Here is a 70916-nt window from a genome sequence, read left to right on the forward strand (position 1 = left end):
GTGCCACGGACTCTGGGGCATGTCCTGGCAAAAACGGCGCATGTTCCCGTCAGCCTGTCTGCCTTTGCCTCGGTTTCCCCCGCAGGAAACAACCGCAGCCTTCATCTCAGGGGTGTTGCCTCTTGCCATGAGGGGTGTAAACAAATGCCGGCAATGTTTCCTAACCTCTCCGCATGGAAAGGAGTCCGCTTGCGAGTTTTACGCGGAGATTTTCCGGCGCCGCCGCGGCCTTCCTGCGTAACCCGCAAGCCCCCTCGCCGAAGCTGACCCAATAAAAGCGATCCGCTTACCTGTTTCAGTTTGGCAGCTGTAAAAACCAGCAGTCAATCTGGGTGCAGCTTTGACGGCTGGGCTCCTTGTAAAATATTTTCTTCCTCTTGACACCTGGGGAGTTGCCTGTGATTCCTTGGCAAACAGATGTCAAATTGTTTAAGGCGTTTTTTGTCTTTATCTCCTGTCAGGCAATTCGGCATGAAGAATATATTCTTCCCGTTTGCCACTAGGAAACGCCACCCCTTTGCCGAAAATGTGACATTTATGATAGGTAAGAATCTCACATCTCGAGTGCTTCTGTGGAGTCAGTCTGGCACTCGTTTTGATTTTTCTGTCGTCGTCCCCCCCCCCCCCCGTTTTTTTTAGACTGGTGCATCCAGGTTTTCTCCTTCCTTGCAAATGAAAAACCAGCCGATCTGAAGTCACTTGACATTGTCCCTTACGGGGGCTTCTGGCCTTGATGGTCCTTGGTCTCCGTCCCCTGCAAACCGCGTGTGGCAAACTGTAATCTGTTTCTGATTGTAGCCTTTATACTCTTTTGTCTTGCCGAGTAATCTTGTGGAGAGGATTCGGGGCGTGAGGGGTCCTGCCCTCGCATCCGCGGCAAGGTCCGGTTGGATAACCTTGATGTTTTTTTGCAGAGATGTAATTGCAGAACGCGGTACTTTTACTTCAGAAGCCTATCATTTCAGAGGAGGCATTGCTGGTGATTTCTTTTCCCTTCCTTTGGAAAAAAGAGAGACTTGTTTGTGTGTGTGTGTGTGTGTGTGTACGTACCGTACATTTAAAGCACGTCCCTCCTCCTTTGCAAAGAATCTTGGGAACTGTAGCTCTGTGAGGTGTAAACTATAGTTTCCAGGAATCCCTGGGGGAAAGACTCACTTGAATGGTATTGTGTGTGTGTGTGTGTGTGTGTGTGTGTGTGTGTCTATACAGTCATACCTCAGGATGAATACGCTTCAGCTTAAATATTTTTGGGTTGTGCTCCGCGGCGACCTGGAAGTAACAGAGCGCGTTACTTCTGGGTTTCGCCACTCGCGCAGGCGCTCAAAATGATGTCATGTGCATGCGTGAAAGCGGTGAAACACGACCCGCAGACACACAGTCGCATCTTATGTTCACTTCAGGATGCGAACGGGGCTCCAGAACGGATCCCATTCGCATCCAGAGGTACCACTGTATTCCACTTTTACTTCCAAGGAGGTCACATGGTTTTCCTCCTCTGCATTTTCTCTTCGCATCAACCCTGCAACGTAGGTCGGGCCAAGAGGCCGTGCGTGCCCCAAGGTCATCCAGTGAGTCTTATGGCTGAGCGGGGATTAAAACCTGGCTGGCAAGTCCGCTCTGCCCGGGGGTGATTTCCAGACCATGCAGATGGATGGCACAAGAGTCCCTTTGATCATGTGCAAAGTGCCTTTTCCTCGCGACCGGTTTTCACGAACGGTGTGTGATGCCACAAGGAATAATGCTGAACACTGAAGCCCAGCCTGGTTTCCTCTCTTGTCTCTCAGAAGTCTGGAATTATTCCAAACCCATTCCCGGTTTTATGCACTTCAGACCCACTGCCTCAACACCATCGCCACAGCCGCCTTCAAGTCCCTCAGGCCGTTTGGGATAAACGAGATATTTTAAAATTAAAGTGATGCCTTTTTTTCTCTCTGGAGCAGCAAACCGAACGAAACCGGGGTTTTCTGCCTCCTCGTTTTAAACAAATAAACAAATCTCCCAAATTTCGACACTGAATCTCTCAAATGCGTCTTTGGGGCGGATGCACAGATGTTTATGCGGCAAAAAAGTTGCTGTTGTTTTGCAGGCCCTCTGAGTGCCTTCCGGAAGGTTCCGTTTTGTTGTAGGCGTAAGGAAACATCTTTTACAAATTCATATTTCCACATTGCTTATTAACGGTTGCAACATTGAGGGGCAGATCCCGGTATGCATATGCATACTGTATGTGCCATTGCCAAATATTGCATTGGAACAAAGTGTTAACGATTGCGCAGCTGCCCCAGCCCAGAAAAAAATCCATCCGTCTGAAAACCCATGCGAATTTAGATGGGGGTGGTGTTGACAGCTACATCGCCTATTCTGATACCCAGATTCCCAGATATTTTTCACCAGCTCTGATCAGTGAGGCAGTATGATTAATCAGCGAATGTTTTAATCACGGGTTAAAACTTTGCTGCCGTATAGTTCTAATCAAAAGCTTGGTTGTTGTTGTTGAGTCTTGTCCGCCTCTTCGTGACCCCCTGGACCAGAGCACGCCCGGCCCTCCTGTCTTCCACTGCCTCCCGCAGTTGGTCAAACTCATGCTGGTAGTTTTGAGAACACTGTCCCACCATCTCGTCCTCTGTCCTCCCCTTCTCCTTGGGCCCTCCATCATTCCCAACATCAGGGTCTTTTCCAGGGAGTCTTCTCTTCTCATGAGGTGGCCAAAGCCTTGGAGCCTCAGCTTCAGGATCTGTCCTTCCAGTGAGCGCTCAGGGCTGATTTCCTTCAGAATGGAGAGGTTGGATCTTCTTGCAGACCATGGGACTCTCCAGAGTCTCCTCCAGCACCAGAATTCAAAAGCATTCATTCTTTGGCAATCAGCCTTCTTTATGGTCCAGCTCTCACTACTGGGAAAACCATAGCTTTAATGATAAGGACCTTTGTTGGCAAGGTGGTGTCTTAAGATGCTGTCTAGGTTTGTCATGGCTTTTCTCCCAAGAAGCAGGCGTCTTTTAATTTCGTGACTGCTGTCACCATCTGCAGTGATCATGAAGCCCAAGAAAGTAAAATCTCTCACTGCCTCCATTTCTTCCCCTTCTATTTGCCAGGAGGTGATGGGACCAGTGGCCATGGTCTTAGGTTTTTTTTCATGTTGTTGAGCTTCAGACCATATTTTGCGATCTCCTCTTTCATCCTTATTAAGAGGTTCTTTAATTCCTCCTCAAATCGAAAGCTAGATAAGCCTAAATTTACTTTTTAAACAACAACAACTGCAAAACACCTTGTTTGATCATCTTCTGTGCAGACAGGGATATGGGTTGTAAACAAAGCTCTGGAAGTGATTTATTGTACACAAGGCCTCTGGTTGTCTTTTTTGGTTCTGACTGATCATCAGGCTCACAGAAAAAAACCCCACACCCAGCTAGGAAACCCAGGAGGTGCAATTCCTCAGGATCCTGATTATATTTTGGGGTGAGGGTTCCCATGGACCGAACTTCATCCAGGTGTCTCTGTGATTGGTCTTAGGTGAGCAGGATGGGCCAGACGTGATGGAGAGGAGGCAGCGTGGTACCCAGAAGTCCAGTCTTGGTTCCCTCTTGATGCCGTACGATTTTTAATTGTATTTTCATTGCTCCTTTCTCTCCCTTCCCCTTATCCATTGCTTTTCACTGTATTGCAGCTCGAATTCCGTAGAATTGTCCTTAATGCAGTAAAATGCAACCGATAAGAAATAAAGGAAGCGATGGATGTGCAGTCGGAAACCCGGAAGCATCTGGCACAGAGGGAAAGAGGGGAGAAATCATTAAGTGGCCCGTCGAGATCCTTGGAAAATCCTGCCTCTTGTTCATCTGAAATTTGGGGGTTTCGGGGGTGAAGTGGCTGGCTGCTATTTGCCATTATCCTTCACCCAGCAGACATGGAGACCAACCGCAGCTTCCTTTAAGACGAGACCTTTCGTGTTTGCGAAGATTGCTATCGTGTTCCCTTTTGCCCTTCCCAACCCCAAACTAAACCACTCCAGCTCCTTTGAACTTTCCTAGACATTTTCTTCCCCAGGCCTCAAAAAGCATTTTGGGGCATCTAGGATCTCCCCCACTATTTTTCACAAGGGAATCGTAAGCGAGGGCCTTATCTTGGGAGAGAGGGCAGTTTGCCGGCTGGGGCAAGTCTTTTGCAGATGTTTTTCACGGCGGGGCTAGTGGCAATAAATTCTTACTTTTTTCAAGGGATAAAGCAGGTTTCTGGTTTTTGGGGTTTTTTGCAAATCGACCCGATGTATTCCAGCAGATTTTCGTAAAAAGTGTGCGTGTGGTTTTGTGGCAGCTTCCACAGGGCAATTTTGCTATAAACCTCTGAGAACATAAGAAGAGCAGGACAATGAATGGCCCATCATAGCCCAGCAACCTGTTGTGTCATAGTGGCCAACTAGGTGTCCGTGGTGGGAACCCCACAATCAGGATTTGAACGCAAGATCCCTCTCTCTTCCTGCGGTTTCCAGCAACTGCTGTTCAGAAGATTTGCTGCCTCCGTGGCTTGTAGTCTCCCATGGCCCTTTCTTCCATGAATTTGTAAAATCCTCTGTTAAAGCTAGCCAGTATGTTGCCCGCTGTAACTTCCTGTATGAGTGATTCCAATAGTTTAACACAGCTATTCCTCTGAGCAGGTTTAACATTGGATACAACCCGTGGTACTGTTGCTTCATACAAATTTACTTTTTTTATTTTTATTTTTCCAAAAAAAATTATTGGTTTTCCAAATTTATAACAAACATATCCACAAACATAAAAAGAAAACATCAAACAAACAAACAAACATACCATATAACCAGACCACAAGACGCACCTAGTTTTTGGAGGAGGAAAATAAGAAAAAAAAATATTCTGAATCTCAGAAGCCAGAACAGCAAGAGGGATCACTGCGCAGCGAAAGCATCAATCCCTCTTGCTGTTCTGGCTTCTGGGATAGCTGCGCAGCCTGCATTCGCTCCATAAGACGCACACACATTTCCCCTTACTTTTTAGGAGGGGAAAAGTGAGTCTTATAGAGCAAAAAATACAGTATATCCTGACTGTAGAAATTCCACTTTTGTTATCGTTGTTAAGTGACTTCCTCAAATCCCCCTGGCTGAGTTTCCATATAAATCATTGTAGCAGTTTTCCAAAACTGATTTCCCATAAAATTTACTTAGTCCATTAACATCTATCTTTCTTTTCATTTTAACTTTTATCCATAGTATTCTACAACATCACATATTTAAATCCTAGGCCAATCTGATACTCGCAAGTAATTCTATTTAAGTTATCTTAACATATTTAACTAAATAGTCTTTGAATTTCTTCCTTTCCTCTTGATACTCCTCCTCCTTCGGGTCGCGGACTCTTCCGGTCAGGTCGGTCCTTCATGCAAATTTAGGGCAGTATCCACATGACACAATCCTCATCTGAACGCTGAACCCGTGTCATCTTCTCATTTCTTCTTCTTTTGCGATCCCTCGTAGCCAAGTAAGATTGCCTTCCATAAACACAGTTTTAACAATGAGTCCGTAGGTGACTATGGAGGCCAATTCTGGATCCACACGTTCTTCCACAGTGGGGACATTGGTTTCCAGGCGGGAGTCCATCATGGTGTGGATTTGCCAAGCGTGCCTTCCTCTTAGCGCGTTTCTCCCTTGCGTCCTGAGTTCGAGTGTCTTCAAAGCCCACGACGCCTTTGGTAAAGGCTGTTCTCCAACTGGAGCGCTCGCAGGCCAGTGTTTCCCAATTGTCGGTGTTTGTACTACATTTTTAAAGATTTGCTTTGAGGCAGTCTTTGAACCGCTTTTGTTGACCGTTACGCTTTCCATTTCTAAGTTCAGTTCATTCTCATTTACTTACCACTTCCATGGAATATCAACAAAGGCCCTGCAGAAACCATCAGTCTGGTTTAAAGTGGGGGCAGCAGAGCAGAGAATATGGAATGGGGCCTTCGGATGAGAACAGTGTTATGCAGACATTGAGAACTACTTGCATGAATAAGCAGCACAGTCCATTACTATTATTATTATTATTATTATTATTATTATTATTATTATTATGTGGTATACCACATCCTAGGTATACCTGCCAACCTAGCAGTTCGAAAGCACGTCAAAGTGCAAGTAGATAAATAGGTACCGCTCCAAGAGGAAGGTAAACGGCGTTTCCGTGCGCTGCTGTGGTTTGCCAGAAGCGGCTTACTCTTGCTGTACGCCGGCTCCCTCGGCCAATAAAGCGAGATGAGCGCCACAGCCCCAGAGTCGGCCACGACTGGACCTAATGGTCAGGGGTCCCTTTACCTTTATAATACATATCTCAGGGTGGTTCATAATTAAAATTCCAAACGAAAACCACAAAATGCATCGTAGAAATAACAACAGCAGCAGCCACAACAAACCAATACCCCTTCCCGCAACCAGGGATAGAAATTAGCCCAGGCTCTAGGTGCGAATGGGTCCTTTTGCAACCACATGGAGATCCCTGGATACCAGGTTGGCAGCTGGGCAAAGCGAAATGTCCCTTAAGAGAAAGCTCTGAAATATTTCCCTTGGTAGTTTGAATTTGTTTTATTCTGTGTTCTTTCATTTGACGTTCCTCTTGTTGTAAACCACTTTGAGGTTTGTGTTTTTTAAAGCGGTATCGAATTGAAATGAACAGCAACAAATTTCATGGTGGGTGGGTGGGGAGAAAACGGTGCCTAGACAGCGCACTGTGGTGGCCGAAACCTAAATTTAAGGTGTCGTTCGGCAATCGGCTTATATACTTGAGATTCTGATACTGCCCGCAACACATTTATAAAAGGGCATTGGAATTTGATTGTGAGTCCGTGATAAACTTCCATGAAAGGTCTGGCAAGAACCTTCAGTGCCATAATATTGCATTAACTCTGTTCAGAAGCGCAACATTTCCTCCTGTGAAAAAGATAGTTTGCCATCTCCCCCCTCTGCGTTTTTTGTCCCCCCCCAATTTTTTTTTACTGATTTCCCAAAATTTTAAACAAACAAACATAAATCATAACTGAACTTGGTCCAGTCTTAGTAACATTGTTAAATGACTTCCTCAAATTCCCTTGACTGAATTTCATTATATATATTTTGGTTTTCAGAAATAAAGTCTCATAAAATTTACTTCTGCTTTTTTTTGGGTGTGTGTGTGTAATAATGATGATGATGATGATGATGATGATGATGATAATAATAATAATATTTTATTTATATCCCGCCCTCCCCAGCCGAAGCCGGGCTCAGGGCGGCTAACAACAATGAAATAAGACAACATTTTAAAATCATTTCATTAAAAAATTACTTCAAATCAAATTGATGGCAACCATTGGGTAGAGTTCTGTGAAGATTGCCAAAGGAGGGAGTCAGGCTTTGCCCTGGCCAAAGGCCTGGTGGAACAGCTCTGTCTTGCAGGCCCTGCGGAAAGATGTCAAGTCCTGCAGGGCCCTGGTCTCTTGACCAGGGATGTTCCCTTTGTGATGGTACATAGCACCGCATTGCACCTGATAAGCCCCAGAATCTCTCTTGCAGTACCCCTGAATTTAGGTTTCTCCCACTTTTTTCTTCTTCCCCTAAATTGAGTTTGCAACCCCCCCCCCAATCCGCACCGCTCCCCGCCGAACGAGACCTTTTAAAAGCTCGTAGCGCAATGAGCTCTGTGGTGGTTAATGATGGCTGGGGAGAGCAATAAGGCGCTTGTCAGGTGGGGCACATCTGCTTACAGGTGTTGCAGGATAGCGCATGAAGCTTCGGCATGTGACCGTAAATCCACCTTCCTGTTCGGCCCTGGACTGCTTTTAAAAACTGGTTTCCTGCCCATTTTGGAAACCGCATTACATTAATTCCTCCCCGGCCCACCCCCGTACGCACAAACGGTGAAAAAAACAGAAAAAGAAAGCAACAAGGTCCTTTTTTGTATTGCGGTTCTTTCAGGCGCCTCTTTTTTTGTTGTTCCATGGTGCAGATTTGGTTTACGGGGATAACATTTTTGGTTCTCGTCGGTGGTTTTTGGCTAGGCACCGAATGGAAACTGTGATGACTATAGGCGATCTACAAAGAGTTTTGGGTTTGGTTTTTTTAAAAGGGGGGGTCATCTTTCTCTCCTTTGTGCGAACGACTCTCATGTCCTTTCCACCGCTGTGTGCGCACTTAAATATCTGCTGATGCGGCCCAGTAAATCCCAGCTTTCTCCTTTTATTAAAATCGACAGTTCTGTGTCCCGGAGCCAGGATAGGCTCAGCTGCCTTGGCGGCGAAGTCTCCAAAGACTCCTCTGCTTACGACGTCGAAATTCCCGACAAAATTAAGGAGCAAATAATTGCACGCCCCTAATCGGACTCCGTAAGGGTGTCGCCGGTGTGACCTTCACGCCGTGCAGCGATGGCCGGACCGCCGGCGAAGAAGGAAATCTCCCTTGTACCAGGTTTCCATCACCTTCGAACCTGATCCAGTATAGCTGTTGGCCAGGCAAGATTCCAGGTGGTCTCTCCTCTCCTGATAATAAATAAAAGTCTTGACTCAGGGATCAAGATGGGCCAATCAGTCAATTTCAGTTTTTCTCAGGCTCCTAAGTTTCTGAGTATCAGATCTCCACATTTCCAAATCCGTATGCAACTTAAAAAATAAATAAATTCAACAGAGGTGTTTTAGCGCTAATTTCTTCCGATACGAGTCATTTGCCCTAATGCACCCATTTTTGCAATATGCTTTTATTGCAATATAATGTATATATATATTATTATTCTTTTTCAAATTTACACATTTATATGCACACTTTATGCTAGTGTAGCGGCTCCCAACTTTTATAGGTACATAGACCCATTTTTAACCTCAAGACATTTCACGGAAGACACCCCCAGAACCCTTGCCCTAATTGTTGTTTATTTTAGGCTCCGCTAAATAACGAAACCCAACAACGGAAAACCTCATTTGCAACTGTGTCAAAGTCAAAGAAAGCAGTAAACATTTATTTCCTCCATGCACCCGCCGACCAGCAAACCAAGCGTTTAGTTCCAAAAGGTATTAAATATGAATTTATTTATTCCTAAATATGAATTCATTCATTCATTTCATTTTCCCAGTATACTTACTGATCAAGCCCATTAGTTAATTCAGAAATGTATGAAAGATAACTTCATTTATAGCCATAAATAAATTCCTTCATCCGTTTCCCCGGGGTACCCAATGATCAGCAGCCCAACTAATCGATCAGACTGAGCTAAAATACAAATTTATTTATTTATTTCCAAGTGAACCGGATTGAAGCCATCCCCGAGAGAATTAAAATGAAAACTCTAATTGCCACTAATGTTCCATATTCCCACGCAGAGGACTGCCGGCTGTATAGTTCAATGAAATCCCCAACCCCTGTCAGTAAAGCTATTTATGTGTACAGCTAAATCGATTCTATCTTACTTATATTTATTGTCTGATTAGGATTAGGAGGGGGAAAGCCCGACAACGGCCCACAAAAATCAAAACGATAAATCTCTCTGTGTGTGGTGTAACACCGTGAAGTTGTTACAGGAAGTACCACGCTCTTTAACAAAGAGAAAAAAAGGTGTCGGTACTCTTGAATACCCCCTGGGAAAAAAAACCCTATCTGTGTATAATGCAACATAAGAAACAAAAATACAGTGGTGCCCTGCAAGACGAACGCCTCGCAAGACGGAAAACCCGCTAGACGAAAGGGTTTTCCGTTTGGGAGGCGCTTCGCAAAACGAATTTCCCTATGGGGTTGCTTCGCAAGACGAAAAAATCTTGCGAGTCCCCGCGGTTTTCCCCCGCTTCCCCCCCCTTTTCCTAAGCCGCTAAGCCGCTTAATAGCTGATCCGCTGATAAGCCGCTTAACAGCTGATCGCTAAAAGCCGATAGACTGCTGTAGCGCTAATCCGCTAAGCTGTCAATGGGCTTGCTTCGCAAGACGAAAAAACCGCTAGACGAAGAGAATCGCGGAACGGATTCTTTCCGTCTTGCGAGGCACCACTGTACACAACACACCGAGGACAAAGTTGGGAAGCCCGTGTCCCTGGAATTTGCTGCCAGTCTGTTTTGTGTATGCCTTGCGCCAAGCACCAACGAAGCAAAAAGCAGGAAGGGCGCAGGGCTTAATTCCATGGTCCATGTTCCCACGCTTTTGGGCGGCCACAAGATCCTCAGGAATATCCCAGCGTCCCTGGAGGTGGAGATGGAGGAGGAGGCAGCCACAGCAGAGGAAAGCGAGCGAGCGGAGAAATCAGTAAGGCTGGGAGGCACTTTGCCTGTATACGCCTTTCGGTACACGGCTGGAGAACAGCATTGCAAAATCCGGAGAGGTGTGGATTTCGGTGGACGGCCGTCGTTCGGTTCGCGTATTGTTTCGGAAGTGTGTGGGCTTGTCATTAAAGGAGAGCCAAATTGGGGATTTTCTCTCAGATTTTTTCCCCAATGAATCTGGGGACACTTTTCAACTTCAGTGGATTTTGTATTGGGACTCATGTGTAAATACGGGGACGTCTGGTAACCTTACTCTAGAGGTGCTGGCAAACTTAATAATGATGATGATACAAAAAAAATTCCTTCCAGTAGCACCTTAGAGACCAACTAAGTTAGTTCTTCGTATGAGCTTTCGTGTGCATGCACACTTCTTCAAATACACAGTGTATCTGAAGAAGTGTGCATGCACACGAAAGCTCATACCAAGAACTAACTTAGTTGGTCTTTAAGGTGCTACTGGAAGGAATTTTTTTTGTTTTGACTATGGCAGACCAACACGGCTACCTATCTGTAAATGATGATGATGATATATTTATACCCTGCCCATCTAGCTGGGTTTCCCCAGCCACTCTGGGCGGCTTCCAACTGAATATTAAAAACAATACAGCATCAGACATTAAAAACTTCCCTAAACAGGGCCACCTACCGTTGTCTTTTAAAAGTAAAATAGTTGTTTATTGCCTTGACATCTGCTGGGAGGGTGTTCCACAGGGTGGGTGCCACCACTGAGAAGGCCCTCTGCCTGGTTCCCTGTAACCTCACTTCTCGCAATGAGGGAACCGCCAGAAGGCCCTCGGAGCTGGACCTCAGTGACCGAAGGGGGTGGAGATGCTCCTTCAGGTATCCTGGGCCTTTGAGGCCATTTAGGGCTTTAAAGATCAGCACCAACACTTTGAATTGTGCTCGAAAACATACTGGGAGCCAATGTAGGTCTTTCAAGACAGGTGTTATGTGGTCTCAGCGGCCGCTCCCAGTTACCAGTCTAGCTGCCTCATTCTGGATTAATTGCAGTTTCCGAGTCACCTTCAAAGGTAGCCCCACTTAAGCGCAGCATAGAGGAAACAGATTGTCTCCCTCTCTCACAACGCTAGAATTTGGGGCCATAACAAAGGAGGCTGAATGTTGGAAGATTCAGGGCACATAAAAAGAAGGGCTTTTTCATGCAGCCCACATGGAACTCTGGAACTCGCTCCCAAAGGCAGAAGCAAATGGCGCCAACTTGACTTTGAAAGAGGATTCTGGGAGAAAAAGCGACCAGTGGCAACAGGCCATGATGGTTATCTGTGGTCAGAGGCAGCGATGCCTTTGGGTACCAGTTTTTGGAAGCCACTGGGAGGGAAGAGTCGATCTTGTGTTTGAATCCTGCTTGCGTGTTTCCAATGGGGGCATCTGTTTTTCCTCTGTGAGAACAGGAAGGTGGGGCGCTGGCCTGATCCAGGAACTTCTCCTAATGTTGTTATGGGTGCGAGCGAGCAAAGCCACATGCTGCGAGGGTGGGGGGTGGAAAGGAAATTCCTTCTCGGCTGCACACAATTAACTTCATAAAATTTATTGCCACGTTTGGGCGGAGGGGATCACGAGCTTTTAACAGGACGAGGCGAGCGTTCCCCAACCCGGCGCTCACCAGATGGCCTGGACTGCAGCCCCCGTCAGAAAACAGAACATCTGGAGGGGGGCACCAGGGTTGGGAAGGCCGGATTAGGCAAATGGAGGGGGAGATAGGTAATGGTGAACAGCTCCGGAACCTCTCTCTGTCCCCGGCAGCGTATCTCCCCGATCGCCAGATGTGGCGGGCAGGAGAAGGCCTAGCAGTTCCTATCATGCCTTCCCCGCTCCGGAGTTTTCCGGAGACATCTGGCCGGCCACTGTTAGCGGCCCCGGAGTGCCAGACTACATTGCTCTTCCCTCTGACCTGAGACAGTGATTCTTATCATCCTATGTTGCTGCCTAATTTGACTCAGGAAATAATTTTCCTTCCCGGAGCCCAAGTCCTGGCAGCCCTCGCCCCTGGAAGGGAGCGTCGTTTCCCCCCCTCGAGTGCTGCTTTAGTGCAAAACGTGCAACCGAAAACACACACACACCGCACGGGAGGGGAAAAATGAGGCCGTGTACATGTTGCTGTTATTTTTAAAACCAAGGCGATAACGGCGGTTATCAATCACAACCAGCTGCCGAGGGCCTTCCCTTAAAAGCTGAAAATAATATCTGAAAGCTTGTTGATGGAGGATTAAGCTGGAGTTATCCATCGGAAGGGAAACTCGGCTGGGTGAGGGCGGCTCCGTCTCGGACGCCTGGCTGCGGCCATTCTCGATACCCACCGAGGGGAGGAACGGAATCGTGTCCATTTCCAGGAACTCTGGTGGAAAGCGATGGCTCAAATTAAACCCTTCAGCGGCCCACTGCGATGGGAGGGCGATTAGCTAGCCGTAATACCAGCTCCTGCCCCTTCCACTTTCCTGGTCTTGATTCTTTGAGCAAATCATCTCGGCATTGTGTCCAATTGGTCAAATCATCATCTATTGTGAACGCAGAATGGTGGGAAAGGGGACCTTTATTTGTGGCGTAATTTTTCTCCCTCCTCCTCCTCCTCCTCCTGGCTTTTCCTTGGCTCCTGTTTTGACTTCTTGCTCTCCCCTCCTTCCAACCCTTTGTGTGATTCAAGAGCCCCTTGGAAACCAGAGCAGGGAGAACGGGGACGACGACGTTCGTTGGTGAAGTGCCATCGTGTCACCTGGGCTCCGTGCATCTAGCAAAAGAGCAGAGGCCCAGCCGCCGATCGATGTTCCTGAGGCACTTAAAAATCAGTCCCCTCTTGTTAAATCAACAGGCAACTGTTCAGGCGGCGGGTAATTTGCCGCACTAATCCATATGGGGCTGCGCGAGTGCCGGCAACAGATCTATGGGCGCCCTTGCGAAACCGTGCGCGTGGAAGGCCGCTTTTTTTGGGAGGAACAGGAAACAGTGCGATGCTTTCTACACACACACACACACAGAGGTAGCAGTGAGGTGGAAGCAATTTGCCCACAATGCATCACTTATGGGCATTGTTGACGTGGGGCAGAAAGTAGAAGGCCTCTGAAGTCTCTAGGTTGGTCTGGTGTCCCTCTCATGGGGGCAGGTGGAGGGGTCTGAATCTCCCAGCGAGCGAGAGTGCCTTTAATTATTGTTATTTTTAAATTAAGATTGTGCATGCAGCTTACAAGCTTTAGCCCGGCAGGAGCTGGCTGCAAATAATAATATAAACTTGGGAGGGTAGAGGAGGCACTCCAATTCTCCCTCCTCCCCTCTCCCAATTAACCCCCGTTTCCACGGCTCAGGCCTCGTTTTTTATTTGAATGACATGCTCTCAGCAACTGTGGCTCATGACATCGCTAGGGTCTGCCCTGTGACATCACTGGGGCCCGTCCCATGACATCACAAGCAGCTGCCTCCAGGTCTCAGGTTTGGGCCCTGAAATCTGGGGTGCCCCTGATCTGGCATTCCTTGTCCGTTTTCAGCCTTGAATGGCGAGACGGGATGAAATGCAAACAAGCTGTGACTCGCGAAACATGGCCGCAAACCATCCTGGTTTCGCTGGGGCGGCTTGGCGGAGACATAATGAATGGAGGATGGATGGCGGCTAACAGATTGAGGTTGAATCCTGACAAGACAGAAGTACTGTTTTGGGGCGCAGGAGGCTGGCAGGTGTGGTGGACTCCCTGGTCCTGAATGGGGCAACTGTGCCCCTGAAGGACCAGGTGCGCAGCCTGGGAGTCATTTTGGACTCACTGCTGTCCATGGAGGCGCAGGTCAATTCTGTGTCCAGGGCAGCTGTCTACCAGCTCCATCTGGTACGCAGGATGAGACCCTCCCTGCCCGCAGACTGTCTGGCCAGAGTGGTGCATGCTCTGGTTATCTCCCGCTTGGACTACTGCCATGCGCTCTACGTGGGGCTACCTTTGAAGGTGACCCGGAAACTACAACTAATCCAGAATGTGGCAGCTGGACTGGTGACTGGGAGCGGCCGCCGAGACCACATAACACCGGTCCTGAAGGACCTACATTGGCTCCCAGTGCGTTTCCGAGCACAATTCAAAGTGTTGGTGCTAACCTTGAAAGCCCTAAACGGCCTCAAAGGCCCAGGATACCTGAAGGAGCGTCTCCACCCCCATCGTTCAGCCCGGACACTGAGGTCCAGCACTAAGGGCCTTCTGGCGGTTCCCTCACTGCGAGAAGCTAAGTTACAGGAAACCAGTCAGAGGGCCTTCTCGGTGGTGGCGCCTGCCCTGTGGAACGCCCTCCCTTCAGATGTCAAAGAGAAGAACAACTACCAGACTTAGGTGACACCAGAAGGCAGTCCTCTTTAGGGAAGCTTTTAATGTTTAACAGCTGTATTTTAATACTCTGTTGGAAGCCACTCAGAGTGGCTGTGGAAACCCAGCCAGATGGGTGGGGTATAAATAATAAATTCTATTCTATTCTATTCTATTCTATTCTATTCTATTCTATTCTATTCTATTCTATTCTATTCTAATGCCTACATGGTCTGAATTTGACATATCAGTTTTGGTTATGCATGTTTGAATTCTGGAGTCTTTGTGTGTGTGTATGTACACAAACAATCACCTCCGGTTTTTTAGAATCGGCTCTACCATTGGGGAGAGGTGACAAGCTTAGGGAATATTGTTAAAATGGTCATTTAGCTCAGCCTTTGCCAACCCGGCGCCTTGCCGCTGCTTTGCACTACAACTCCCGTCGACGGGAGTTGTAGTTCAAAGCAGCGGCAAGGCGCCGGGTTGGCAGAGGCTGATGGATTTCACAGCCGCTGCAGCTTCATTTTTTTAAAGAGTTTGGGGCTGCTATTTGGATTTTCTCCCTAGGGCACCGAAACCCAGGGCTGTGTCGCTGGCCAGCCCTCGGGAGTTAGGCCGGAGGCTACGCAGCAAGCGTTCCTGAGGTTATTTTGCTGAGCAGCAGAGGAGGGTAGCTGGTGCTGCTCTCCTTAATTAGGTCACGAACAATTTGGAGCAGTTTGATGCTAAAATAAAAATAACGTTATGCCCCAGACTGTTTGAAAGGAGTTTTTAAACTCTTCGGCGAGGAGGGGAGCTTAGAAAATGTGAATCTCAGCAATTCTATTCTGCACCTTATACGCTGTGTTTCACTTTAGGGGAAAGATATCCCCTTTTGTATTTATTTGTTTGTGGTTTTGCATGTTATTATTTTTTCCCCTTCCAGAGTTGGAAACCTCCTGGTCCCAAGTTTATTTTTTTGGGGTGCTAACCTTTTTCTTACGGCTTCTAGGGCGCATGACACCAAAATAAAGAGCCTTGAGAGGTTTTGCTAGGTGCTGGTGCCATTATTTAAACTTAACAGTCCTTAAAAAAAAAGAAAAGCAAAAGTAGTTTAAATAGAGGAGGGTCAGCAAACTTTTTCAGCAGGGGGCTGGTCCACTGTCCCTCACACTTTGTGGGGGGGCAGACTATGTTTTTTTGGGGGGGGGGAGAGAACGAATTCCTATGCCCCACAAATAACCCAGAGATGCATTTCAAATAAAAACTCATCTAAAAACATGCTGATTCCTGGACTGTCCGCAGGCCGGATTGAGAAGGCGATTGGGCCGGATCCGGCCCCTGGGCCTTAGTTTGCCTACCCATGAAATAGACTTCTAAAATGTTACTGTATTCTGATAGGCATCATATACACACACACACAGAGACACAGCCAGCCTCAGAGGTTTTGGAGACCAGGACGTGCTTCCAAAAAATTCTTAAGTGCAGAAATAAATCCTCAAATTACTGGTTTTCCTTTTAATAAAAAATGAAATGCATCAAAGAAGTGCGTTTTCTAGGGTGCGTCTAACAAGACTCAGCCTCCTGTCATTCTTTTATTTTTAAAATGTCTCTCTCGGTGTCGTTTTTTTCTTCCAGCAGGGAACTCTTAAAGGCAAACAGCGTAGCAATAAATATCAAAATAAGGCAACAGCAATATCACCAGACAGAACAGATAGCGTTTGGCAAGGAAAACCCAGCTTATCAGCGGTTAAAAACAAACGAAAGAAATCTCCATTTAGTTCTTTAACTGGCTGAACCTTCATCTGGTCTTGGGAGGCAGAATTTTGACCTTCCCCAGATATCAGTCCCAGAAATGCAAAGCGAGGGGTCATTGAAGAGTGGGGAGCAGCCCCCCCTCAGAGGTAGACCCTTAGGTACCAAAGTCTTGATCGATTTAGGACCTTAAAAGCAGCAACCAGCATCTTGCACTGAGTACAGATCAAATAGGACCAGCGTTTCTTAGGTTTTAAATTTATCAGTTGTGTGGAAACAAGTTTCAGTGCAAATAATAATAATAATAATAATAATAATAATAATTGTACCCCACCTCATATACTAGGTTGCCCCAAATATACTGTATATGGGAACTAAAAATAAAGTCTATACAGTGGTACCTTGGGTTAAGTACTTAATTTTTTCCGGAAGTCCGTTCTTAACCTGAAACTGTTCTTAACCTGAAGCACCACTTTAGCTAATGGGGCCTCCTGCCGCGCCGCCAGAGCACGATTTCTGTTCTTATCCTGAAGCACTATTTCTGGGTTAGCAGAGTCTGTAACCTGAAGCATATGTAACCTGAAGTGTATGTAACCCGAGGTACCACTGTAAATGCTTCTTTCCGTAGGGCTGTTTTAAGTCGGATTGCTGTTTGAAACACTTTGGTTCTGGATTCTTGACGTGAGTTAGGCCTAAAGTAAAGGTAAAGGGACCCCTGACCATTAGGTCCAGTCGTGACCGACTCTGGGGTTGCGGCGCTCATCTCGCTTTACTGGCCAAGGGAGCCGGCGTACAGCTTCCAGGTCATGTGGCCAGCATGACTAAGCCACTTCTGGCAAACCAGAGCAGCGCACAGAAACGCCGTTTACCTTCCCACCAGAATGGTACCTATTTATCTACTTGCCCTTTGACGTGTTTTCAAACTGCTAGGTTGGCAGGAGCAGGGACCGAGCAACGGGATCTCACCCCGTTGCGGGGATTCGAACCGCCGACCTTCTGATTGGCAAGTCCTAGGCTCTGTGGTTCAAGTTAGTTAAAGCCTAACTCTTCCTCCTGCTCTGCTTCTTTCCCCCTCGGGAAAACTGCTCTTTGGTGCTGATTTGGAGCAAACAGCAATTTGGTTTGCCATGGTTTGCAGTTTGTTCCAATTTAAAGCTAAGTGGTGGGTTTTCCCTGGGAAAGGATTGGTGCAAGGGGGAAACCGCTTGGACCCGTGCTTCCTAGGCACTGGACAAGTGGAACCGGGGATGAGCCCATCGCTCACTACTGTAAAATTCAGAAAATTGTAGGCATTTATTCTAAGCCAAGTCATTCAGCACAGCAAAAAGCGAGTGGTCTAGGCAGCCGAGGTTTGAAAGGCAGGAGTCAACAGTTTGTACTGGGCTTGTGGCCAAAATAATAGGAATTTAGGCTAGACAGTTGACAATCGATCTGCATCATTTATGGGAAACAAGGGAATGTATTAGGGCAGGATAAATGGCTTGACCAGCCTAGCTAGCACATTTCACCTAAACGAGTAATAGCACTTGGTGCAATAATGAGGGTATAAAAGGCGAAAGAACATGGAGACGGGAGTAATTTGCATGTTTAATCTCAACAGTTCCAGGCAAACAGTCTCGTCTCTGGATGAGCCCCTAGGTCTTCCCCAAGGCATGTGCAAAGTGTTGACGTAGTCGAGCCTGGAGGCTACTAGCGCATGGACAGCCATGATTGTGTCTACCCCAAAGAATGGGCATAGCTTGTAAAATGTGGTCTTGATGATGATGATGATGATGATAATAATAATAATAATAATAATAATAATAATAATAATATTATTATTATTATTATTAATAATATTTTATTATTTGTACCCCACCCATTTGGCTGGTTTTCCCCAGCCACTCTGGGCGGCTTCCACAGAGACAAAAAAGACACTAAAATGTCACAAATTAAAAACTTCCCTGAACTTCTTGAGCCACCAGAACTGCTACCTGATGGCTTATTTCCACATACCTTTTCTCCACTGTTCCAGAAATTCTCCGTGATTCAAAGCTCCACGTCTGAGCATCCTTTTTCTTACTTTTCTCTTTTGCTCCAGAGCTTTCCCTGCGAAAATCCACTCTTTAGGGCTCAATCGGAGCAAACAGGAATCCACGGAAAATCTGAATTGATGTTTGCTCCGATTGAGCTGTTGAGAGCGGGGTTTTCTCTGGGGTGAGAAAAAAGGGTGTTAAAGCCTGAAAAACGCGAGGCAAAAGCTAAATGTGGATAAACCCATGAGTCTCTGAAAAGCCTCTACAGTGGTACCGTGGGTTAAGTACTTAATTCGTTCCAGAGGTCCGTTCTTAACCTGAAGCTGTTCTTAACCTGAAGCACCACTTTAGCTAATGGGGCCTCCTGCTGCTGCCGCGCCGGCGGAGCACGATTTCTGTTCTCATCCTGAAGCAAAGTTCTTAACCTGAAGCACTATTTCTGGGTTAGCGGAGTGTATAACCTGAAGCGTTTGTAACCTGAAGCGTACGTAACCTGAGGTACCGCTGTAGATGGGATCAAGGCAAACTTGCCTTTTAAGGAGGAATAGCAGGCCTCATCCTGCACGTGCTGTACACCCAACCCTGGACCAAGCGGACCTCCAGCCAGCAGTGATTTTTGTCTTTAATTTGAATTAAGTTTCAGATTTATTTCATTAAATCTATATACCGCTTGATCGTAAAAAAAAGCAAAGCGATTTACAAAAAAGATGAAACTATAAAATGTACAACAATAGATTAAACTGAAAGCAGAATGAGACTCAAAAGCAACTCTCTAAACTTCTGGGTAAAGGTAAAGGGACCCCTGACCATTAGGTCCAGTCGTGGCTGACTCTGGGGTTATGGCGCTCATCTCGCTTTATTGGCCGAGGGAGCCCGTGTCCAGCTTCCGGGTCCTGTGGCCAGCATGACTAAGCTGCTTCTGGCGAAATGCCGTTTACCTTCCCGCCAGAGCAGTACCTATTTATCTACTTGCACTTTGACGTGCTTTCAAACTGCTAGGTGGGCAGGAGCAGGGACTGAGCAACGGGAGCTCACCCCGTCGCGGGATTCGAACCACCGAACTTCTGATCGGCAAGCCCTAGGCTCTGTGGTTTAACCCATAGCGCCACCCGCGTCCCTTAAACATCTGTGTAGGCTTGTCTAAATAAAAATGTTTTTTAGCAGGTGCCAGACAGAGTCCAGCAAAGGCGCCTGCCTGCTATCAATGGGCAGGGAGTTCCAAAGTGTAATTTCTGCTGCTACACTAGAAGACCGAGTTCTTGTGAACACGGAAAGTGTCTTATTTGGGACCTGTAGCAGTGCCAGTTCTGCACATACAGGGCAAGACGGTCTTGTAGGTCTTACATTGCATGCAGTGAAATACTTTGGGTGGAGTTGCCCTCCTCGTAGAGTAAGGGGCCTCGGTGCCAGGTCCTGGTGGTCCTGAATGGACCAGGTGCGCAGCCTGGGAGTCATTTTGGACTCACCACTATCCATGGAGGCGCAGGTCAATTCTGTGTCCAGGGCAGCTGTCTGCCAGCTCCATCTGGTACGCAGGATGAGACCCTCCCTGCCCACAGACTGTCTCACCAGAGTGGCGCATGCTCTGGTTATCTCCCACTTGGACTACTGCAATGTGCTGTATGTGGGGCTACCTTTGAAGGTGTCCTGGAAACTGCAACTAATCCAGAATGTGGCAGCCAGCCGGGGACTGGGAGCGGCCACCGAGACCACATAACACCAGTCTTGAGAGACCTGCATTGGCTCCGAGCACAATTCAAAGTGTTGGTGCTGACCTTGAAAGCCCTAAATGGCTTCAGCCCAGTGTACTTGAAGAATCGTCTCCACCTCCATCGTTCTGCCCGGACACTGAGGTCCAGCACTGAGGGCCTTCTGGCAGTTCCCTCATTGCAAGAAGCCAGGTTACAGGGAACCAGGCAGAGGGCCTTCTCAGTGGTGCCGCCCACCCTGTGGAACGCCCTCCCACCAGATGTCAAGAAAATAAACACTTTTAGAAGACATCTGAAGGCAGCTCTGTTTAGGGAAGCTTTTAATGTTTGATGTTTTATTGTGTTGTTAATATCCTGTTGGAAGCCACCCAGAGTGGCTGGGGAGGCCCAACCAGATGGGCGGGGTTACAAGTAATAAATTATTATTACTGTTATTATTATTATTATTAGTGCTATTTTGTTTTATTCATCAAATGTGTATTCTGCCTTTTCACCAAATGGTGGTCAAGGCAGCAGACAGCAATTAAGGCGCATGCAAGGAAAGAGCAACACAATGCAAAAGGGTGTTTGTATCCAGCATTAAAGGTAAAGGTAAAGGGGCCCCTGATCGTTAGGTCCAGTCGTGGCCGACTCTGGGGTTGCGGCGCTCATCTCGCTTTACTGGCCGAGGGAGCCGACGTACAGCTTCCGGGTCATGTGGCCAGCAGGACTAAGCTGCTTCTGGCGAACCAGAGCAGCGCACGGAAACGCCATTTACCTTCCCGCCAGAGCGGTACCTTTTTATCTCCTTGTACTGGCATGCTTTCGAACTGCTAGGTTGGCAGGAGCAGGGACCGAGCAACGGGAGCTCACCCTGTCGCGGGGATTCGAACCACTGACCTTCTGATTGGCAAGTCCTAGGCTCTGTGGTTTAACCCACAGTGCCACCTGCGTCCCTTGTATCCAGCATTCGCCCTGTGCAAAACAGACCCACTGAAGTTAATAGACTGTTGCAGGCTCATTCATTTCGGTGAGCTTACTCAGAGCAGGACTTCGATGAATACAACCGAAAATGGGGGGGCAAGATTCTTCCTGATCCTCAAGGTCCTCAAGACTGCAAATCATATTAATTCTTAAGCTTCTACGATGCATTGAAAGGGAGCGGGATTTATTTATTTTGGTTTCTGTTCCAGGACCAGACAGGTGGCCTGATTCGAACCCGCTTCCCCGATGACCCATGTGGGCTGGTTTATGATGGCAAAGCGGGATTGGGGCCGGTGAGAGAGAGAGCGAGAGCTGGGACAGGACTGCACACATTGGAATTCACCAACCCGCTCTCTTAAACCGAGCTCTGAATTCGGATTACAGATTTGAAACGGTCCATTTATTTCCACTCTAAAAGGCATCTCGCTCGCTCTTCGCCACCCCCCCACAACCTATCTTAAACGGGCAGGCGGTGACCAGTAATTTTCCCGCGGAATCGATAGGGATCTGTGAGCTCGGGTACCTCCGATGGCAAGCCCATTTTAGCAAATGTGTTTGCGGAGGGGCGGGCAGTTGGCGGGTGAAGAGAAATTACCTTTTCTAGGTTACAAAAAAATAAAAATAAAGGAGGAGGGACGAGAGAAGAGTACATCTACGGTAGCCCTCGGTTTTTGTTCCAGGGCTGAACCGGCATTCCTCCACCCTGGAATTTGGCAGAGTTTGAATAGTTCAGAAGATCTCAGGAGGAAGAACGAAGGGGTTTGTGCGCAGCCGAGAGAGAGAGTCTGAGGAGGAATGGCTGCTGTATTTTGTTATATATCTAGTAAGCATCTCCCTTCCAGAGGCCCGGTGCTCCCAGCAAATTAAGACGTCAATACAGCAATAAGAGACGCCGCAGAAATCACTAAGAACACAATTTTAAAATACAAATCGGAGCAATTTCGGTTGTAAACCTAAGTAGCAGGGTAAGAGCAGGTTTAAAACTTTCCTGCCTCTTTTGTGCAATAAACACAGACTTGAAGGTGTCTGTCAAAGGCCTCTTTGGCACCATGCATTTATTTATATTTTCAAATATTTTTTTATTGTTTTCAACATGTAATTCTTTTCCCAACAATCCTTATTGTCACATTATAACCCCTTTGACTCTGCCGAGTCCTGACTTCCCTCCCTCCCGAACGCTGGTATATACATCACATATTTTTTGCGAATATTATTGTCATAACTCTACTGTTTTACATTGGAGGTGTTATTCCAGTCCTGCTAGTGTCATAATATTTTTGTTGTTCTCGTTTATATATTCAATAAATTTATTCCAATTGTTGTTGTATCTCTGGTCCTTTTGGTCCCGGATCCTTCTTGTCAATTTGGCAAGTTCTGCAAAATCTATCATCTTCGCCTGCCACTCCTGGATGGTTGGTAAATCTTGTGTTTTCCATCTTTGGGACGGTAAAGTTCTTGCGGCGGCCGTGGCATACATGAACAAGTTCTGATCTTTTATTTTAATTTCTTTTCCCACCAGACCTAGCAAAAATGCCTCTGGTCTTTTAGGAAAAGTATACTTAAATATCTTTTTAAGTTCATTATAGATTAACTCCCAGAATCTTTTTACCTTGTCTTTGGCACCGTGCATTTAAAGCACTATGAAACCACGTAAGACAGTTGCGGCAGCCCCCACCCCCCCCAAAATCTGGGTGCTGTAGTTTAGGGTGCTGAGAGTTGTTTGTTTAGGGTGCTGAGACACCCCCCTGAGCTACAGTTCCCAGAATGGTTTAACAATCCAGTCCCTCTTCACGGGGAACTCTGGGCATTGTAGTTCTGGGAGGGGAATACGGGGGTCTCCGAGCGACCCCTGGCACCCTAACAAAACTACAGCTCCCAGAATCCTTTGGGGGAAGCTCACAGGTGGGTACTGGGTTCTGCTACTTCCCATCTATGGAGACATTGAGCACGTGAGAAGAAAAAGGATTGCGAAGAACGGAAGCCACTAAGAATGGTCCTTGTGAGTCCTCATAGAACTATATTTCACCCTCAGAAATCAATAGAAGAGACATGTTTGGTCGGACGTTTATTGCACAGTGTCGCACGGGAAGATGACCTAGATGGTGTATGTGCAAAAAACAGGCGCAAATGGCGCATGCTCAGGATTCTGCAGGCGAGCATGTTCTACGACGTTGATTTCATCCGGCAATGAAATAATAATGTGTAACAATAAACGCGAGCAAGGCGCAACCTAGGACTAAGCAGAGCTTACCTTTTGTGTGCTCTGCGATACGCTCGCTTTCTAAGTTAAGTGCGTAGGATTGGGGCTGTGATTTGTGTTGACTACCATTTTGTGAAATAGAAGCAATCAGAGAGGCAATGAATCAATAGCTCACGGTATAATAAGGCAATTTCCCCACTGATTTGTGACTTGTAGTCTGGGAATGTGTGGAAATTTGTGAAAAGCTGAAATCGGCCCCTCTTCGAAACTTGACAGTGGTTGCGCCGCTGATAATGGTTGTTTGTGTTGGTTGGCTTCGTTTTGTTTTATTACCTATTTTGTGTTCTCGTTGTGTACTTTTATGTCGTGAACCGCCCTGCGATGAAGGGTGGTATACCAATTTAATAAGATAAATAAGTGGCTGTTTAAAGGGCTGTCAAAATGCTTTGAGTGTGTGGCGCAGACATGGCCTGCGACAGACCCACTCAAGTCTGCATTTATTGCAACTAGGCTGCAATGTGAACGTGGTCGTCGATCGTCCTCCGGCCTTTGTGAATTGCCAACTTGCCACTCCTAGAGAGAGGCAGACAGCTGCCCAGCTCTAAACACGTTTCTGTGTTTGGGGCCGGCCCTGCCATTAGACAGGTGGCTGCCTCAGGCGGCCACATTCTGGGAGGCGGTGGTGCCCCTTAGCTCTTCCTCCTGGGCTCCCCGACCCTCTCCTTGGAGAAGAGAGCTGTGTATCACACCCCTGGTCCTCCACATTTATAGCTACCCTGCTGACATCCTTCGGGGCATGGCAGTTGCAAGTACCGAAGCTGGATTTGCCACGTTATCTGGAATGGGTACGTGTGTTAGTGCCGTCGTTTGTCCTTTGCCTCAGGCAGCAAAATGTGTTGGGCTGGCCTTGACTTTCTTTGCACAGCGTCCAGAGATGCCTGCGCACACAGACATCCCAGTCTTCTCTTTCTGTGTTGCGTACACTTGTCGGGTCTGGTAACGGCCGCAGAATTAGCAATTATTTCGCGCCCAGAGACTCTTCCTCTCCGCCCCCCCCTTTTTAAACGAGTTTCTAGACATTTTCTAGACATTTTCACTCGCAGGGATGGCCTTGAGGACTTGCAAATATATGCAACGGGGGAAATGTTAACGTTCTGTTAAATGCTAAATTCAGCTTTCGGTTTGGAATCTAGATATCTTAGTGGAGTGTTTTACCCACAGCTGCCAGCCTGTCTGGTGGGCATTTCGTGGTGGCATTCGTTTCACTGCGAATCCTGCCATTGCAGCAGGGTTGGACTAGGTGATTCTGTGATTTGCTGGTTTTAGTAGCAAGCGGACTTACGTCCTTATTTATTTCTCAAAGGAAAACTCTGATGCCCCGGAGAGTTACTAGAAAATTAGCTGTTTTTATTTTTATTAAGGAGAAACCTTCCATTATTCTGCACTCAGCTACATTTTGGGAGCTGGTCTGAAGTTTTCTCCAAGTGTTTTTGAGCTTTTCTGCTTTGCAAAGTGTCATTTCTGCCTCTGGGCAATGTTACCCCATTTTCCTTCTCTCCCGACTCCCCCGCCCAGTTGCCAGGAGAACTAACTGCCTTATTTTTTTCTTCCCCCTCCCAGCCTGACACTATCTGTACATTTTGCAAAGTGTTATCATCGCATCTCGGCCCCTGAGATGTGCTTGCTGCTACTGCTGCTGCTGCTCACAAGACCCAGCTTGTCTGCCTTCCCACCCCCTGTCTTGCCTCTGCAAAGGCCTTCATCATCGCTTTTAACCTCTTAAGGGCTTAAAACCACACAGAAAGTGAGGAATGGTGCGGGCTGGGCTTGCCACCCAGGCACCTCCATTTTAGGTTTGGTCCCCGGGGCTCAAAATTGCCAGAATTTTTATTTTTATTTTTATTTTTGCAAGGGGAAATCTCCGAAACCTGAATATGGGCCCATTTTTGGTCAGCAAAGATTTCCCTCAAGCCGTCTTGATTGCTTCTCGCTGCTCCTTTCCCGCCTGGCGCTTCTCCCAGCTTTTTGACCGAAGGCTCCTTTGGCTTTCCTTTAATTGGGGCCCAGGCCAAGACACCTCAGTGCTTTCTGGCTTTTATTTCTTTACCGCCTTGGTATAGGCTGCCCTGCATCCCTTGTGGACTGGGCAGGGCTTGCGGGAATCAAAAGAGCAAGTTGCCGCGTTGAAACACAAAATGGAATAGAATTGCAGAGTAAAATCTTCCACCCCTCACAGCAAGAGATAAAAACCCACGGCAGGTGTCCAAACGCTCCGATTTTGAGGCCGCAAATTATTGGGAGGATAGAAAGGTCCTTCACCTGCTTGCTACAAAGGCCAGGCGAGCCTATTTGGGGAGCCTATTCCATCATTGGGGGGCCACCACTAAAATGGCCCTTCCTTAGTTGCTACCTGCGTTGTTTCACTGGACAGAGGCACACAGAGCAAAGACTTTGAAGGTTTGCACAGGGTCAGCATTTATGTGAGAAGGCAATAATAATAATAATAATAATACAGTGGTATCTCGGTTTATGAACTGAATCCGTTCCAGAAGTCCGTTCTTAAACCAAAACCGTTCTTAAACCGAGGCGTGCTTTCCCTAATGAGGACTTTCACCGTTCGGCTTCAGTTCTTAGACTGAGGTTAAGTTTGCAAACCAGGACACTATTTCCGGTTTTGTGGAGTTCGTAAACCGAATCGTTCGTAAACAGGACTGTTCTTAAACCGAGATACCACTGTAGTAGTAGTAATAATAATAATAATAATAATAATAATAATAATACCACTCCAGCCACCGTGGGCAGCTTCCAACAGAATAGAAAAACACAGTAACACGTCAAACATTAAAAAACCCTCCCTATACAGGGCTGTCTTCAGATGTCTTCTGAATGTTATACAGTGGTACCTCTGGATACAAACAGGATCCGTTCCGGAGCCCCGTTCTCATCCTGAAGTAAACGCAACCACATCTGCGCATGTGCACGGGTCACGATTCGTCGCTTCTGCGCATGCGCGTGGTGTCATTTTGACCGTCTGCGCATGCGCGAGCGGTGAAACGTGTTACTTCTGGGTCACCACGGAGCGCAACCCGAAAGCGCTTAACCTGAAGCAACTTCAACCTGAGGTATGACTGTATAGCCATTTAGCTCCTTGACATCTGATGGGAGGGCGTGTTTCATAGGGCAGGAGCCACTACTGAGAAGGCCCTCTGCCTGGTTCCCTGTAACTTCACTGCCCAGAATCTGGGCAGGGCTCACAAGAATTAAAAGAAGAACCGTGCCGCATTCAGGGGAAGCCCCATGCCCTGCAGTAGTCCAGATCTGGCGGTAATTGGAGCACGGGGAACGGTATCCAGTCTGGCATATTGGCTGAAGGTTCTTCAAGGCTCAGAGACCACCTGAGCCTCTGTCACAGCATGCGCTGGATCAATAAGCATCCTCTTAGACAGTGATACTGGTCCTTTAGGAAAGGTGGGAGATCTGTAGATCTCCACATGTTGTTGGCTTCCGTCTTCCAAGGCTGCTCCATTTGCCTCAGTGGACAGACCACCCCACAACTGTACCTCTCTCTTCATTTTTATTTTTAGAAAATAAATCATAGAATCATAGGGCCATGGAGTCCAACCCACTGCCAAGCAGGAAACCCCATCAGAGCACTCCTGACATATGGTTGTCAAGCCTCTGCTTAAAGACCTCCAAAGAAGGAGACTCCACCACACTCCTTGGCAACAAATTCCACTGTCGAACAGCTCTTACTGTCAGGAAGTTCTTCCTAATGTTGAGGTGGAATCTTCTTTCTTTTAGTTTGGATCCATTGCTCCGTGTCCGCTTTTCTGGAGCAGCAGAAAACAACCTTTCTCCCTCCTCTCTGACATCCTTTTATATATTTGAACATGGCTATCATATCACCCCTTAACCTCCTCTTCTCCAGGCTAAACATGCCCAGCTCCCTTAGCCGTTCCTCATAAGGCATCGTTTCCAGGCCTTTAACCATGCAAGGCTCAGTTTTATTACCCCTCACCCAGTCCAATGCCATGCCCAGGCTCTGAGTCAGGACACCCATAGCCTCATCTGGAGAACAACAGCTGCCAGCCAGTGTTGACAGTACTGAGCCGCCAGAGCACCAGCAGTCAGCAGTCAGACTTGGTGCCAGGCCGATTCCTAATGCCCCAGTGGACGTTGTGCCCGCAAGAATTCTGGCCAGCCTGCTGCCTTTGATGATGATGATAATAATAATAATAAATTTTATTTATACCCCGCCTTCCCCAGCCAAGGCCAGGCTCAGGGCGGCTAACAAGCAATAATAAAAACAAGTTGAATGAATACAACTTAAAAACAACATTAAAATACAACACTGAAACATTCGAGCAGGTGCCAGTCTCCTCGCCATCCCTACCTACACCTTGGGGCCGGATCCAGGCCACGCCCGCCTTCGTTAAATAATGCACCTTGCCCTGCCGGAGTTTTACAGATGTTAAATAACGCTTGCCAAAGAGTTTGCACTTCCGAGATGGGGCAGAGCGTGCGTATCTGTGGGGAATATGCAGGGGCAAGTCCCGTGCGGCTTCCAGACGCACCCTTGTTTTGGGTTGGGTGGTCCAGCGATTTTTCCTTTTCTTTTTTTTCCCTTTTCCCAGAGCGCCGAAGGGGGAAGGTTGAGGAGGCCTTGGGAAGCTGCCTAGCTGGGTGTGTTTTGCATGCTTTGGAGAAGAAAGCTCAACCGGGGTGTACGAGGGGAGGGTGGCAGCGGTGGCGGAGGCGTGGGTTGTGGGGAGGGGAAAAAACCTTTGGGCTTCTGTGCGCAAGTGCAGGAAGCACCAGCTAAGCCCATCTGCCTTTCCCATCCGAAGGCTCTGTGGAATAAGGGAACATCAGCAATGTTGGGAATGTAGCCCGAGGAGTTGGGAGCGGAGGTGGGGAAGGCAAGTTCGGACTAGGGAAATCCCAGGGATTTAGCGCAGGTGTGAACGTTGGTGCGTGTGTGAGAGAGAGAGAGAGACACAGAGGATATGAAAATATGCAAAAGAACAAAGCCAGAAAGGGGGTGATGCTATCCGCCACCCCCCTCTTTATTCATGGGCCTTCCCGGCCTGCGCTAGAAAAGTTGGCAACAAAACTGCTGAAGTGTCGTGTTTCCGACTTCATAACCAGTCCTCTAAGTGCAGATTATATACCGTGTATATTTTTCCCCCCAGTCAGTGCTCCTGAATTTATTTGGAATTGTTTTTTAAATCAGTGCAATTGGGGTTTTCTTTACAAAAAACAAATCTGTAGTTTTTGAAATCCGTGCAATTGTTTATTATAGGTGCCATCGCTGTAGCTATACAGTGGTACCTCGGATTACATATGCTTCAGGTTACATACGCTTCAGGTTATAGACTCCTCTAACCCAGAAATAGTACCTCAGGTTAAGAACTTTGCTTCAGGATGAGAACAGAAATCGTGCGACGGCGGCGCGGCAGCAGCGGGAGGCCCCATTAGCTAAAGTGGTGCTTCAGGTTAAGAACAGTTTCAGGTTAAGAACGGACCTCCGGAACGAATTAAGTACTTAACCTGAGGTACCACTGTATATATATTTTTATATACACGCGCACACACGAGTCTTTGCATTGTATTGTGAAATCGCTTTGAGACGCTTCATAGGAAGTGATCCATAAATAATAATTGGAAGAAGAAGCGCAGCGTGCAGGAGGCTGACGCCAAGAATTTTAGGGTTCTCTGTGACAGCCATTGGGATTTGCCTGTGTCTCGAGGGTCCCGGCTGCTTCTAGGGGTTGTTTATTGCTGCTGCTTCTTCCTTCATCCACCCTGCCTTTCCTCATTTTCTCCTTACAACAAACTTGTGAGGCAGGTGAGGCTGAGAGAGAGGATTTGAACGCAAGACTCATAATCCTGGTGCATTCGCTAACCACGACAGGACAGGACAGGGAATAAGGCATCGAGTTCTCAAGGAGTGTGGCATCAATACTGGGTTTATGCTGGGGAAAAGGCCAAGATTCTTGTTACAATGATTTTAAGACAGCTTGCAGTTAACTTGGGACCTTGGTTCCTGCCTTTCAGGTGCGAAGAGCTGCAAATATTCCCCTTTGGAATGAAAACAGGGAGTCCTCCCTCTTCTCCTCTCTCTCCCCACATCCAGCCCAGGCGCTTGTCAATTCTTGATCCTTCTCCTCCCATCCAGGGGAAAAGGAGGGCCAAGGACCCGGGCCTTTCTCTCCATTCCCACCCCCGTTAATTATTGCCAGAAGATGCAAACCTCACCAAGGCCCAAAGTCAGTGGCTTGGAAGGGACTTGAAAGCAGCTCTGAGAAAACTCCAGCTCCGAGGACCCAGGAGTCCTGGAAAAAATGCACACATACACACTCACTCAGCCACCCTCCCTTCCCTCCTTTTTCAAACACTTATGTGCTCCTCTCCAGAGGCAGCTGTAGCAAAGCCTCGGGCAAAGAATCGTATATCCTCAGCTGCCCGCATTCAGGACTCTTACCAAATTTTAACTGTGTTTTAACTGCCTTTGCCCAACACTTCCAGCCTCTTCCTTTGTTCGCTCCCACCCCTGCCAGCGATTGTAAGCGCCTGGCAGCAGAGACCTGCCTTTTTTTTACCTGTTAGGCTCTGCAAACCCAGCCATGCACATGGATGGCGCTGTATAAACACACCTGCGATGTCAGCAAATAGCTGCCTCCGCAAGCCTACCTTTCTGCATCTGAAGCCACTCTATTGAGCCCTGGGAACATGAATAATAATAATAATAATAATAATAATAATAATAATAAAATTTATTTATACCCCGCCCTCCCCAGCCAAGACCAGGCTCAGGGCGGCTAACATCCGATATAAAAACAAATTGATTGGAATACAACTTAAAAAAAAAGATTAAAATACAACATGAATGAAGCCGTAAGTGTGCCTCTGAGCACGTGCAGTGTGCCCTCTGGCTCACAGCAACCAGCCCACACACATCTCGGACAGCGTTCCGGGGAAAAGACCGCCGGTTCCTCCAGACTTCCTTTTGTGCTGTCTTTAAATCGCTGCATCTGACCACTTTTTAAAATATATATATATATTTGCCCCTGCGAAAACCCGCTCTTTAATGCTGAATCGGAACAAATAGCAATTCAGGTTTTCTGTGGGGCGAAAGATAAGTGTGGAGACTCGAATGAAGTGACTTGAAGGCAGACATCAGTCCGGCTGCACGGTTCCCCGTTCCAAATAGCGAAAGCTCTTCTCTGCCTTTCCCCAGAAGCGGCTGCAATCTCAGGGTCGGCGCCTCACCAACTGGTCCACCCCAGAGGCAGCTGCAACTTTTTGCGGGTGCCTCCCCGCTTTGCGGCAGCTGTGTGTCCCCTCTGAACAAGGGGGACTGTGTGTGTGATGTGGATCTTTGGGGCAGGGGAGGTCAGGAGGAGTTAATTATTTCATTAAGGGGAAGGTGGCTGAGGCAATTGAGGCTGGCCAACCCCCCAACCCCACAGCCGATAGGAATCAGAAAGCTGCTCCCTCCAACGAGCTGGAACAGGACATGGAGTGTAAACCGCAGGGGTCACACAGGCAGGCAAGGAGAGCGGAGAGCAGTGGGGTCTCTAATATTTAACCAGGAGTACAGAGATTACATTCCTGCTTGGCGAAGAAACAAGGGGGGCGGGCTAAAGAGGGGCATGCTGGGTGATGGGGCACCATACATTGAAAGCAGATTTCACCCCACCCCCCGAAAAAAATATATCCTGGGAACTGTAGTTTGTTAATGGCCCTTTGCATTGTAGGGAGCAAACCGCCGTTCCCAAGATTTTTTGGGGTGGTGTTGGGGAATGTGCTTTTAAATATATGGTGTGTACACAGCCCTGGGCTCTCTTGAATTTGGGGGTTCCCAATTGGAGCAGCCAAGCAAGAAGGGGAGAGGTAGTTTCTGCAAAGGGTGGGGTGGGAGAAAAAGATTATTGCCTAATAGTTGGGAGCCAAGAATCCTGGGTTTTCTGGATCATAATGCGTTTGACCAGAAAGAGGTAGACTTTATAGCCTAGACTGCTGTGAGCCAGGACTCCTGGGTTCCCTCCAGTGGCGTAGGGGGAAGGGGAGGCCCAGTGGGTCATCGCAGATGTGGAATTATATTCCAGGACTCCTGAGTTCCCAGCGATGGGTGGAGGATCTCCCCTCTCCTCTCTCTCCCTCTCTTTCTCCCCCTTTTTTCCATTTTCTCGTTAGCTCCTTTCCTGAGCTGTCACTTTCCATTTCATCTCCGCGCCCTCGCCCTCCCCAATTCCAGCTGAGCCCATGACCCCGTTACAGGAGGGGAGGAGGGGCAGCGGCAAAGGGGAGGGGGGCGTGAGGGGAGGGGGGGCAAGAAGAAGCAACAGGTCCTATTGCCAAAAAAAAAAAGGTTCCAGACCCATTTCAATGATTTGGGCAAAGCAGAGAGAGACTTGCTACCTGGCCCCAAGTTTTGGTGTGGACCACGAAACAGTGACACCTGGTTGGAAAGAATGAGGAGCCCCCCCCCAATTAATGCATGCACACACATGGACACACACACACACACTTTGCCCCCTCTCGTGGCCCTAGAGAGGTACCCACCCGCTTCCTGCTAGGCCCCTCCATCACCAGTTGGCATGCATTGCCACAGCAACGGTAGACATTGTACCCTTCCTACTAAGAACACCCCTGGGGGAAAGGATTGGGGCTTGGTTTTTGCATGGGGGGGGCATCTAGGATGAGGGGCACATGGCTGCCGTTCTTGGGCTCCCTGAGTGGAGCATCTTGTACTGGGGCCCCCAATGCCTGAGCTTGTTTTTCAAGGGATTGGGGGGGCACCTCTGGAAAAGAGTTGGGCGACAGGGCCTACCATAGACCGCTGTTGTTGTTGTTTTGGAGATGTGGGGCAGGAAAGGATCCCTCTTGGGTCCTCAGAGGGGGGGGGGCGGAATTAGGCCTGTGCTTGTGGAAGGCCTCGCAGCCAGGACTTAGGGGTTCTGTGTTGGGGAGGGCGAAGGGGACGGCACTTCTTGTGTCAGGACGCCTGGGTTCCTTCAGAAGCGATTGCGGCTGAGTCTGGTTCATTCTCTTAGGGAACTGGTTTCCCTGGGGTATGGGAGAGAGGGCGCCAAGGAGAGCCCGGATGCCTGGGTCCCACTGGGGGGGGGGAGAGAGTGGAGTGTGTGTGTGTGCTGCGTTTGTTTTTGTGTCCTTGTTTCTTTAACGTTTTGGAACAGAAAGTTCTCGGGCGCCAGGAATAAGAGCCAGGAATAACAGTCATCCGTACACCCCCCCTCCCCGTTCTATAAAACGGAAACAAGGTGTGTACTGATTGTAGCCTCAGAGCTAGGACTCCTGGGTTCTCTCCTCTCCAGCTTAGAAGCATAGGCCGTTGCCCTGTGCCAAGTCAAATCCTTGAGCCATCTAACCCCATAATGCCTACACTGACTGGCAGAGGCTCGCCGGGATTTCAGGCAGGGCTTCCGGCCATACTCAGAGCTGCTGAGATTTGAACCCAGGACCTTTTGCATGCAGAGAGCAGTTGCTCTGCTCTTGTCCTCCAGGAACAAGGTGGCTGGGGTAGGAGACTGGTATGCAAGGCTGCTAGATCAGCTGTTTCCGAAGTTTGCCTTTCCTTGCCTGCCGGATCGGTGCAATGGACTTGTGCGTTTTGAGTATCCGTTTGGTCAAAGGTCCAAGCGTGTGTGGTTATACTGCCAGGTCAGGGCGTGTCTGTTAACACGTGTAAGTGACTTTGCCATATCCCCGTTTTGTAGCGCGGAAAAGTTGTCAGGTTGGCCGGTGTGGCTTTGCCGGAGAGTGCGGGGGCTCGCATTTTCCCCGTCAAGGCCCTATTTCATCATGTGTTTCCCGGCGACTTTCTGCACAGCGAAGTAAAATGACTTTTATTTTTAGTGCTCTGTCGGCGCTAGATCGAGACAACCCATCCCCAAGCGAGAAAAATAAATGAGCTTTGAAAGAACTACTCTAAAAAAAAAGAAAAGCTTTCTCCAACCTAGGTTGCTCTGGATGTTTTGGACTACAATTCCCATCAGCGGGTCCAAGGAGCAGCCAAGGGTTGGAGAAGGCTGACTTTAAAGTATGGGGAAAGGAAAAGTGGTGGGCATCGTTGATACAGAAGGGGCAGCTGTGCGTGTATTTCCAAAAGTTGTGTGAGGAGTGCTAAGCTTTTGAGGAAGCACAAACAAAATTGAAGCAACGCGGCGGCATTGGCGCTGGCCAGTAGGTGCCAGCCCCGTACGATTCACAAACTGCATTCTGCATTATTTGGGGAAATCACATTTTTCTAGGAGGGAGAATATGATTAATTTTTTTCAGGGGAATGCTTGGAAACTCGGGAAACCGCCTTGGTATATCTAGCTCTGTATTTTCCACAGTATTTTCTCTAGTTGCATTGCTCTGTTCAGCATGTGGAATCAAAGATGGGGGATTAGTGGAACTGAGTCGGCTCTGTAGACGTATGTTTGATTTGGGATGTTGGGGAAACGGAGTCAGGGGGCTTTAAATAATGCCATCCCTGAAGCAAGCCTGAGAAGGCCTGTGCTGTACCTGCTGCCTGTGAGCTACATGGCAACACAACCCCGAGGCCTTGTGTGACGTGGCCCCTCACAGAAGTGCTCCATTTGGCCTCCGAATCACCGTATTTTTCGCTCTATAGGACGCACCAGACCACAAGACGCACCTAGTATTTGGAGGAGGAAAACAAGAAACAAAATATTCTGAATCTCAGAAGCCAGAACAGCAAGAGGGATCGCTGCGCAGCGAAAGCAGCAATCCCTCTTGCTGTTCGGGCTTCCGGAATAGCTGCGCAGCCTGCATTCACTCCATAAGACGCACACACATTTCCCCTTACTTTTTAGGAGGGACAAAGTGAGTCTTATAGAGCAAAAAATAAGGTATACCCAGCTGCAAGCCAACTTTGGCTCTTGCCTTATTGCTGCTTTTCGGCAATTATCCTGCCCCTCTTCAAACACTGCTGCCCGGAAGGTGGTTAATATTCACATTTTTTTTTTTTTTGCAGATTTTGGCAAAGCTCTGGCTCAGACTGAGCTGCCCCTGTCCCAGGCAGTGGCGTAGCGTGGGGGGTGCAGGGGGAGCTGGCCGCACCGGGCGCAACATCTGGGGGTTAGGGTTAGGGGGCGCAAATCCACGGGTTAGGGGGCGCAAATCCACGGGTTAGGGGGCGCAAATTACTTGCCTTGCCCCGGGTGCTGACAACCCACGCTACGCCACTGGTCCCAGGTCACCTTGTCCGAGGCTTTTGCAGGGCCAAATGACTTAAGGCTACAGGATGGATCCCAGGAATCCCCACAACCTCCACTCCCCTCCTTTTCCGAGCAAGGGGTAGGACCCAGGGATTTTTTATCTGCTTCTCTGCTAACCACACCACCACCCCTGGCCAGGCCTCAGTCCTGCCTCTCCTCCTCCTGGGCTATTATCTCATTTGGCAGCTGATCTGTCCCAGGGGGCTGGGGACAGGCGGCTGTGGGGTCAAATGTCAACAGGTTTGAATACAGGGTTGGAATTCTTTGTCGGTTCTCTGATGGTTCCTTGCATGGGTTTGGGGGGCGGCGCATGATGCTCCCAGGGCATGTGGGACCAACTGATTTAGCAGGGAGAGTGGGGGGTGCCCTGCTTTTTTCGGGAAGGATGGCGCGGGGGAGACCAAGAAATGCAAATTAAAGACAGATGCAAAGAACTTCACCCCGGAGGTGGAAGAACACAGAACTTCTGGGCTTTATATTTTGCGGTCTTTGAGGCAACTTCAATCAGTTGCTTTTTAAATAGGATTTTGCCTGATTATTATTAATATTATTATTATTTAAAGGGATGTGCTAAACGCCTCCAAATGTCAGGACATTTATAAGTAGGGCTGCCTACCCAGTTGAAGAAACCTTCGTTTTTCAATCGCGGGAGTTTTTGTCAGTTAATCAGTTGATTAAATTTGCATAATTTGCATATGGGCAAAAACAGTCGTTCTGAAGCGAGGAAACACGGTCTCTTGTCTGTATTTTATGATTCCTGCATTTTGTATTTTAATATTCTGTTGAAAGCCGCCCAGACTGGCTGGGGAAACCCAGCCAGATGGGCGGGGTATAAATAATAAATTATTATATTATTATTATTATTATTGTCATAGCAGACATTATCTTAGAGACTTCTGGTCAAATACCTGAAATGTCTGGTGGTAGTTGCCTCTGTAGAGAAGGTGCTCACTATGCACAGTTTTTGTCTGATTTTGCCAGGTGAGCCAAAATGACTTGTCTAATATGGGCGTTATTTTCAGTTGATTGCAAAATACAAACAGTTTTGGCAGGTGGGGGCAATCTAGGAAGACGTGGCAAAAGGTTACAACACTCCAAACTACACCAAAAACAACAAAAAGCTCTCGTGATGACTTTTAGTCAAAATGCTACGCTTATTTAATTTTTTTTCACCACCAGCAACCCTAAAGCAGCCCAGCTCCTTACACTTTCACTGGGGACGAATAGTTCCTGCATGTTGCAGGGACGTTCTTCCCCAGCAAACTTTTAAAAGGCTTCTGAAATTGATTAGCCGAACCAATCAGTGAATTAAAATTTGCAGCCCTGATTTATAAACCTAGAAGGAGATTTGCAAAAACGCAAAGTGGGCCAGGGTGGCAGGTCCTCGTGGTGTATTCACCGGTCTTGCCTGTGCCTCTGGTGAACGGAGTCAGTATAGGGCTCTTGTTCTCTTGAGAAAGGGCACCAGTTTGTCCTGGGGTGAGAGTGAAGCAAAAAGTATTGTGTGTGTGTGTGTAGACCTGCCTTCCAAAACCTGGGACCAATTGTGAGTTGTAGTACAAAGCACCTGGAAGGTGCCGACGTCTGCAAATGTTGCATAAGGTAAAGGGACCCCTGATGATTAGATCCAGTCGTGGCCGACTCTGGGGTTGCGGCGCTCATCTCACTTTATTGGCCGAGGGAGCTAGTGTACAGCTTCCGGGCCATGTGGCCAGCATGACTAAGCTGCTTTTGGCGAACCAGAGCAGCGCACGGAAACGCTGTTTTCCTTCCCGCCAGAGTGGTACCTATTTATCTATTTGCACTTTGACGTGCTTTCGAACTGCTAGGTTGGCAGGAGCAGGGACCGAGCAACGGGAGCTCACCCCCTCGCGGGGATTCGAACCGCCGACCTTCTGATCGGCAAGTCCTAGGCTCTGTGGTTTAACCCACAGCGCCACCCGTGTCCCTCTCAAATGTTGCATACACCAATGTAAACAATGCTTCTCTTAAGCCCCATTTTAGCCTCGCAAAAGCCCTGTGAGGTAGGATAGGCCAAGAGACAGCAAGCTCCATATGGCTGAATGGGGACTGGAGCCCTGGTCTTTCCCAGTTGCTAGTCCAAGACTCTTAACCTCCTCACCCCACTGGTTGCCATGAGAGGCTGATTGCAGCTGGGCGTGTGATGGGGAAACTGACATGTTTCCAATTATATTGGAAGGTGTCCACCAAATTTCCGGATGCAGAAAGCCTCAAACCTTCCTGGCTTAATTTAATACCAGTAGTTTCTTCCAACGTCTGGGCTCAGCCCGTTGAGCCTTAAAAGGCTGGTGTCTCTGAGCATCTGCAGAAAGCCTTTCCGCAGAAAAATGTCCCTTCCACAAACCAGCCCCAACACAACTGTGTTTTCGATCTTGCTCCTCACTGCTAGCAACACCTGTTGCTTTGCTTTCGTAATTACACGAAGAACTCAGGCCAATATAAGTTTCAATAGTGAGAGTGGTCCCTACTCACAAATCAGTAGTCAATAGTAACAAAAACTAACCCATTCAAAAGTATGTATTCTGACAAAGATTACAAACTCAAACAGAGATTACAAACTCAAACTCCTAAGGATATGTATAACACAATAATTCGTTACAGAATTAGAGATAAGAGTTTATGAGTAGAGATAAGTTCATATTAGTCCTTAGTTAGATTTGATGTGAAGGTCTTAGTTTCATTGAGCAGAAGTCAATGATTTGAGTTTGTAATCTTTGTCAGAATACACACTTTTGAATGGATTAGTTTTTGTTACAATTGACTACAGTGGTACCTCGGGTTAAGTACTTAATTCGTTCTGGAGGTCCGTTCTTAACCTGAAACTGTTCTTATCCTGAAGCACCACTTTAGCTAATGGGGCCTCCTGCTGCCGCCGCGCCGCCAAAGCACGATTTCAGTTCTCATCCTGAAGCAAAGTTCTTCACCTGAAGCACTATTTCTGGGTTAGCGGAGTCTGTAACCTGAAGCGTCTGTAACCCGAGGTACCACTGTATTGATTTGTGAGTAGGGACCACTCCCACTACTGAAACTTATATCGGCCTGAGTTCTTGGTGTGCTTTTTTCTTGGTATATTTAATAACAAGAACTCCCAACTTATTTAATGTTGCTTTCATAATTAAGCATCGCGGGGTCCCCTTCTCTCTAGGGCACCTTGGTTCTTCGCATCCTTTCACCCAAGATACTAGGCCACAATCTTACTAGAGAACAAGCTCCCAGGTGCTTTGAGGGGAACCTGGCTGGACCTTTGAACCGTCCTGGAAATGGACATCAAGCAAACTTCCCCAGGTGCTGGGACCGCTGGGTTTTGTTCTTATGAGGGAGGCTGGTTGAAAGAATGCAAGGTCCTATGTATGGGACAAGTAGCAAAACTTGCTGGAAATGTAAGGAAAAGGACAGCGATTTTTACCATATGTGGTGGTCATCTAACAAAAGAGTTTTGGGAATCGATCTATAATGAGTTTTAAAAGACGTTTAAATACACTTTTCCAAAAAAGCCGGAAGAATTTTTGCTAGGCTTGGTGGGAGAAGATATTAAGAAGACAGACCAAAGATTATATTTGTATGCAACAGCAGCAGCTAGAGTTTTGATAGCCCAAAAGTGGAAGTCACAGGAGATTCCGACTGTAAGGGAATGGCTGATAAAGTTGGTTGAATACGCCGAAATGGCAAAATTGATGCACAGAATTTGCAATCAGGAGGAGACGAAGTACTAGAAAGAATGGAGTAAATTCATGGTTTATATAGGTGAGAACTATAGAAATATGACAACGTTGGCAGGATTGAATTAATTCTTATGTCATGGTGTAATTTTTAATCAGTGAAACTGTGAATTATAGACTGGAATGAGAAAACTTGCGGAAGGGAAGGGCGGAAGTCAACGGCTCTATGGAGCATAAAGTCGGATATATGCAACAAGACAATGTTTTTGTTGGTTGGTGGTGGTGTTCTTAAATCTCAATAAAAAGTACTTGAAAAAAAGAATGAATGAATGAAAGGATCTTGGCTCTCAAGTGTGCTCCACTGAGCTGATTTTATCCGTTGCTCCCTCAGGTTCCAGAACGAGGAGGGCTACGTTTTGTACCCCCAGATTGGCGACCGCCTGGACCTCATCTGCCCCCGCTCTGTGCCCTTGGGCCCCTTTTCCACAGAAGACTATGAATATTACAAGCTGTACCTGGTCCAGACGGAGCAGGCCGAGCGCTGCGAGATCCTCCGCACCCCCAACCTGCTGCTCACTTGCGACCGGCCCGAGCAAGACATGCGCTTCACAATCAAGTTCCAGGAGTACAGCCCCAACCTCTGGGGCCACGAGTTCAAGACCAACCAGGACTATTACATCATCAGTAAGTTTTAACACCCTGGGGAAGCGGGGGGGGGGCGGACTTCCTTTTCTTTCTTGCACGTCCCCTCCGCATACCAAATCCCACGCTTGCACAGAATTGCAAGGCCTTGAGATGTCTGTAGGTGCCACCGCCAGTCTGGCAGGCGGTAGAAGGAACAGGAAATCGTGGTAAAAACCCATACACCACACAGGATATTGAGAAAGAGAGAGAGAATGTGTAAGAGATCCTTAAAAAAATAATGTTCAGATCAGAGGTAGCTGAGAGGGATTGTGGCTGCATACACATTGTACCTTTAAAGCAAGGTTTCCCAAACTTGGGTCGCCAGCTGTTTTTGGACTACAACTCCCATCATCCCTAGCTAGTAGGACCAGTGGTTAGGGATGATGGGAATTGTAGTCCAAAAACAGCTGGAGGCCCAATTTTGGGAAACCCTGCTTTAAAGCATATTATTTACCGAAAGGAATTCTGGGCACTGTAGTTTGAGGGTTGCTAGGGATTGAAACTCTTGAGGGGTGAACTATAGTGCCCAGAATCCTTTGAGGGGAAGAATGTGTTTCCAATGTTCTTTAAGGGTATTGTGTGTATGTACCTGTGAGAGCAGGGCTTGTGTGCTTCTACCTAATGCGTAGTATATAGGTAAAGGTAAAGGGACGTCTGACCGTTGGGTCCAGTCACAGACGACTCTGGGGTTGCGGCGCTCATTTCGCTTTATTGGCCGAGGGAGCCGGCATACAGCTACCGGGTCATGTGGCCAGCATGACTAAGCCGCTTCTGGCAAACCAGAGTAGTGCACGGAAACGCCGTTTACCTTCCTGCTGGAGTGGTACCTATTTATCTACTTGCACTTCATGCTTTCGAACTGCTAGGTGGGCAGGAGCAGGGACCGAACAACGGGAGCTCACCCCGTCACGGGGATTCGAACCGCTGACGTTCTGATCGGCAAGCCCTAGTCTCTGTGGTTTAATCCACAGTGCCACCCACACCCCCCACGTAGTATATGGAATGCACCAGGCCTCGGTCCTGTATACCTGAAGGAGCGTCTCCACCCCCATCATTCAGCCCGGACACTGAGATCCAGCGCCGAGGGCCTTCTGGCGGTTCCCTCATTGCGAGAAGTGAGGCTACAGGGAACCAGACAGAGGGCCTTCTCGGTAGTGGCGCCCGCCCTGTGGAACGCCCTCCCATCAGATGTCAAAGAGATAAAGAATTACCTGACATTCAGAAGACATCTTAAGGCAGCCCTGTTCAGGGAAGTTTTTAATATGTAATGCTGTACTGTTTTTAACACTGATTGGGAGCCGCCCAGAGTGGCTGGGGAAACTCAGCCAGATGGGCGGGGTATAAATAATAAATTATTATTATTATTATTATTATTATTATTATTATTATTATCATTGCAACTTTCCAACAGACTGAAGAGGAAGGCAGTCAGCAAAAATTAAAAACAATCAGAATGAAACAAGAAAACCAAATTAAAGCACAACATGGGTGGCTGTTTAAAAACAACAGTAAACAGATTGATGTTGTTGCATCTTATGGCATCTTTGTATTTGCACTGCTGCTGGTGGAAAGATGGGATACAAATCAACCAGAGATAGATCTCAGTTATATGGGGGAAGAGAAGAGACGGTCACCTTCCTTCAGATATTCTTGTCCCTGGCCACATAGGGCTGTTTTTAGGGCACAACCAGTCCTTTGAATTGCACCCAGAGGTCAATGACGGCGGTGGCCAGGGGTGAATGAGCAGCCCTTTATTTGTTCCCAAAGGCCCTCAATTCCTTTGCATGCATGCCCTAAGAACAGACGGGGGCAGAAATTGGTTTGGATTGCATTCGAAAGCGAATTTACTTAATCCACACTGCCCGGGCCAATAAGCAAACCCAAACATCCTTAAAAACTCTGCACGTCTCTGGATGTTGCCACGCTGTTCTCCAGCCCCGCAAAAATGTGCTCCAAAGTCTAAGAAGAAGAAAAAGGTGTACCAAAAGGGAGATGTATCGGGGAATGTGTGTAAAAACGCAGATTTTTGTGTGAACCATTCGCAAAGAAAAATGTACAAGACGGGGCAGAAATGGGATGCATTGAATGTTGATGTTGTTTAGTCGTTTAGTCGTGTCCGCCTCTTCGTGACCCCCTGGACCAGAGTACGCAAGGCACTCCTGTCTTCCACTGCCTCCCACAGTTTGGTCAAACTCATGCTGGTAGCTTTGAGAACACTGTCCAACCATCTCATCCTCTGTTGTTCCCTTCTCCTTGTGCCCTCCATCTTTCCCAACACCAGGGTCTTTTCCAGGGAGTCTTCTCTTCTCATGAGGTGGCCAAAGTCTTGGAGCCTCAGCTTCAGGATCTGTCCTTCCAGTGAGCACTCAGGGCTGATTTCCTTCAGAATGGAGAGGTTGGATCTTCTTGCAGTCCATGGGACTCTCCAGAGTCTCCTCCAGCACCATAATTCAAAAGCATCCATTCTTTGGCCATCAGCCTTCTTTATGGTCCAGCTTTCACTTCCATACATCACTACTGGCGAAACCATAGCTTTTACTATACGGACCTTTTTTGGGAAGGTGATGTCTCTACTTTTTAAGATGCTGTCTAGGTTTGTCATTGCTTTTCTCCCAAGAAGCAGGTGTCTTTTAATTTCGTGGCTGCTGTCACCATCTGCAGTGATCATGGAGCCCAAGGAAGTAAAATCTCTCACTGCCTCCATTTCTTCCCCTTCTATTTGCCAGGAGGTGATGGGCCCAGAGGCCATGATCTTACGGTAGTTTTTTTTTTTTATGTTGAGCTGCAGACCATATTTTGCGCTCTCCTCTGTCACCCTCATTCAAAGGTTCTTTAATTCCTCCTCACTTTCTGCCATCATGCATTGAATACAATGTTGGAAAACTGGGGGAAACAGCACTGAGACTTTCTTCCATCCCGACAGGATCGATGTTTTTGTACAAGGTCCAAGTGGCACGTCCACAAAACACAGTTGGGGGTGCTTTAAATGCCTTCTTCCCATGCGCCCCCCCCCCCAGGCATACCTGGGGCAGGAGAAGTGGGAGGCAGGCAAAGTGGGAACGTGCGGTTCTTGGCCGAGGAAGGTAGAAGGCGCCTATTCCTTGGCGCAGCGGGGGAGAGCAGAACATTAAATGCGCCCATTGCTGCCAGAGAGCGCCCACACCTACTCCATGAATAATCAGTCACCTTTTTCTTAACGACATGCAACATCCGTAGCTGCTGTTGCTGTTGTTGGTGGTGATGATGTAGCACCATCCATGTACATGGTGAATTACAAAGAAGGAGAGTTCGGGTCTCTGCCCCCAGGGGGCAAACATCCTAGGAAACGAACTGAAGGGAAACAAAGGGAGAGAGGTGGGCAGGGGGAATAGCAGGGAGAGGGCAGAGAAGTAATAATAATAATAATAATAATAATAATAATTTATTATTTATACCCCGCCCATCTGGCTGAGCCACCCTGGGCGGCTCCCAGTCAAGTGTAAAAACAGTACAGCGTTAAATATTAAATACTTCCCTGAACAGGGCTGCCTTCAGATGTCTTTTAAAGATAGGATAGCTGTTTATTTCCTTCACATCTGAAGGGAGGGTGTTCCACAGGGTGGGTGCCACCACCGAGAAGGCCCTCTATCTGGTTCCCTGTAACCTCACTTCTCGCAATGAGGGAACCGCCAGAAGGCCCTTGGTGTTGGATCTCAGTGTCCGGGCGGACGGTGTGGGTGGAGACGCTCCTTCAGGTATCCTAGGCCTTTGAGGCGGTTTAGGGCTTTCAAGGTCTGCACCAACACTTTGAATTGTGCTCGGAAACGTACTGGGAGCCAATGCAGACCTCTCAGAACCAGTGTTATGTGGCCCGGCGGCCGCTCCCAGTCAAGTTTGTGTGCATTTGTTTCGGTTACTGGGTTTCATTGCGGCTGGCTGGGACCGACGGGAGTTGTAATTCAAAACACCTGGAGGGCGCCGCTTGGGCACGGAGGCGAGCTGATTCAGTTGGTGGCTTTGCAGAAAAGGCAGGCTTTGTGCCTCTTCTAAGAAAGTAGGGAAATGTGGCAACCGCAATAGTTTCACCGCCATATTTTTTTTCTTTTCATGGGCAGCCCCGCCTGCAATGCGTGGCCGTTGCCCAGGGTTTATCCTCTTGTCGGAAACCAATGATACCGTGTGACGGAGGCTGCGATCCAGCATTTAAGGGGACTGGAGGGCGATTCAGCCTTTGGAGGGAATTTGAGGCTGACTAGGCTGTCCTAAGGCCTATTCTAGCCCATCTCAGGCAAAGGAAGAGGGATACATTTTGGGGCACGGCTAGTGAGCATCCCCTGATCTTTTAAGGAAGAGGAGAGGGACCGAGTCCTTTAACCACCCCTCCCCTTTCTTCTCCCCACCCCTCAGCATCCCTGTCTCATCAGCTCCGGCTGCCTGGGGTGGCCCTTCAGCCATCGCCATGGCAACTGTCTCCTGGCAAACATGTATGAGCCAGCCACTTGGCTGTACCACAGCAGCCACTTTGGGGTAACCAGCCAATCTTCACACACACACCCCAGCCCGGACGCGCGCACACACACACACACACACACACACACACCAATTTGTCTGCTTTTTCCATGGGGTGTGTGGGGGGGGGTCTAACTCAACTCCCCCTTCCTCTTGCGAGCATAAAGCACCCTCCCCACTCCCCTGTCGACCATTTCTGAGATGCAACTGTTTCTGAAGGGGTGTGTGTGTGTGCACCAGGGACCCCGTTTAATGCAAAGTCCCTTTTCCCGCCCCAGGGCGTGCAAGCGATATCTGTGGGGTTGTTGTTTAGGGCCCTGCAGGCCCCGATATACGGGGTTTGCGTGGCTGCCAAGGATGGTGGATAGCAGTTTTCCGTTCCCTCTCCTCTCAGAGACACACACAATTTATATAGATACAGATATATATATATATATATCTTCCTCTTTCTGCCTTTTCTTCCGTCCTCTCTGCATTGCAGCCTGAGTTGTGCCCCTGGGCAAGCAGACGAATGTTGAAAGTAACCCACTTGACCACCCTACGTCTCCCCCTCCTCCTCCGCCCAACCAGGGGGGGGCCAAGCGAGGGAATCCAGATCTCTACAGTTGCCGTCGTTTTCACCTTATTTTTTATATTTATATATATATATTTTTGCAAATCAAGGTCATTGCTCTACCCACCGGGCGAGACAGCCACCAGCTTTTCCACCACTTTCCCCCAGCCCAGACACTGACACTTCCCGCCGCCCCCCTCCCTCAAAACCAGGTGATGGGAGCATCAGGGCGGACATAGTGGGGTTTTTTTTTCCGGTGGTGGTGGCAAGGCGTCGTTGACCCAGTTTTTCCTCCCCCTTCAAATGAATTTATGCCCAGCCAAGCATGAGGGTAGAGCGCGAGACAGCTGAGTGGAAGGAGGGAAGGGAAGAAGGAAATTGGCTGACTGGGGGCAGGGAAGATGGTGCCACCATCTAGGACAGGAAGTGATGGAAGAGGAATCGGGAAGCCACTCATTTAAAGCTCCCCCCCCAAAAAAAAGTGGCTGCATCTCAGCATGTTTTGTCTGCCTTAATTGGCACCACAAAGCCCAGCCACCGTAGAATCACAGAATGGCAGAGCTGGAAGGGACCCCAAGGGTCATCCAGACCAACCCCTCAATAATGCAGGAACCTCTACATTTTCCCCATCACTTTCCCTAGAAAGCGTGGGCAGAAATAATCAAACGGTGATGGCTGCGTTTCCAGTGCCACGAGGAAATGGGGCACATCGCTCTCGCGGGTGCCGAGGGGGGTGGGCTGCCACAAATCTCCTCCCCCCCAAGGACTAACAAGCCCGAGGGCACAGCTTCACGACGGTGCCACCCCCCAGCTCCCTCCACCCCAGGCAGCCCTTGTTAATCATTCCATCCGCTCAGATATTATTCCCTAGCGAGTATCGGGGAAAGCAATTTAATATTTTTAAATGCGTATCCAAGCTGGCCACACACCCAATATACCTAAGGTTAGATGACGGCTTGTCTTTTTAGTTATTTCTTTTTTGAAACTTTTAATTTTGGAGAGTGCAGCTGTAAAAAATCAAAACAATGTTGTTGTTGTTTAGTCGTTTAGTCATGTCCGACTCTTCGTGACCCCCTGCACCAGAGCACGCCAGGCACTCCTGTCTTCCACTGCCTCCCGCAGTTTGGTCAGACTCATGCTGGTAGCTTCGAGAACACTGTCCCACCATCTCGTCCTCTGTCGCCCCCTTCTCCTTGTGCCCTCCATCTTTCCCAGCATCAGGGTCTTTTCCAGGGAGTCTTCTCTTCTCATGAGGTGGCCAAAGTCTTGGAGCCTCAGCTTCAGGATCTGTCCTTCCAGTGAGCACTCAGGGATGATTTCCTTAAGAATGGAGAGGTTTGATCTTCTTGCAGTCCATGGGACTCTCAAGAGTCTCCTCCAGCACCAGAATTCAAAAGCATCCATTCTTTGGCGATCAGCCTTATTATTAAAACTCATGGACAAAGACAACAAAAAGGTGTGTTGTCCTTTTAAAGAAATTTCAAGATGCCCTCAATTGCCGGGAGCCCGTGGACTAGCTTGTGTCTCCCTCCGGAGAGGGGCTTGGGCAAGCATGCCGCCCCGGTCGTTTGGCGGGGAGGTGGGCACCGAGAGGGGGGTGGGCACAGCCGTCTCTCATGCCTGTCCTGCGTCGGCAGCCTCGAGAAGGGTGGCCCCCCACCGGCCAGGCGTGTTCTTTGTGAGGGCTCAGCCGAGCGAGTCTAAACTGAACCGACGGGCCCAGCTTCCCAGAGCCCCCGGCAGCTGCCAGCGAGAGAGAGTCCCGCGCCGCGCGCTGCACGCGAACCCCCCCCCCAAATCTCTCTCTTTCTTCTTTTTAAAAATCCATTAGCGTCCCCCGTTTCCCTCGCAGAGTCAGAACGAGAGAACCCAAAGGCTTCAGGATGCCGCGTGGCATCGCCAGCTTGGAACCTTCCGGAAAAGCACACGCTGGCTGAAGGGGTCAGAGTCCCCGCTTCAGCAGGTCTCAGTAGGGTGGGCAAAGTCCCACCCTGTGAACATGTGAGAGTGCCCAGTCCAGGAGCAACGGATCTGCGTGTGGCGGACTTGAGCCTGTGGCCTTGTACCAGTTGCTGGAAACAGCAGGACTGGGGAAGAGAGCATAATGTGGCGTAATAGAGTGTCGGACTAGGGCCTGAGAGAGCAGGGTTCGAATCCCCACTTGGCCATGAAGCGATCTGAGTGACTTTGGCATTGCCGGATTTACGTACAGTGGTACCTCGGGTTACATACGCTTCAGGTTACAGACTCGGCTAACCCAGAAATAGTGCTTCAGGTTAAGAACTTTGCTTCAGGATGAGAACAGAAATCGTGCTCCATCGGTGCGGCAGCAGCAGGAGGCCCCATTAGCTAAAGTGGTGCTTCAGGTTAAGAACAGTTTCAGGTTAAGAACGGACCTCCGGAACGAATTAAGTACTTAACCTGAGGTACCACTGTATAAGCTAAACAAGCTGTAGCTTAGGGCCCCCCAAAAAATTTAAAGGAAAAAAACCCCTGGATATACAGGTGAAACTCGAAAAATTCGAATATCGTGGAAAAGTTCCTTTATTTCACTAATTCAGCTTCAAAGGTGAAACTAATATATGAGATAGACTTGTGACATGCAAAAGCGAGATATGTCAAGCCTTGATTTGTTCTACAGGTGAAATTCGAAAAATTAGAATCTCGTGGAAAAGTTCCTTTATTTCCATAATTCAGCTTGAAAGGTGAAACTCATATATGAGATAGACTCGTGACATGCAAAGCGAGAAATGTCAAGCCTTGATTTGTTATCATTGCGATGATCATGGCGTTACAGCTTATGAAAACCCCAAATTAACAATCTCAGAAAATTAGAATATTCAAGCAAATCAGCAAAACAAGGATTGCAAATCAAGCAAGATTGGACCTCTGAGAAGTAGAAGCATATCTCGCTTTGCCTGTCATGACTCGATCTCATATATTAGTTTCCCCTTTGAAGCTGAATTCCTGAAATAAAGGAACTTTTCCACGAGATTCTAATTTTTCGAGTTTCACCTGTACATTTCCAAAATATAAGATACAAAACAAATGAAATAAAACCTACAGGCAGTGACAGCGTTTTGTGTTGTGTAGGCTCCTGGGATGTAAGTCATGGGCCCCGCCTGCTAGCCTGCTCCCTAAAATATCACTGGTTTGCTCCTTTCTATATAGAGGGTGCCTACACTCTGCATGGACTGGTTGCAGGGCAACATGGGCAAATGGCTTGAGATACCTATGAGGTCCATAAATGACCATAGAGCATATATCCAACCCAAAAAACAGCAGCAATTTGTTGTTGAGAAAGGACAGCTGGACATATAAAGGGCCCCATTACCTTGCTTATGGCCTCATCAAACCTAAATCCAACCCTGGACTTTGTAGTCAGTCACCATCTCTTAGCTTAACCTACCTCACAGGGTTGATGTGAGGATGAAATGGGAAACAAGACAACCATGTCCTTGGAAGGCAAAGGTGGTCTAGAAATGTAACAAACGAATAATTTTTTTTTTTTTGCCGACCCCAACATACAAAGCGTGACATCTTTTGTGCGACTGATGTGCCCCAACCCCCCAGTCAGGGCCCACTGAGACAGCCGCCTTGCTACCTTTTTAAATTTCATTTTTGTTCTGCAGGTAGCACCAGGTAACAGGGCTGTGGGGGCCTCCCAGCTCCAGCCACCATTTTACTTTCCCACAGGGCTTTGGAGTGATGCTCTGTTGGGGTCATGTTGGGATATCAAAATGGCGGCTCCTGGACCCAACGACCTGGGGCTGGTTGGCCCTTTAACAACAACAACAACAACAACAACAACAACAACAACTCATTATTTGTACCCAGCCACTCCGGGCGGCTTCCAGCACATACCGTTAAACCTTAAACACCGTAAAACCTTAAACCTTAAAAAACATCCCTCTATGGGGCTGCCTTCAGACGTTTACTAAATGTTATATTATTTAAAAAGGTAAAGGGACCCCTGACCATTAGGTCCAGTCGTGGCCGACTCTGGGGTTGCGGTGCTCATCTCGCTTTATTGGCCGAGGGAGCCGGCGTACAGCTTCCGGGTCATGTGGTCAGCAGGACTAAGCCACTTCTGGCAAACCAGAGCAGCGCACGGAAACGCCGTTTACCTTCCTGCCAGAGCGGTACCTATTTATCTACTTGCACTGGCATGCTTTCGAACTGCTAGGTTGGCAGGAGCAGGGACCGAGCAATGGGAGCTCACCCCGTCAAGGGGATTTGAACCGCCGACCTTCTGATCGGCAAGTCCTAGGCTCTGTGGTTTAACCCACAGCACCACCCGCATCTTGGAAAGGCATTCCACAGGGCAGGGGCCACTACCGAGAAGGCCCTGTTGTTGTGTTGTTGTTGACATTATTGATAATATTTGTATACCACCCTTCATCCGTAGATCCCAGGGCTGTTCACAGCATTAAAACACAAACTAAAAAACACAAAATACATAATGAAAACTCGAACAGAAGCAAAGCAATAACCCTCCACCCATACCAACGACACGTTTAAAACTGAATCGGATGTCAATCAGCCCAAGGTCTGGTTGAAGAGGAATGTTTTTGCAGGGCACCTAAAGGTGTATAATGAAGGTGCCAGCTGAACCGCCCTGGGGAGAGCATCCCACAAATGGGGGGATTGGTCAACCCTAGCCACACATTGCATAGGAGCCGGCCCAAGACATTTTGCCGCCTGAGGCAGAGGGCAAGATGGCGTCTTCCCCCATCCCAGGCATTGAGGCTGCGGCAGCTGCTCCATTCTGCCCAACGCTTGAGCCGGCCCTGCGCCATAATTTGGATTAAACCGCCTGGTCAGAGTGGGTAAGGGTGGGGCTGATAGGTGCTCCTACCCTCGGCCAGGGGTCGATCTAAATCAGTGCCTCCCAACCTGGCGCCCTCTAGATATTTTGGACCACACCTCCCATGCCCAGTGGCCTTGCTGGTTGCGGCTGGTGGGAGTTTTAGTCTGAAATATCTGGGGAAAGCTGATCTAGGGTTTTTCTCCCGTGCTTGCGATTCTGTGAAAGGAACGCTGTGAGGAATTCACCTACTACTACAACAACAACAGCAGCAGCATGATTTAACCTCACAATAATTTAGTTAGGTTTCAGCTGCCAGTCCTTCTCACGGTTTATCTTGCTAACACAGGCACCCTTGACTGGTATTTTTCACAGAACAGCGAGTTTGTGGGCTGAGTTTCAAGCGGAGGACTTCGCATCTAATTCTATTTTTTATTTTATTTTATTTTTAAAAAAATGTTCCTGAGATTTCATCTCTGCCTTTCAGGGGCTTATGCCCCACTTGAGGCGGCTTACGTAAATTAAAATCGCCATCGCGGGGGGGGGGGGGGGAGTGTAAAAAACATTTTCATAAAATGCACACAAAAGGCAAGCCTGGAAGATTAAAAGCAATCCTCAACGCAGACTTGAGAACAAGACGATGCTCTTCTGCAATTGGGACAGATCTGGGTCTGTTGCGAGGAGAGACGGATGGAATTGTCAGTTCCGGTTCTCTCAGTTTCTCATTCTTCCAATCTTATATCTGGTTCTCCACGTTTCTGCAGCAATTTGCCGATTAATTTTTTTAAAGAAAACCTAATGAAAATCCACCAGTATTTTTGTGTGAATTTCTCCTAATAAACCCATGCAGTTTTGACTAATTTTGCAAGCAATTTACCCCAAGGAAGCACATTTTTGTGTGTTGTTTTTCTGTCAATATGTGTATTTTTACGCATATTACCGAGTGCGGCGTAGTGGTTAGAGAGTCGGACTCAGGCCTGGGAAAGACTCGGGTTCAAATTCCCCCACTTGGCCACAAAACCCACTGGGTGACCTTGGGGGGCCGGTCGCTGCCTCTCTCGGCCCAACCTACCTCACGGGGTTGTTGTGGGGAGTAAATAAGGAGGACGAGAGCCATGTGCACCACTTTGCGCTCCTTGGAGGAAAAAAGGGTGGGATATAAATGCAATAAACACTAATCGGCACATTTTTGTCAACATTGGATGGAGAATTTGGAGAGGTTCGTGAGGTTCGCCTTGGGTCGCGAGCAGAATCTACCGTATTTTTCGCTCTATAAGACACACCAGACCACAAGACGCACCTAGTTTTTGCGCAAAAAAAAAATATTCTGAATCTCAGAAGCCAGAACAGCAAGAGGGATCGCTGCGCAGTGAAAGCAGCAATCCCTCTTGCTGTTCTGGCTTCTGGGATAGCTGCGCAGCCTGCATTCGCTCCCTAAGACGCACACACATTTCCCCTTCCTTTTTCGGAGGGAAAAAGTGAGTCCTATAGAGCAAAAAATACAGTAATTTCTCCTTCTGCTATTCTGGGCAAGCCTGAACTGTGGGTTTGGCTGCCCCATGCCAGTGGTTGTGGGGCACCCAGGGACGCTGCCCGCTTGCCAAGATGGCTGCGCTCTCTCTCTCTCTCTCTCTCTCTCTCTTCTCTGCATCCCCAACAGGCTTTGGCAGAGCAGGTGCATCAAAACGCCCCCCTCGCCTCCGCAGCCTCTGGCTTATTAACGGATCACGAGGGGAACTTTTGTCTGTGCAAACATTAAACATCTTGTTTAAATATTAAGTGACCCTGCAGAGCATCCTTTGGAAACGCAAGGCTGCATCGGGTTTGTCTGAGGGGGCTGAGGGGGCTGCCGGGTTAGGTGGGGGGTCTGAGTTGCTGGGTAGGAAGGTTGGGGTGTGGCCACTGAGACCACATAAGACTAGTCTTGAAAGACCTACACTGGCTCTCAGTACGTTTCCGAGCACAATTCAAAGTGTTGGTGCTGACCTTGAAAGCCCTAAACGGCCTCAAAGGCCCAGTAGACCTGAAGGAGCATCTCCACCCCCATCGTTCTGCCCGGAAACTGAGGTCCAGCATTGAGGGCCTTCTGGCGGTTCCCTCATTGCGAGAAGCCAAGTTACAGGGAACCAGGCAGAGGGCCTTCTCGGTGGTGGCACCCGCTCTGTGGAACGCCCTCCCACCAGATGTCAAAGAGAAGAACAACTACCAGACTTTTAGAAGACATCTGAAGGCAGCCCTCTTTAGGGAAGCTTTTAATGTTTGATGTACTACTCTATTTTAATATTTTGCTGGAAGCCGCCCAGAGTGGCTGGGGAAGCCCAGCCAGATGGGCGGGGTATAAATAATAAATAATAATTATAATAATTTAATAATTATAATTAATTGGGGGACACCACTGGAACCCCCAGGGACGTGGGTGGTGCTGTGGGTTAAACCACAGAGCCTAGGACTCGGTGGTTCGAATAGGGTGAGCTCCCGTTGCTCAGTCCCTGCTCCTGCCCACCTAGCAGTTCGAAAGCACATCAAGTGCAAGTAGATAAATAGGTACCACTCCGGCGGGAAGGTAAACGGCATTTCCGTGCGCTGCTACGGTTCGCCAGAAGCGGCTTCGTCATGCTGGCCCCATGACCTGGAAGCTGTACGCCGGCTCCCTCCGCCAGTAAAGCGAGATGAGCACTGCAACCCCAGAGTCGGCCACGACTGGACCTAATGGACAGGGGTCCCTTTACCTTTTACTGGACCCCCCACATCGGCTCTTTAATACCAAAAAGTCTGCTTTCACCCATCTTGGGCGATGAAAGGAATTCAAAATGGCCCTTTTTGAAGCCTCGGGCCTGTCCCTGCACCCCAGGCAGGAAAAGTCTTCCATCTTCCACTCCTCCGGTCTCTGTCCACGGCCTCCTGAGCTTTCCTTCGCAGCCGGCCCATGAATTTATTATTTAACACCCATGCCACCCATCAGTATTCTCTGGGCGCCTTGCGGGAGAAAAACAGAAGCAAGCATCGTCACGAGTTGGTAGCAAAACTCGGATGGGAATAAAATGGCAGAAAAACAACAACTGCAGCCTGGCAGCCGTCACCGCCGTTTCTAGCAATTAAAGACTTGGGGAAATGAATTTTTTAGAAAGGTATATTCGCCTAGCTCTGAAAAGATAGCCTAGTTAGAGATGCCAGGAAGCCCCGCTGGAGGGATGTCTCCAAGGGCAGCCCCGCATACTGTACATTACAGCAGTCTGACTGTAACCCATAACCATGACTAATTTCTTTCTCTCTCCCTCTCCCTCCTGCCCCACAGCAACTTCAGATGGTACCAAGGAAGGGCTTGAGAACATGAAGGGCGGTGCCTGCCTTTCCAAAGGCATGAAAGTCGTCTTGAAAGTCGGGCAGCGTAAGTCGTCGGGGTGCGGGGAGAGAGAAGAATCCAGAAAGTGCATCTTTGTGGGAGAAGATCGCGTTGGGTGTGGGGAGGTGACCCAGATGTCCCTGGGAGGGGAATGGGGGTCCGTTGCACGAGGGCAGAGCATTCTGGGAGCCAGAACCTCTTCAGGAAGAGAGCGGGTTAGAACGGGGAATCCTGGGAATGAGGAGACCCCCGGGAGAAGGGTGGGGGAGAGTGCCAGGGCCAGCCTTCGCCAACCTGGTGCCCTCCAGATGTTTTGGACCGCACGCTAGCTGGATGAATAATCATAGTTTAAAGGTCCCGGACCCTAAGGAAGTCAGACTATCCTTCACCAGGGCCAGGGCCTTTTCAGTGATGGCCCCAATCTGGTGGAATGCTCTGTCCCATGAGACCAGGGCCCTGCAGGATTTAACTTCCTTCCGCAGGGCCTGTAAGACAGAGCTATTCCGCCTGGCCTTTAATTTGAATTCAGCCTGATCTTTTATTCCCCTTCCTTCCCTCCCCCTCCCCTTTTTATGAAGATTACCCGCTCTGGGATCCCACAGCTAATTCTCCCTCTGTTTCCTCGCTGGCCCAAATAGGACTAATTCAGCCAGCTAGCTCCGGTGATCATCTAATGTTTATTGGATGGATTTCCCCCCCTAAATCGATTTTTGAATTCTGAACTTATCGTTATTCACGTTTTATACTGTTTTTTGTTGCATCGCTTAAGTGTTTTAAATTTGTTGTTAGCCGCCCCGAGCCCAGTTTTTGAACCGGGAAGGGCGGGGTATAAATAAAAAAAATATTATTATTATTTATTATTAAAACATCTGAGCAGTGCCGGGTTGGCAAAGACTGACCTAGTGGCCGGCTTGTGCCCACCCCATTCTATGGCCACCGCTGCAACAGCCAGGACTCCTGGACCCGTTCTTCATTCCCTCTGCAAAAACCTCTGGGTTTGGGAACATGGCATGAGTCCGGCCCACAGCCCCTGCTGGAACTCGGATGAGCTCGTGGCCGCCCAGTAAATGGGAATATGGGGGGCAGGAGGAGATTGGGGTGGGAGCAAGGGAGAGGAGGGGGAGTCGATCCTACGATCCCGAGTCTCAGCCCCCCTCGCTTTCCCCTTCTTTCCTCCCAGCCCTGACTGTTTCTCACCCCCTGTCCTACCTAGGCAAATGTGCCTCTTGATGCCCGCTTGTCGCTCAGCCCGCCTCTCACGGATCCTGCCCCTCAGATTAAATCGCACAAACAGAATAAATGTGAGGAATCCAGGGCGGCAGCAGGAGGAGTTCGGAGCCCGGAGTACTGACTTTGAACACCTTTTTGGCCACGAAGCTGCCTGCCTGTGGCCTGGGGCTAAGCTTTTCTCCCTCTCAGCCCCTAAGCACGCCTTGCAGGGCCGTTGTGAGATCAAAAACAGAGGAGCGAAATGAATTTGGGGGCGAGGTTTTTTCAAGCAACCCCCCCAAATCTGGGAGGGTTTCGTTTGCTCGTTAGCTTGATATTTTAAACCACATCTTCCATTGCTCTCTGGCTACTTAATAAAAAACTGAATTTTAAAATACCACAGTTCAGAAATTTGCTTTCGGGTTTATTAAAAAATAAAATAAAATGCTGCCAGGCAGCTCATCAGGGGAAAGAAACAAGCTTAGATGAATAGGTTAAGCTGCCCTCGTTTCTGAAGTTGTGGCGGGAAAGTGATTTAAATGTAGATTAAATTAAATCGGTGGGGATGCCCGAGACAGACCCGTTGCCACATACCAAAACTGGGAGAGGGGGTGCAGGGGAAGGCAGAACTAAAAAAATTAGGGGTGCTTGAGATGGGGTTGGAAATAATCTTCACTTTTGGAGGGAGAGGGAAGATAAAGGTCAGGGTCCGTCCTGTAGCCACAGAGGTTCCTGCAATGTCTGTCCACCTAGCACAGGTGTTTTTAAAAAGCCTTGTTATTGGCAAAAAATTGCAGGTGTGCTGGCTGTTTTTGGCAGCGGCTGGGCAGGTACTTCCACCTGGCTGCCTCCTCGCCAGGTGTGAGCTCAGACTCCGCCCACAGGTGACCTCACCTGCTGCTGCGCATCAGTGTTGAGAGCACACCCTAGTGGTTCCTGTGTGGCACTGCAGTCTCCTTCCACCCCACCCCACGCCCTCCTGCTTTGCAAGATTAAATCTCCGAAGAGAATGTGAAGCACTTTCCACCCCTTACTTTTAACCGCAGCAAAAAAAAAAAAAAAAATTGAGCTGCAGAAGCATGTAGGCACCCGAAGCACACAGAACTCCCTATGCTCCTTTTCCGCCTGGTTGCGGAATTCTGTGTGGCTCGGAAACTGGCCTGCTTATTTATTGATTTGATTTATTTGCTCAGTTTGCATACCGCCCTATACCCATCGATCTCGGGGCAGTTCACAAAATAAAACTGAAATATTAAAAACACAACATACATAATAAAAACAAAGGCAACCCTAAAATCCCCCCCCCTTCTGTCCCAGAGCGGCGCCATAAAAGGAACCGAGCCTCAGTTATGTTTCCTAATTGCCACACGAGAAGGGCAGGGAGGTGGCCGGCATCTGAACGAAATTGTTTCACTGTTTTTGGAGTCCGTGGGGATCGTTTCCTTGTTGTTCTTCATTTCATTCTTCTTGAGTTTGTGTGTTTTGTTCTGTTTTTACCATGCCACACTGCTAAAGAGCGCGTTGATTTTATTATTTTATTCTTGAGTTTGTGCGTTTGTGCCCTGTTTTTGCCGCTTTGCCCCCATAAATTGGGGGTCTGAATGTGTCTCCCCCTGCCCCTAACTGGGTCTCTGCCCCTCCGTCCCCCAGCTCCTACCCCCACCTGCCATCTCTCTGCCCTTCAGAACGTAAAAAGAGCTTGCTGGATCAGACCAGGGGCCCATCTGCTGGTATCCATTGCTGCTCCCCAAGTGCGGAGGACAGATCATAGTCAATCTGGCTAGGAGCCATTGAGAGCCCTCTCCGCCCCCATGAATTTGCCTAGTCCTCTTTCCAGTCCTCTTTCCAAGATGGCGGCCGCCTCCGCCTCCCCCCCCCCCGCGGGAACCGGGTTCCGTAGTTTTAACTGTGCCCCCTTGCCCCCCCCCCCAGATCCCAACACGGGCTCCAAAACCCCGAAGTCCGTTCCAGACACGCCTACCGAGAAGGAGAGAGGGACGTCTGGGGCAGCCGAGCCCAGCAAGGAGGTCAACCCAGGTATGCCCCAACCCTACAACCCCCTCTCCGCCCCCCAAGCGCAGTCACGAGAGGAGGGAGCCCCCCTGCCCCAAAACCCTGGCTCACACACCCCACGCACCGCCCCATGTTTTCCCTCCACGTGTCCCACTCCCTAACCCCTCCCTCCCTCTTGCCCCACCGCCAGGCACAATAGCCCCGGTGCCCTCCTTTCCAAAGAGGCTCCCATGGACTTGAGGGTTCGGGGAGCGGGATTTGGGGCGGCATCCTGCATTCCACAAATGCTTTTTGGTGTGTGGGATCCTGAGGCCTGAGCAGAGAAGGGCCTCTGCCCCAGAGCCCATTGTTAAGGGAAGAGAAGCCTCCAGCCTCCTGGCGAGTAGGGGCAGGACCCAGGAGTCCGAGTTCCCAGAATCCCCTGCTTTAAGGCATTAAGCACCCTCCCCCCCCAAAAAAAAATCCAGCTCAAGATGGCAGTTGTTGTTGTCTGGGGTTGGGATGAGTTGTGGTCCAAAGCATGCGGGGGAAGCCATTATTATTATTATTATTATTATTATTATTATTATTATTATTTTTCCTGGACTGGCTTACACAAATCGAAACAAGGCAGATAAAATACAAAAAAATTAACAGATACCCCCCCAATGGAATGAGATGGCTTCTCACACCCCATTTCCGAGAGAACCCCGGAGTCCTGGCTCCTGGCCCTCCTCCTCCGACAGCCCAGGAGTCCTGGCTCCCAGCTCTGCTCACGTCTTCGAGGGGAGGGGGGGGAAGGAGACCAGGACAGGGGCCCCGTGGGTCAGCGTTTGGGCTGGACCCTCCTTCGCTGCTTCTCGCCAGGATCAGTCCACGTCCGGCCCTGACAGGCCCAGACCGGGGGGGGGGGGGACTGAAGACGAGGGGGGGCGGACGGCGGGGGGGGACTAGCTCCTTGCAAAGTGTTTTGTTCTGCCTGTCTTCCGTGTCGAGGACAGAACTGGGAGCCGGGAGAGGGGGCCCCGGGGTTGAGGTTTATTGATAGTGATGGCTGAAATGAACCCTGCCGAGCCGGGCTGGGGGGAGGTATCGAGGAGGCAATTAGCTCCATTAACCAGAGTCGACAGACACTAACGAGGACCTTCCCTCTCCAGGCAGGGCCCGCTTTGCTATTTGAGCGCCTCTCCGCCAACCAACAGGTTTCCAGTTATTCCTCCGCTCTCCGTATACCGAATCGGACCATTATTATTACTGAAGAAGGTCCGTTTTGGAAGTTGCAGGCTGCTGCTTGAGCCAGGCTGCGTGGGGCAGCCACCCCCTGGTTGGGTCATTCCAGCAAGGCCTGCCCCCTTGGTGCCCACTGTCCGTACAGAACAGGAACTCACTGTGAGGGAGGCACACCGGCATGCAGGAAGACCTCCTTGAGAGCTAGAAACTTGCGCAGCCCAGAAGCCTTCCTGCATGCATTGTGCGGCTCTGCGCATGAAGGCTCTGGCTGTCTTGTGTGGCCGCCAGGGGGGCGCATGGCTCCTTGGCAAGGCCTCGCCCCCTGCTCAGGCACTAGCCTTTTCCCACGCAAGTATAACCTCTGAATAGGGAAAGGAACAGGTTTGCCTTTCCTTCTAGAGCTGTAGAACCAAAAGCATAGCTGTCAACGTTTCCCTTTTTTTAAGTGAAATTACCTTATTCCGAATAGGATTCCTTGCAAGAAAAGGGAAATGTTGACAGCTATGACCAGAAGGGACCCGAAGAGTCATTCAGTCCAACCGCCTGCAATAATAATAACAATTTTTTTTATGTTAATGCTTGGAAACGTATGTTTCTGAGCACAATTCAAAGTGTTGGTGCGGACATTGAAAGCCCTAAACGGCCTCCAAGGCCCAGTAGACCTGAAGGAGCATCTCCACCCACACCGTCCAGCCTGGACACTGAGGTCCATCTCCGAGGGCCTTCTGGCGGTTCCCTCCCTGCGAGAAGTGAGGCTGCAGGGAACCAGGCAGAGGGCCTTTTCGGTGGCGGCACCCGCCCTGTGGAACACCCTCCCAGCAGATGTCAAGATGTCAAGGAAATAAACAACTACAGTAGTACCTTGGGTTACATACGCTTCAGGTTACATATGCTTCAGGTTACACACTCAGCTAACCCAGAAATAGTGCTTCAGGTTAAGAACTTCGCTTCAGGATGAGAACAGAAATCGTGCTCTGGCGGCGCGGTGGCAGCAGGAGGCCCCATGAGCTAAAGAGGTGCTTCAGGTTAAGAACAGTTTCAGGTTAACGGACCTCTGGAACGAATTAAGTACTTAAGCTGAGGTACCACTATATCTGACTTTTAGCAGACATCTGAATGCAGCCCTGTTTAGGGAAGTTTTGAATATTTTATTGTGTTTTTAATATCCTGTTGGAAGCCACCCAGAGTGGCTGGGGAAACCCAGCCAGATGGGCAGGGTATGAATAAATTATTATTATTATTATTATTATTATTATTATTATTATTATTATGCAGGAATCGCATTCTGTGAGCGGCCCAAGGTTTTCCAAAGGCTGCATGCGCACCCTGCATTTAAGGCACATGACCTCCACCCAGGAGTCCTGGGTCCCGCTGTTCCCCTCTAGCAGAACTACAATTCCCAGCGCCCGTAGCAAACTACAGTTCCCAGGCTTCTTTGCGGGAAGCCATGTCTTGTGCACCCGTATGGGGTGTGCGCAGTCCAAGCTTCCCCACACCTCCCCATGCGGAGATCTTTTCACTGGGGCCAGGGGGGTGAACCTGGGGGCCGCTGTAGGGAGAAGCCAGGCTGCGTCTTCCCCCCACGGCCTGGTTCACGCCGGAGCGAAAGAAGCAGAGCTCCTCTTGGCTGCCGGCAGGAAGTGGCTTAGGAAACATAACCCAAAAGAAACACTTTGGGCGAAACTGGCGAGGGGGGAAAGGCAAACACTGTAACTCAAATCTCCTTTTCACAGGGGAAGAAAACGCCAGTTCGGAGGATGAAATCAAGGGCTTTCTCCTGGATTGAACATGTCAGGGTGGGGTGGGGGTGAGCGAGGTGCTTGCCTGCCTCTCCCGCGGCGCTGGATCCTGACCCTGCCCGAAATAGACTAAAAAGCTAGCTTGTCAGGAAAACGTGTCAGCTCCTTGTCATGCTAGATTTCTGCAAGCGGGGAGACTTCCCCCACGGAGGGGACCCATCACCCTCCACCGTTGACATGATATAATCCAGAGCACAGCTGGGGAATCTTTTCCAGCTTGAGAGGCAATTTCCTTCTGGGTAGCCACCCATTGGCCACTTCCAGTGGTGGGCGGGGCCAGGGAGAAAAGTAGGCGGGGCAATGGATGCAGATTTGCGCACTAGGCCAGCTTGCACAACTGCTCCAGCGCCATCTCTCCCCTCCACTCAGATGAGCAAGGGGCATTTGCAGAGACCCAAAGACCGAAACAGCCTTTCGCCCTCTTCTTTCGAACGTTTTACCTGCCTTATAAAAAAATAAGTAAGACTCTCACAATTAAAATTAAATGAAATTAAACCTTCCTGCACTGCAAGGGGTTGGACTAGATGACTCTGGTGGTCCCATTCTCATTATAAAGCCATTCAAACGGAACGGACCTGTACAAATTCAGCTCCGGGGTCCCGCGACAGGAAACACCTTAGCGGTCACAAAAGTAGATTTAGGGAAACGCGATCCGTTCGCCCACGCTGAGCCAAGGGAGCACTGCAACAAAGATGTAGAACGGAAGAGGGAGGGGTGCTGAATTTTAGCGCCACTGAAATCTGAAAGCCCGAAGCCCGCCAGTGTCAGTCAGAGGATAGACTCGAGAGTTGTGTCAACGCACCTCTGTCGGAAGAGAGGTCCACGGTTTGGGGGCCATCACAGAGGAGGCCCTCGACTGCAGGGGTGGGTGTTGCCCACCCTTAATGTCAGTGAGGTCTCAGTCCGTGGGGCAGGCGATGCCATGGGCAAGCAGGGAGCCGTTTGCTTATACCAGGCATAGGCAAACTTGGCCCTCCAGCTGTTTTGGAACTACAACTCCCATCATCCCTAGCTAACAGTGGTCAGGGATGATGGGAATTGTAGTCCCAAAACAGCTGGAGGGCCGAGTTTGTGGATGCCTGGTTTATACTGACGCTTGGTAAACAAGCATCCCCCTAAACACTCTTTTTATTTTTCCCTCCCCCCCCACAAAAAAATAATCCAGGACCCCCGACCGGAAACGCCACCGGGAAGGTGGGAGGCGAGAACGGCCCGCTGCCCCAGTCCAGCGTCCCGATCATCGCGGGGGCCGCCGGAGGGGCCGCCTTCGTCCTGCTGGTGGCGGCCGCTGTGACGGGCGCCCTCTGCTACCGCCGGCGCCGGGCCAAGCACAGCGAGTCCCACCACCCGCCGCTCTCGCTCAGCACCCTGACCAGCCCCAAGCGGGGGGGCGGCGGGGGCAACAACAACGGCTCGGAGCCCAGCGACATCATCATCCCGCTCCGGACTTCAGACAGCGCCTTCTGCCCCCACTACGAGAAGGTCAGCGGGGACTACGGCCACCCGGTCTACATCGTTCAGGAGATGCCCCCCCAGAGCCCTGCCAACATCTACTACAAAGTATGAGCGGGGGTGGGCAGCACGGCTCCCTCCTGGCGGAGGCTGCGCCCCCCGGCCATCACCACCACACACCCCCAACGGCGGGGAGGAACCTCGGCACGGACCGGGGGGACGTTGCCGCCCCTCTCGCCCGGCCTGGATACTGGGGTCTGTGCACAGCTGCGGGGACCCCCCTCTACGGCATTCAAGGGGGGTTCCCAGGATTTGGACTTGGCCAGAGAAAAGGACCCTCCATCTTGCTGTCTCCGCCTTCTCCTCCTCTCTCTCCGTGGATTTGGGCCTGGCTCAGATGGACAGGCCAAGAGAATCGACCCCCTTTCCGCCAGGCGCCAGCGAGCTTAACAGAGACAAGACCCCTCTCGCCCCACTTCCGGGTGCGAGGAGGGAAGGACTGGGCTCCTACGTCGGCTGATTTCTTTCCAGATAGGGACACACACTCACTCTCCCACACACAGACTCACATCCCTCCATTTCTCCCCTGCGGTGCGCCCCACAATCCAGTTTCAATGGATCTCTCACCCCTGTTCAACAAATAAAGGCGACTTAGAGCCCATACGCACTTCCGTTACCCCAGGGAAACCCGATCTTTAGCGCTGAATCGGAACCAACGGCAACCGGGTTTTCCGCAGATGGCTGTTGGTTCCGATTTAGCAATAAAGCACTTTTTTCCCCCGGGGGGAGTGCAGCGAGGGAAAGGCTTTCTAGGCAAAGGACGAGCGGAATTGTGGGCGAGCCCTTACTTATTAACATCCACCAAAATGAATTAAAGTGGGGCGGTGTTTCTCTTTTTTTAAAAAAAAAATCACGCACAAAATTCCTTGCACAATTTCAAATTCTTTTTGACAACATACTCAAGGGTCATGCAGTTGTGGTCAGTTGGTTTTGGGGAAAGCAGCAACAGGTTAAGCATAATGTTGTCACTAATCCTCCCCCCGCCCCCCCAAGGGAAAACACCCTGCCAAGACTTAATAGTTACCTTGCCATTCCCACCCCGGATACGTCCCTCAAAACTGACATTTCAAGTATTAAATCTGAGAATCCTCAAGGTTTGCAGGGTTTCTTCTGCCAAGTTGGCTCTGCGGAACCTGCCCTGTTCCTCTCAGTTTCTGTGAGGAGATAATTTGGCGGCAAACTCCATTACCCAACCCTCTCCCCGCCCAAGAAAAGCACAAGGCCAGGGCAGGTGTAGGGGAGCCATTTTGCCTGTCCCATTTTGCTTCCCCCCATTTTAGGTTCCGCTAGGGAAAGAGTTGAGGCCCCTTTCCCAGCTTGCATATGTTTTGGACTACAATTTCAGCCCATAAATAATAATAATAATTTATTATTTATACCCCGCCCATCTAGCTGGGCTTCCCCAGCCACTCTGGGCGGCTTCCAACAAAATATTAAAATACAGTAATGCACCAAACATTAAAAGCTTTCCTAAACAGGGCTGCCTTCAGATGTCTTCTAAAAGTAAGATAGTTGTTTATATCCTTGACATCTGGTGGGAGGGTGTTTCACAGGGCGGGCGCCACCACCGAGAAGGCCCTCTGCCTGGTTCCCTGCAACCTCACTTCTCACAATGAGGGAACCACCAGAAGGCCCTCGGAGCTGGACCTCAGAGAATGATGGGGGTGGAGACGCTTCTTCAGGTCTACTGGGCCTTTGAGGCCATTTAGGGCTTTCAAGCTCAGCACCAACACTTTGAATTGTGCTCAGAAACGTCCTGGGAGCCAGTCTAGGTCTTTCAAGAGCGGTGTTATATGGTCTCGGCAGCCGCTCCCAGTCACCAGTCTAGTTGCTGCATTCTGGATTAGTTGTAGTTTCCGGGTCACCTTCAAAGGTAGCCCCACGTAGAGCGCATGGCAGTAGTCCAAGCGGGAGATAACCAGAGCATGCACCACTCTGGTGAGACAGTCTGCGGGTGAGAAGGGTCTTATCCTGCGTCCCAGATGGAGCTGGTAGGCAGCTGCCCTGGACACAGAATTGCGCCTCCATGGACAGCGATGAGTCCAGAATGACTCCCAGGCTGCGCACCTGGTCCTTCAGGGGCACAGTTACCCCATTCACGACCAGGGGGTCCCCCACACCCACCCGCCTCCTTGCAGCTGAGTCAGGCCAATACTCCTTCTGGCCCAGAATCCTATCCTCACAGGGAGCAACCGGGTGCTGCAAGTGGGAGCCGAGTTCAAGAGCGGACCTCTCCACTGGTACCCAGAAGCACTGCTGAGAGCACAGCCATCCTGGCTAGGAGCCAACAATAATAGCCTTACACCTCCATGAATTTGCCTAAAGCTCTTTTAAAGCCATCCAAGGTTGGTTGCTGTCGCTGCCTCCTGTGGCAGGGAGTTCCACAGTTCGACCGTGCCTAAGGAAGGGACTTTTCTCTGTCCTGAATCTTCCAACGTTCTGCTTCATGGTTGTCCACGAATTTGAGAGTCAAGCCAGCACAGGGAGTTGTAGTTCGAAACATCTGGAGGGCGCCAGGCTAGGGGAAGCTGGCATAAGGAGACACCGTCATGCCATTGCTCACACCTGAGGAAACCTTCCTTCCCTTTCTGACACACACCCCTCACATACATCTCCACCCACCCACCCCCAAAAACCCCATGTTCATCCCCTTGGCCATTAACCCCATACACTTCTGCAAATCACAAAGAAATGAAGGAGGCCACTTCTCTGCCGGAGTTTGGGGGTCAGAGAGACGCTGGCGGAATCCACGGATCGGACTGGGGATTACTCGGAAAGAGGACCGGTTGCTTGGCCGTCCGGCGGCCGTTTTGTTAAGCTTTTCCGTTGTTTAGTTGTTAGAAGAAGAAAAGTCACACAAAATGGCCACCCTTCCCCATCTGAGATGACGACTGGGCAGGGTGGCGGTGGGGGGGGAGGTTTGGGGGCTGTTCTCTGAGGGTCTTCGGGTTGCCCCCATTTGGGGAGGAGACTGAAAGACTGGTTTCCCCCTCCCTCCACGGCCAACATCTGGCTGGCCTTCGAAAGCCGTGTATTTTGTGTGTGTGGAGATTTTTTCACGGCGCTCCGAGAGAGGAGGGACTTTTGTGTGTGTTGGACTTGGGATTGTGGTCGGGGGCCTTCCTTCCTTTGGCAGAGGAACGGAACGAAACAAAAAAAAGAAAAATGTGGTCTTTTTTCAGCTTTAACAGAGGTGGTTGTTTTTTTTATCTGAGAGTTTCTTAGCTTTGTCGGTGGAATTTTACTGTTGGACATTGTTGATTATAGAAGTTCTTGTGCAGCTGGGCTTTTGGACTCTTCTGTGCTTATTTCCATCCGAAACACCCAGAGAAACCCACCCCCAAAAAGCCAGACGATTTCTAAAGGTTGCATGTCGACAGCCATAACATTGGGGCGTTAAAGGGGGGGGGGCGTGACATATTTCTGGAGGTGTCAATGGTTGGGGGGAGGAAATGGATTGTGACTAATGTGCCACACTAGGGGCACAAAAAAACCCACACGGTTGCCCACCCTGCTATCGGCAATCCTGCATCTTGCAGCCACCCGAAATATGGTCATCGGCACTTCCTGGTTTCACGTGTTTTCCGCAGGGGGTTCATACGTGCCCCGAATCCACCAAGTGGGAGGAAAAAGCCCCCCACAACCCAAAATGCGGAGAAAACAGGGTGGGTTTTCAGTTATCTGACGTCACTCTGTACGCACTCAGAGGCCAAGGGCCGGAAAGCAGCCTTCCTTACAGGCTCGGGGCTAGGAAAAGGTAAAGGGACCCCTGACCATTAGGTCCAGTCGTGACCGACTATGGGGTTGCGGCGCTCATCTTGCTTTACTGGCCGAGGGAGCCGGCGTACAGCTTCCGGGTCATGTGGCCAGCAGGACTAAGCCGCTTCTGGCGAACCAGAGCAGCGCATGAAAACGCCGTTTACCTTCCCACCGGAACGGTACCTATTTATCTACTTGCACTTTTGACGTGCTTTCGAACTGCTAGGTTGGCAGGAGCAGGGACCAAGCAACGGGAGCTCACCCCGTCATGGGGATTCGAACCGCCAACCTTCTGATCAGCAAGTCCGAGGCTCTGTGGTTTAACCCACAGCGCCACCCGCGTCCCATCGCTTGGGGCTAGTGGGGGAATAAATTCTCAAGGCAGAAGACTTCCAATGAAGTAAACTGGGGGTAGGAGTTGGCCTCGTATCCTGTTAACCCCCCGCCGTACCCCAAAACCGGCTCATCCTATAAATGGGAGCCAGCCGGTCTTTGAGCTTGGGGTGCAGGCAGGATCAGAGGTTCTGTCCTTTAACCGTCTCCTCCTGCTGTCCCAGAAGGGGGCCGGAGCCTGCCAGTGCTGTGCCCCCCACAATTGACCTTGCGTAACCCCCTCCCCAACAACATCCCCATTTCGGGCAGTTGCATCAGCAAACCTCGCTTTTCTCCTTGATGTAGTCTGACAGTGTGCCGCACCCCCAGGGCTGTGTCTGTCCCATGTACCAGAGATCTAATTGAGGACTCTTCCCGCAACACACACACACACACACAGTCCTTAAGTAAACAGCACCCAAAGGGAGCTCAAAACAGGGCGAGAGTTTCCGTGAGGGTCGAGCAGGAGATTTGCCACATAAGCAGGCAGCTCTCCAAAGTGGGGCGCACTCTCCCTCTCTCACTCATCTTCGCTCAGATCACAGCGGGCCGCCGCGTTCTACACCAGTGACAGGTGCCCCCCCTCCACAATCTGCCTCCCTCCCTCTCTCTCTTGCGCCCGCCCCCCCTCCCCCAAAACGAAACCTCAGACCTATGCGTCCTGGCCTGCCTCCTGCCACATCCAGACACCTTGTCAGTTTGTTCAGAGAAGACAACGGCTGGCGTAGGTTGTTTTGGGACTGGCAGCGAGAATCGGGGGCAGAGCAAACCGGAGCGACGCCAGGCCTGACGTGCCCCGACACGGACAGATGGACGGGGGTGGGGGGTAGGGGGAGAGCGGCCTGGAAGTGTGGGGGCAGCAGCTGGCACTGGTGGCGTCTTGAGAAGCTGAGCCCAATCTCTGGGTGCGTCCCGGCTCATTGCAGAGAGCCACGGGACCTATTTGAAAGCGCATCTTTTGCTTTGGGAAAGGAAGCCTTTTCAGGGTGCGGGAAGGGCACTTCTGCCAGCAGCCACAAGGGCGGTGCTCTAGGAAACTGCCCTGCTGCATCTTCTGGTACGCTCCAACTATAGTTTATTATTAGCCCTCCCACGGGCTGTATTGGAGGCTAAGAAATTCTCGGTCAAGTTCCTGGAAGATGGCAGACTCTCCTTCCTTGGAGATTTTAAAGCAGAGGTTGCGTGGCCATGCGTCAGGGATCTTGCCTTGCAGAGGGTTGGACTAGGGCTCCCTCCCGACTCTGCCACGATTCATGTTCACACCATACATTCAAAGCACATTGCTTGCCCGCAAAGGATCCTGGGAGCCGTAGTTTGCCATGGGCTGCTTGGAATGGGTGAACTACGGTTCCCAGCATTCTTCAGGAGAAGCCCAGCACTTTAAGCATGAATCTAATGTGCTTTCAAAACAGGGTGTGGACTCCAGCTTTGGCCTTCTTTCACACACACTTAATTTTTTAATCAAGCCGCGGATCGCACCGCATTTAAAAATAAAGGTGCGCCGAGTCGACGCTCGACGTTATCACTTCAAAGCCTGCAAACGAAGCTGAAGATTTGTTCCGAGCTGCAGGCTGCCGGTGCTAAATTGGTGTTTGGGAATTAAGAATAGCCTTGGAAGTTTGACTTCGCAGTGGGCCTTTGGCGGGGTCAAAGCCGTGGCCTTTCCAAAATGCGGGTTTGCAAAACCGTGGGCCTCGCTGCCAAATGCCGAGGTCTTCGTTGCCGGCAGGAAAACTGCTCCGGGGTCAGATGAAAGGGGCTGGGGGTGGCAAGATGGAGGGGGCTTTCATGGCTCCAGCTCCCAGCCCGCCGTGGGAAGGCTTCGTGCCCAAATCCTGTGCCGGGCGCCAAGGAGGAGTGTGGGGGGGTGGCCCACACTGTTTGGTGGGGCAGGAGAGGAGGGGGAGAAGCCCATTAGCTCAGCGAGCTGAGCCGCTTGGCTGGGAGCCAGGGGTCGCCTGGGGTCACTCCCCAATTAGGTCACATTTTTCCTCCTGTCTCCACTCCTGGAACGAGCCGCCGCTAACGAGGCTGGCTGCGTTTGCGGGGTTCCCGTCTTGGGGTGGGTGGGATCGACTGGATTAAACGTGTGTTTGGGGAGTTGGGAGAGACCTGGGGGGGGTGGGGAACGACGCTCTCCATCCAGCCCGGCAGAATGGACAGCGTGGCCTAATAGGTTGCCGGCAAAAGGGGGACACAGACACAGATTGGCTTCCCCCTTGCTTCTCTGCGTTTACCTTGCTGAGGCCCAGAGGAAGGGCGAGGGAGAGCCGGTAACAAAAGGGAATTAATCAAAGAGGCCCCCTTTGCCAGAATCCCTCCAGTTTGGGGAGGTCTGAGTGTCGCACCGGACCCCTGGAAGGAGGGATATCAAAGGAGGGAAAGCGGCCTCGCTTGGATCTCTGTGTTTTCCTTTTCTATAAAAGAAAAAAAGCATCCCTTGGTTATGCTTTGGGTATAGAAGCAAAAATGGTAGAGAGCAGCCTGCGCCAGCTGAGTGCTGGAGTTGAGCAACATCTGGCGAACCCAAGGATGGGAGCGATGAAGACTTTTGGGTGCCCCAGGTTGCGCCGGAGGTCCGGGCCTGATAGGAGCGCAGGCCTGGGCGCAGCCACCAGCTTTGGGGTTCAGCCCTGCGCCGCGCTAGGGGAGCGCCGCAGTACCCCCGAGCATATGCAAAGCGCCCTTCCCTTGCCGCCGAGTAGCAGAAGCCCACGCCGCGCTTCTCAAATTAAGGTCAGAGAATTGCGCTCCCGGGCGGCTGTCAGTCCTCAGCCGCTGAGCGTGAGCGACAAGTCAGGCAGCTACCCAGAACCTGCGCCGTAGTGTGCACTTAAAAAAAATAACCACAGAGCTTCTTGGCGGAACTTGGCACACAAGGTAGAAGGTGGGTACCACTCCATCCCTGCTGCCCTCCATGACAAATGCCCCCGCAGGCACAAATACAAGAGGCACAAATACAAGATGGGTGACACCTGGCTTGAGAGCAGTACATGTGAAAAGGATCTAGGAGTCTTGGTTGACCACAAACTTGACATGAGCCAACAGTGTGACGCGGCAGCTAAAAAAGCCAATGCAATTCTGGGCTGCATCAAGAGGAGTATAGCATCTAGATCAAGGGAAGTAATAGTGCCACTGTATTCTGCTCTGGTCAGACCTCACCTGGAGTACTGTGTCCAGTTCTGGGCACCACAGTTCAAGAAGGACACTGACAAACTGGAACGTGTCCAGAGGAGGGCAACCCAAATGGTCAAAGGCCTGGAAACGATGCCTTATGAGGAACGGCTAAGGGAGCTGGGCATGTTTAGCCTGGAGAAGAGGAGGTTAAGGGGTGATATGATAGCCATGTTCAAATATATCAAAGGATGTCACATAGAGGAGGGAGAAAGGTTGTTTTCTGCTGCTCCAGAGAAGCGGACACGGAGCAATGGATCCAAACTACAAGAAAGAAGATTCCACCTAAACATTAGGAAGAACTTCCTGACAGTAAGAGCTGTTTGACAGTGGAATTTGCTGCCAAGGAGTGTGGTGGAGTCTCCTCCTTTGGAGGTCTTGAAGCAGAGGCTTGACAACCATATGTCAGGAGTGCTCTGATGGGGTTTCCTGCTTGGCAGGGGGTTGGACTCGATGGCCCTTGTGGTCTCTTCCAACTCTATGATTCTATGGGGGATGGGCAGATTAATTTACAGGCTTGTTAGAGCATTTTTACCCAGAAAGCCTCATTTTACCCAGAAACCCACATTGCTTGTGGGCTTGCAATCTCGGGAGACATAGCACAAGAGGAAAAAAGGAGGGGAGGGAAGAGGAAGCCCTAAATTTGTCAGAAGCAAACAACAATGCAGGTGTTGGTTTGTGGCCAGAGCGATCCCTGCTGCTACGCTGCCCATCTAAATCTCTTCCCCTGAACCCCGGCCCTATTAGTGGAAATGGGAAACCATAAGGCCTGAACTGGGGAGGGGAGGAGAAGGTTAGGCTGATGCTCCCCCCACCCTGGGTTCAATCCTGAGCTCCGTGCAGTGGCGTGGGGGGTGCAGGGGGGACCGGCCGCACTGGGTGCAACATCTGGGGGTTAGGGGGCGCAAATCCACGGGTTAGGGGGTACAAATTACTTGCCTTGCCCCGGGTGCTGACAACCCACGCTACGCCACTGGCTCTGTGCACAACTTTCGACCTGAGCTCCATGCACATCGCTGACCAGCTGCCGCATGGCTCTCTCCCATACCTTTAGGGAGAAAATGGTTTTGGCAGGTGCAGCTTGTCAGCGTTGCAGGGTGAGAGAAGCTGCATCTGCCAGAATTCTCTCCTCTGCACCTGGACCTCCTAGGCGGTTGGCTGGAGAGAGAAGAGGGGAGGGGGAGAAGAGGGGCTAGGGAAATGGAGGAAGGGGGCCAGGACGCCTGGGTCCTCTGGGTGGTGGCCTTACGGCCTAATGCCTGAAGCTGGGTAACAGCCCCAACTCCCAGACGGGGAACACCAGGCAGCCAGGACTCCTGAGTTCTTTCCTGGATATCGACAAGGTTGAATGTGTGCAGAGGAAGGCGGCCAAGATGATAGAAGGGTCTGGAAAGCAAGCCTTACAAGAACCAGGGAGTTGAGGGAGTTGGATATGTTTAGCCTGGAGAAGAGGAGAGGGAGAGGTTTCATGATGGCTATCTGCAAATACTTCCACATGGAAGATGGTGTGAGCTCTGAAGAAGAGGACCTGAACCAGTGGACTCCAGAGACAAGAAGGCCAATCCAACTTAATAATAATAATAATAATAATAATAATAATAATAATAATAATAATAATAATTTATTATTTGTACCCCGCCCATCTGGCTGGGTCTCCCCAGCCACTCTGGGCGGCTTCCAACAAAGATGAAAGATACACTATAATGTCACATATTAAAAACTTCCCTGAACAGGGCTGCCTTCAGATGCCTTCTGAATGTCAGGTAGATGTTTATCGCTTTGACATCTGATGGGAGGGCGTTCCACAGGGCGGGCGCCACCACCGAGAAGGCCCTCTGCCCGGTTCCCTGTAACTTGGCCTCTCGCAGTGAGGGAACCGCCAGAAGGCCCTCGGAGCTGGACCTCAGTGTCCGGGCAGAACGGTGGGTACCTCAGGTTACATATGCTTCAGGTTACATACGCTTCAGGTTACAGACTCCGCTAACCCAGAAATAGTGCTTCAGGTTAAGAACTTTGCTTCAGGATGAAAACAGAAATTGTGCTCCAGCGGTGCGGCACCGGAGGGAGGCCCCATGAGCTAAAGTGGTGCTTCAGGTTAAGAACAGTTTCAGGTTAAGAACAGACCTCCGGAACAAATTAAGTACTTAACCCGAGGTACCACTGTATTAGGAAGAATTTTCTGAGAGTAGAAGCCACTCAACAGTGGAACGGATTCCCTCAGAAGGTGGATTCTCCTACAGTGGCAGTTTCAAAACGGAGATCTGATGGCCATCTGCCAATGGTTCTTCAGCTGTGATTCCTGCTGAATCGGCTGAATTTGGCTGTGGTTGCAAGGGGGGTGGAGTAGATGCTCTCGGGGGTCCCTTCCAATGCTGTGATTCTGCAAACTTCGGGGTTGTAGACGTCTGGGGGAGCCTGAGAGTAATGGATAGGAAAGCCAGCACAGTCCAAGTGCTGTCCTTCCCCAACTTGGAGCCCTTTTGGCCTAAACCGACGGTCAATTTCAGAGGAAAGGCTGGCCTGTCGCACTCCAGCAAAGAGCCCGACGCCTAGACGGCTTGCGCCGTCGGTGGGCGACTGGATTCCTGAGCCTGCCCCAGACGGGTACGGGTCAGGGCGCCCGAGCCGGCCCTTTGCAGCGGCCACGTGGCACTGCCCTAGCGTGGGCGGGGGGCCTCGCCTGCCCTTTGTCCCTGACCAGGCGCAGGGCCTGTCCGAGGAACAAGGCAGGCAGGAGGGCAAGACGGGACGGAGCGAGGCCCTGTCACTCTCCTCCCACGCAGGCCCTGCAGGGCGGAGGGGAGGCGGCATCCGGCTGCCAGCGCCAGTGCCGCGCCCAAAAGCTGCTTCGCTGCCGCGCTGCAACCCTGCCTTCGCCCTAGCGACGGGTTGGGTGCTTTCCTGGCAGGCCTTTGCCAGATTGTGTAACAAGAGCAGCAGCAAAAAAAGAGAGAGGCTCCCTCACAATGCCTCGCCACAGTTTTGGCTCTTAGGACCTCTGTTCTCTCGCAGTCCAAGGCTTCGATTCCTCCTTGCGTGGGCCATGGAGCCGCCATTTTGTTTCTGGCCCTGCCCTCTTTGGAACCTGGTTCTAGCAAAAACAAACCCCAAAGTAGATCCCCAAGGCCTGCCTGCTGTGTGGGGCAATGGACCCCACACTCGGCCAGAGGCCTACACTTGGGCTCAAAGGGAAAATGCCAAAAAATAAATATGCTGGCAGCTCTCCTCTTTCTGTTGACCGCTCCATCTGTCCATTTTTCTAGCAGAACTGTCCTCCTATGTGCATTTTACCTCGCTCATTTGTGAAAATTATTTACACGCCGCCCTTCGCTGAAGATTGATTCCAGGGCGGCCCTCGCCTAATGCAGCCATTAAGAGATTCATCCTCTCTAATTTAGTGGGTTTCAGACTGATCTGATCCAGACTAATCCAGGGAGGGTGGGGAGCTGTCACAGAGCTTATGAAGGTCCCCCCCCCCCCCACAACAAGATCTGCCCTAGCAGGCCGAATCTCCCAAAAGGCAGCAGCTGGCTCCCGACCACGGACAGGCCCCCTGTGCAAGGTTGGGCTGGTGGTGGATTCTGTGGGCCCCAAGAGGCATCTAGTCCACGCCCTGCAAAGCAGGAATCGCGTATCTAGAATCATAGAGGTGGAAGAGACCGCAAGCATCATCCCATCCAAGCCCCTGCAATGCAGGAATCTCGGCATGCGGTCCCCCATCCAATTTGAAACCACCTCGGACCCCGCTTAGCTTTGCAAATGCGCCGGCATCGCAGCTGAGGAAGCCCTGACAGACGGCCATCCGTTTGAAAACTCCCCGTGATGGGAAGACACCGGATCTACCCACCCTGGAAGAATGGCAGATGAAGGTGATGGACTACATGGAACTGGCAGAAAT

At 49.8% G+C, this 70916-nt stretch overlaps 1 protein-coding gene and 1 long non-coding RNA gene across 2 annotated transcripts; one reads left to right on the forward strand and one right to left on the reverse strand.

Moving 5' to 3' along the window:
- The first annotated feature begins 34786 nt into the window (after window positions 1-34786).
- On the forward strand, window positions 34787-60312 carry EFNB3 (ephrin B3). The gene is made up of 5 exons (XM_081887112.1): window positions 34787-34910; window positions 38488-38780; window positions 51924-52016; window positions 55113-55217; window positions 59367-60312. Exons 2-5 carry the CDS (start codon window positions 38696-38698, stop codon window positions 59765-59767), a joined length of 684 nt encoding a protein of 227 aa, XP_081743238.1. The 5' UTR covers window positions 34787-34910; window positions 38488-38695; the 3' UTR covers window positions 59768-60312.
- On the reverse strand, window positions 40175-43281 carry LOC309355933. The gene is made up of 3 exons (XR_014162644.1): window positions 43160-43281; window positions 41967-42098; window positions 40175-40573 (listed from the first exon to the last, which is right to left on the reverse strand). It is a non-coding gene; the product is annotated as an uncharacterized lncRNA (long non-coding RNA).
- Window positions 60313-70916: the final 10604 nt, after the last annotated feature.

The sequence above is a fragment of the Podarcis melisellensis genome (genome assembly GCF_964234715.1).
Source record: "Podarcis melisellensis genome assembly, chromosome: 13".
NCBI lineage: Eukaryota > Metazoa > Chordata > Lepidosauria > Squamata > Lacertidae > Podarcis > Podarcis melisellensis.

Excerpts from the sequence above, each read along its gene's own strand:
- EFNB3 (XM_081887112.1), top strand. The coding sequence starts at position 38,696 with ATGCGCTTCACAATCAAGTTCCAGGAGTACAGCCCCAACCTCTGGGGC. Across the intron at positions 38,781-51,923 it reads CCAGGACTATTACATCATCA|CAACTTCAGATGGTACCAAG; the intron begins GTAAGTTTTAAC and ends CCTGCCCCACAG. Across the intron at positions 55,218-59,366 it reads CAGCAAGGAGGTCAACCCAG|GACCCCCGACCGGAAACGCC; the intron begins GTATGCCCCAAC and ends AAAATAATCCAG.